This window comes from Carassius carassius, chromosome 34 (genome assembly GCF_963082965.1).
Source record: "Carassius carassius chromosome 34, fCarCar2.1, whole genome shotgun sequence".
NCBI classification, from domain to species: domain Eukaryota; kingdom Metazoa; phylum Chordata; class Actinopteri; order Cypriniformes; family Cyprinidae; genus Carassius; species Carassius carassius.
This window is the reverse complement of record NC_081788.1, coordinates 13,011,626-13,083,714: the sequence shown is the minus strand read 5'-3', so window position 1 is coordinate 13,083,714 and position 72,089 is coordinate 13,011,626. Positions and strand designations below refer to the sequence as shown.

The 72,089-nt window shown below is 37.2% G+C and overlaps 1 protein-coding gene across 7 annotated transcripts; it reads right to left on the bottom strand.

The window, feature by feature from the left end:
- Positions 1 to 13,200: 13,200 nt before the first annotated feature.
- On the bottom strand, positions 13,201 to 66,547 carry LOC132114428 (GTPase-activating protein and VPS9 domain-containing protein 1-like). 7 transcript variants are annotated; one of them, XM_059522534.1, is made up of 29 exons: positions 66,351 to 66,547; positions 43,586 to 43,790; positions 42,305 to 42,572; positions 41,446 to 42,021; positions 40,819 to 40,905; positions 40,257 to 40,391; positions 39,296 to 39,488; positions 37,857 to 37,937; positions 37,103 to 37,260; positions 36,539 to 36,668; positions 36,055 to 36,180; positions 35,787 to 35,960; positions 33,963 to 34,088; positions 31,342 to 31,476; positions 30,490 to 30,609; positions 29,742 to 29,819; positions 28,660 to 29,006; positions 26,993 to 27,080; positions 26,562 to 26,594; positions 25,840 to 25,911; positions 25,623 to 25,763; positions 24,725 to 24,854; positions 24,438 to 24,550; positions 23,912 to 24,071; positions 23,541 to 23,728; positions 16,738 to 16,951; positions 15,281 to 15,353; positions 14,991 to 15,188; positions 13,201 to 14,070 (listed from the first exon to the last, which is right to left on the bottom strand). In XM_059522534.1, the coding sequence occupies exons 2-29, from the start codon at positions 43,768 to 43,770 to the stop codon at positions 13,930 to 13,932; spliced, it is 4,470 nt and encodes a 1,489-aa protein (XP_059378517.1). In that variant the 5' UTR covers positions 43,771 to 43,790; positions 66,351 to 66,547; the 3' UTR covers positions 13,201 to 13,929. The 7 variants fall into 7 exon arrangements, with proteins under 7 accessions (XP_059378517.1, XP_059378518.1, XP_059378520.1 ...); XM_059522535.1 differs by having other exon boundaries at positions 37,103 to 37,257; positions 66,351 to 66,546; XM_059522537.1 differs by lacking the exon at positions 29,742 to 29,819.
- Positions 66,548 to 72,089: the final 5,542 nt, after the last annotated feature.

The following is a 72,089-nucleotide window of genomic DNA, read 5'->3' as shown; positions in this document are numbered from 1 at the left end:
TACGTGATATTCATATTTTTAAGAGTAATCAGTTTTTTTTAATCATTACATTTATAAATCAATAGACAATTTCTGCATTATTGAATGATCTTTTATTTTGTTTTCCAGTTATCTGGAGGAGCTGGCAGAAACAGGAAAAATCAAAGGAGATAACACTGAAGAGGCAACTGATGCTGCTGAGTGCAAAATGGTGCAAAAATGGAGATCAATAAAAAATGGTGTGTGTTTGGTTCCACCTGATAAAAGCACATAATAGCCAAGGGTATTCGAAGGGTAATTGGTTCTCATGGGGATGTTAGTGATTATAAACATTTACAGGGGTTAGTCTGTGATTTTATTGCCATTTGAATCCAGAATGTCATTGTTTTTTCTCCCACAATCCCCATGAAAATCTCTGGCCGAATCCCAGGGTCATGTGGTAATTTAATTGCTGTCCAAATCCAAATCTCTGAATTAAATCATTTCAAAATTAACGGTTTAAAACAGTTTTCACCACTGTTTAACACCATATACTAACTGTTGTACTTTGCATGCATACTTTGCATTGCATGCATATATATATATATATATATATATATATATATATATATATATATATATATATATATATAAAGACCAGAAAAGCACGAAAACATTTGAAATGGGTCATTATTATGGCAGTAACAGGTATGCATTTTTTAATATTTATAGGCCTACAATTACATAATTAAAAATGCGAACCAAGTAGCTTTGTTTGCCTCGAGTAAATAAGAGGTTGCATTTACTTATTAATGCTAATCTCCACATTTTTTGAGACATATTTTGAGCACATAATTTTGAGCGATAAAATTTAAGAAAACCTTTTCAGCTATATTGGGTCTATTTTCCTTTTAAACCAGAGATTTAAATAAATAATAAATATTATATTATTACATTAAATCTATTATTCCAAGAGTATGACATTTTATTTAGAGCAGACAAGCCATGTCTGCAGTGCGTTCCTAGGTTCACACATCTATCTTCTCCACTGTGAATAAATCATCAAATCTCAGTTATCACTGAGGTGTCATGTAAATAATTCTTTACATATGTTCATATGAATAACAATTGCCATCTGAATTGTGAGAGAAGTCCTGAGTTGACTTGGCGATACATAAATGTGATTTCAAAAGTTCCGGGTGTCAATCTATGTGCAACCACTTAATGTTCTCATAGGCTGTTGCAGAGAAATTAAGCCCTGTAATTCTAAAAATAACCAAAATGTTTATATATATAATATTTATTTTCATGACTATGAAAATTGTAGAGTCACACTGAAGGCATCAAGGGCTATTTGACCAAGAAGGAGAGTGATGGGGTGCTGCGCCAGAGGACCTGGCCTCCACAGTCACCGGACCTGAACCCAATTGAGATGGTTTAGGGGTGAGCTGGACCGCAGAGTGAAGGCAAAAGGGCCAACAAGTGCACTTTTTTGTTATGTATATAGTTCCACGTGTTAATTCATAGTTTTGATGCCTTCAGTGTGAATCTACAATTTTCATAGTCATGAAAATAAAGAAAACTCTTTGAATGAGAAGGTGTGTCCAAACTTTTGGTCTGCACTGTATTTATATATATATATATATATATATATATATATATATATATATATATATATATATATATATATATATATATTGTGCTGTAAATGTTGTTTCATTCAATGTCTGTTGTACAGATTATTTGTGTAAGAACAAAATGAAATGTTGATTGAAAATAATCAGTTTACAGGTCCAATATTACAATAAAATAATCAAGTATAATTATGACTTCTTTCCTTTTTTAACCAATTACAGTTACAAACAAATCCAGTGAATTAAATGCATGTACAATACACAGGAAGATTTCGCTGCAAAAGGTAGGTGCATCATTAAACTGCTGTAGTTTAAACGTGCTCCCTTTAAACCAGGCCCTAAGTCGCCTTGCAAAATATCTTCTCAAAGCCAGTTTCTCAAAGTCCCCAGAAGTGTTTGCAGTGTCTTCCTGCATTTGAAATGCATAAACAGTCTGGTTTGAATTTACACTGATGATTATGAAAAAATAAGTAAAAATATAAAAATAAAAACAAAAACATTATTTTACCTGAAGTCTTTAGTTTTGGACATTGAATCATGAACATCCTCATTTCCATATATTTCCTGGACCAATTTCTTTTGTGGAGCAAACTTGCAAACCAGGAACATTACATATATGATCAGCTCACTGCCCAGCATCTGAAATTTAGCAACGTAAGCAAACATAATTACTAGTTAAGTCATAAAAATCACATTTCAACTCCATCAAAATTGACAATTTCTTAATAACACATAATACATTCTTAAACCCTGCCATTTCTACAGCCTACTGTACTCTGTTTGGCCTCAGCTACAACTACAGTGATTGAGGGCAGATTAGAAGAGTAGACGTTTGAAGGACAGCCGATGACGTCCATAGGCTGGCATTATGCAAACAAACCTAACAGGTAACTGGTAACATGAAGTGAGATTGGAGTTTCTGACACTCATTTCAGCACGGTAGTTTAGAATCAGTTTTCTTACTTTTACGAGACAAAACTTTATTTGTCGTGCAATTTGATTTGTAAACCTTTGCAGACCTTTTTACATTTACAAACAGCTATATTGCAATTCATGAAAATTAATATTTGAGGGTACAATAAAATATGGGCACTTATATCAGCAATAATATGGGCACAAATATCAGCAAGATCCTCAAATAAAACTAGAGGAGCTTACAAAGAAAGTCCAGAAATTTCCTTTCTCCAAGAAGGGGCCAATGATGGCTTCTGCCTTTTTCAAGAATGTTATTCTGCAAAGAGAAGAAAAACTACATGAAACAGCTGTAATAAAAACAAATGTATGGGCCCTGAGAGCAGCACATAGTTTAGTAAAATAATAGTAAAATGAATATTAAACAATCCTGCCCTGAGAGCAGCATATAATACACTACAAATAACAGTAATATGAATATTGAGTACTCCTGCCCTGAGAGGTGCACATAGTTTAGTAAAATATAAGTAATATGAATATTAAGTACTCCTACCCTGAGAGGAGCGCATAGATTATTAAAATAATAGTAATATAAATATTGAGTATTCCTGCCCTGAGAGCAGGGCATAGATAATTTAAATAATAGTAATGTGAATATTGAGTACTCCTGCGCTGAGAGCAGCACATAATACAATAATAATAACAGTAATGTGAATATTGAATACTCCTGCCCTGAGAGCAGCTCATAGTCTAGTAAAATAATAGTAATATGAATATTGAGTACTTCGGCCCTGAGAGCAGCACATAGTTTAGTAAAATAACAGTAATGTGAATATTAAGTACTCCTACCCTGAGAGCAGCGCATGGATTATTACAGTAATAGTAATATGAATATTGAGTACTCCTGCCTTGAGAGCAGCTCATAGAACAGTAAAAATAACAGTAATATGAAGAGTACTCCTGCCCTGAGAGCAGCTCATAGTTTAGTAAAATAATATTATTAAGAGTATTAAGTACATCCGCCCTGAGAGCAGCACATAGTTTAGTAAAATAATAGTAATATGAATATTGATTACTTCTGCCCTGAGAGCAGCACATAGTTTAGTAAAATAACAGTAATATGAATATGGAGTACTTCTGCCCTGAGAGCAGCACACAGTTCATTAAAAATAGCATAAATTTAAATATTGAATACTCATGCCCTGTAAGCAGCACACAGTTAATTAAAAATAACAGTAATATCAATATTGAGTACTCCTGCCCTGAGAGCAGTGCTAATGCTAATGCTAACTGACTGATGTAATGTCAAGGAGAGTCCTTTTTCGCTCATATCTGTTTCACAGACAGCGTGGAAGCATTGGAAAAGCATGTTTTACTCCAGTTACCTCATAACCAGCTTTGGTGTAATCAACTGATGAAGCAGTCAAGTGAAAATGCATGCTATATAATATTTAGTCCATAATTACTTGTTCTGTGCATCTTTGTTTGCTAATTATCTTATTAAATGTTAGAGATGTAAATTTTTTCATGAAAATACATGGCAAATGAACTTACCTTGCAATAAATGCCTCCCACGAACCATCAGTAATGTATCTGTCTGAAGTATTCCTTCCAAACGTTCAAATTTCCTGACTTCGCCTCTGCTTCAATTTCATTGGTTGAATCTGTAAACCAATCATTTTCCTTTCTGCCCTCAGAACATGTTTGAGTAAGTAAAACTCCCATCTGCAAATTTATCAAAAATAACAGTAAATATATTATTATTATTATTATTATTAATATTAGGATTTGCATTACAAATACATTTGTGAATGAAGTGTCCATCATGATGTAGAAATAAATGTTCAAAAAATCCTCATAGTGATCCCACTAATGGTTTTGGAGTAAAACTCAGGTTGTTGTCCTTTTTTTTTTTTTTTAATTATTAATTAAATTGATCAAAAGTCATACTAAAGACATTTAATATTTCAGAAGATTTCTATTTCAAATAAATTTGCGAATGAATGCCATTTGCAGTGATGCCATTAAAGAAACATTTTTGTTTCCCCAAATAACTTTTCAGTCAATAGTTTAAAACATTAAAATATAGGTTCCAAGAGTTAGTGATCAATGCAATAGAAAGCATGAAGGAGCCTAAAAAGGGAACCTACTATAAGGAACCTTTTGCAAAATTGCAAGATTTTTCATGGAAACATCAATCCCAATATAGAACCTTTATTTTTAAAAGTGTATGTGTTACCCAGTTTTGTTCAGCAGTCCTGCACATAAGACTAAGTGTTGGGGCATTAATGGTCAGCAGGACACTGGTCTGGACTGGACCATAGTGCCACTATCACACAGCACTTTTTCAACAAGAGCCTCTTTAATATAGAGCAAATTCACCTTTGTTATCCTGCTGGGCTGACAAGCATGGCAGGGAAGCCAGAACCAGCCCTGTTTAATGCTTGTGCCCTGTAAAACAGCATTGCACAGCAGAAGAGTCAAGCCTGTGTTAAATACCTGCAGGGTGTATAATTCAGGCAACCAGGGGAGAAGAAGAGAGAAATGGAGAGAGGAAAAAGAACTAGGGCATCTAAAAAAAGGAGAGATGGGGAACAGGAACTCTCACCTGGCAGGATTTGATGACCCGCATAAGTAGCAGGATGTAATTTAAACTACGTTTAAGAATAGCAGAGGTTAAAACATGAATCTTAATAATAGTTTAGTGAGGTTCAAAATGTTAAATATATTTATCCTGTAACATAGCTTTAATAGTAGCAAGGCCTTTAGACAAGGCTTTGGCAGTTACACTGTAGTAAACAAATAATTTTAGCTGAATAAAGCCTTTAGAATTTAGCCTTTCCATCTTTCTTTCTTTCTTTCTATCTTTCTTTCTTTCTTTTTGGTGACACTAGAATTTTACAAAATAACCTGACAGCTTGTGCTGCTCATAACAAAAATAAACACTACGGTTTGGGATCAAAAAAAAAATTTGCATTACAAATGACCAAAAGTGACAGTAAAGACATTTATTATAATGCAGAAAGATTTTTATTATATATAGTATAGTATATATATATATAGTACAGGCCAAAAGTTTGGACACATCTTCTCATTCAAAGAGTTTTCTTTATTTTTATGACTATGAAAATTGTAGATTCACACTGAAGGCATCAAAACTATGAATTAACACATGTGGAATTATATACATAACAAAAAAGTGTGAAACAACTGAAAATATGTCATATTCTAGGTTCTTCAAAGTAGCCACCTTTTGCTTTGATTACTGCTTTGCACACTCTTGGCATTCTCTTGATGAGCTTCAAGAGGTAGTCACCTGAAATGGTCTTCCAACAGTCTTGAAGGAGATTCCCCCGAGAGATGCTTAGCACTTGTTGGCCCTTTTGCATTCTATCTGCGGTCCATCTCGATTGGGTTCAGTTCCGGTGACTGTGGAGGCCAGGTCATCTGGCGCAGCACCCCATCACTCTCCTTCTTGGTCAAATAGCCCTTGATGCCTTTGGTCTGTACTGTGTATATATATATATCAATTGTTTTGAGATCAGATCTCTTCAGCAATGACAACTGTTTTTTTTTTCCTCAAACGTGGATTAAACTCTTCTCCGATGAAGACGTGACTTGACATTCTCTGCTCATTGCGTGTCGGGAGTCGAGACAACTCACTTTTCCATCAGGCACGTCGCCAGACAGCCTGCCCTGGGTCAGGTCCTCATAGGAGGGCCGCTGTGGCTGGAGACACATTTGCTTATAACTTCTGTCACCTGTTGCTTGAGGGACAAGGCAGCATGACTGAGAGCAGTCACATCAGTGTAGAAGAAGCTATCTGAGACCGGAAAACTGTGTGCCCGTCAATTTAGTTTCTTTTGGCATATCAGTGGCACAACTCAGAGCTCATTTTTCATATTAATGCTGACAGAAATCAGTAAAGCAGGCGTCAAGCATACATACTTAGGCCAGATCGCTCTCACTCGAAGGGAGCCATTGGCTACAGATGATGCATGTCTGATTGATCGTACTGGTGGACTTTAAAGACGTCTGAGATTAAATATATCAACATCTGAGAAGAGCATTCTATAGGCTGAGGTGAACACTAACATAAAGGGATCTTAAAGGGACAGTTCACCCCAAAAATCTTTTATCAGCTTCCTGTTATTCCAAACCTTTATGAATGTCTCTCTGTGGAATCCAAAATAAGATATAAAAAAAAAAAAAAAAACATTCTGTCTATACACTGAAAATCAATAAACAAAAATAACACTGGCACTCACAATACGGACAAAAACACACACACAGAAAAATCTAATTGTGTTATTTTGTGTTCGACGGAATAAAGTACTAGATTTTTGGAATGAGGGTAATTGTTTTTTTTTTTTTGATTTTTGTTGTATTTATTATAATTATTATTATTATTATTATTATTGCATTTTATTTGTTGTATTTATTATCAAAATTGACCAGGTTTACTGCAAAAGATATTTCAAAGAATGTTTTTTGACCATACACTTACAGTCAACATGGTCCAGAACAACCCTGCACCCCTTTGACTTTCATTATAAAAAAAAAAAGAAATAAAAAACCTTTTCTTAAAATACAATCTTTGTGTTCCACAGACGTTCTACATTCCTACTATAGTAGTGATTAATTTATCATTGCATGTTATTCCAAAATAAATAGTTTACTTGTATATATGTAGTTTATCTAATAACTTGCTCTTACTCTGAAACTACTTTCCTTTTCTGATGACATCACTTAGGCCTTGCAGGCTATTGGATAATAGTCAAATAGTCTTATTTTAGCAAATTCTAAAATAGGTCTGGCTCAGTTCTGATACAAATCACCCTGTTTTACCATCAAACCACCATTTTTATACTACATTTACATTTATTCATTTAGCAGACCAAAGCAAAACTTACAAATGAGGACAATGGAAGCAATCCAAAACAACAAAAAGAGCAATGATATATAAGTGCTATAACAAGTCTCAGTTATCTTAACACATAACCTGTAGCAAGGGCTTTTAAATAATATAATAAATAAAAAGAACTATACTGATATTGTTATTATTATACTGATGGACAATAAAAAAATAAAAATAAACTAGAGATGTTACGCATTAATAAATCATAAAATCAACCAGATTTAGGTTGGCTAATCTGTAGTCCCAGATCAGGTTGATTTTTATGATGATAATAATAATAATAAATAATAATAAGACCCTTAATTTTGTTTAGATTATATTAACAAATAGAACACACACAAAAGATGTATTGCACTGAACTAACCTTTAATCTGATTAGTTTATTTTATTACAGCCAATGTACCAGAGGTTCATATCATCTTAGATAGGAGGGCCTTCAAATATTGTATTGGAGTCCAAAAGATGGAGAACCACTGAGATTTAAAAATAAAATAAATAAATAAATAAAATAAATCCCACTCTACATTTTTTCCTAATGGTCTGTTTCACTCTTAAATACATCACATTACGCAGGTAAAATTGTGAATGCTTGCTGACTTTAAAGATGATATTATCTGCTAACTGCAACAAAACAGGGCATAAAAATAATTCATACTGTAGTATATTACAAGACATTACTTAGGAGCTGAAACACCTAATATTCTTACAAAATCTGTAAAACGTTAATAAATTGTCCATAAGTACCGGTAGTATCATATAATAGGCTTATCTACTGCAGAAAGCTGCATTACAGACACTGAAGACCCTTTTTTTGGGATGCTGAAAGTCTCTCGTGTCCATGCTGCAAGTGTGTGCAGGTTGAGCTGGGTTTCATTATTTACATCTCTGCGGATCCTCCTGAGCTCTAATCTGCACGTCTCGCAGGCTCCTCAGGGCTATTTCATTTAGCTTTAATATGTGCATTTGACGTTTTGTTCATTTAGCTTCCCCCTTTAATTTAATTGACATGCTGCTGCATTGTTTTGTTTGTTCTCGCCTGTGTAGAGATGTTTTTTTTTTTTTCTCATCTTCTAATGTTTCCATAATGCTGCAGTTGTGTTAGAACTTTTATTGTGTGCAGACAGACAGAGAAAATGAATTTATGCAAGCATGCTTATGGGAAGGTAAAAGTCAGTGATTTTTTCATTACATTACAACTGAGGTACCTGTGGGCATCAGCAGAATTGTGTTACGCAATCTGATTAACTGAATTATAACTAGCTTATGAGACTTCCATTATTTTGGTTATCGATTATGTGCACTGGTTAATGTTGCCTCTACATTAGCAGTTAATTAATAGTTTAGACTGATGGTAAACTCATTTCATAAAAGTACTTTAATAAAACAAGAGCAAAGAAAGAGTTGTGATTTTCAGTTTAACGTTTCAAGAGCATAAACTTAACTTCTTAAACTTATTTGAGCAGCAGGATTTTTTTATTTCTACTTTTCGCTCTTGTGAAGCTATTCAGGGACCATAAATATTTCTCAAAAGTACAGTAAGAGCCACAGGTTCCCAGTTTTTATTTTAGAATAGTATAAAAGAATGGCGCGGCTGCCATCTAGCGGTCACGACGAGAACGACAAGTCAAGTCACCTTTATTTATATAGCGCTTTAAACAAAATACATTGCGTCAAAGCAACTGAACAACATTCATAAGGAAAACAGTGTGTCAATAATGCAAAATGACAGTTAAAGTCAGTTCATCATTGAATTCAGTGATGTCATCTCTGTTCAGTTAAATAGTGTCTGTGCATTTATTTGCAATCAAGTCAACGATATCGGTGTAGATGAAGTGTCCCCATCTAAGCAAGCCAGAGGCGTTGGCGGCAAGGAACCGAAACTCCATCGGTGACAGAATGGAGAAAAAAACCTTGGGAGAAACCAGGCTCAGTTGGGGGGCCAGTTCTCCTCTGAGCAGACGAAACCAGTAGTTCAATTCCAGGCTGCAGCAAAGTCAGATTGTGTAGAAGAATCATCTTTTTCTGTGGTCTTGTCCTGGTGGTCCTCTGAGACAAGGTCTTTACAGGGGATCTGTATCTGGGGCTATAGTTGTCCTGGTCTCCGCAGTCTTTCAGGGCAGTAGAGGTCCTTTCTAGGTGCTGATCCACCATCTGGTCTGGATACGTACTGGATCCGGGTGACTGCACTCGACACTCACTCGAACAGGCCTTACCTGAACATTGGCTGACAAAATTCCATCAATCGCAAATGATTCAGAGCAACTGGCGCATCTTCGTATTAGTACACGTGTTCATTAAACTTTCACACTCTGAGGCTGGAATAACACGATACAAATTTCAAATATAACAGATGTTGAAAATGTTCACATTCATTTCTGAATGCATACTGTATGTGCTATATTGGGTATATTACATAAAGTAGCCTGTTTTAAAGGTGGATGGCCCATGAGTGTATCGAGTATATAGCTTCATGTGAATCACAAATTATGTGAATAAAGCAGGCCTTACATTTAAAAAAAAAAAAAAAAAAACCAACAACTGTGTAGTCTCTGTCTCTCTCTCTCTGTGTGTGTGTAGTCATGTGTGAGTCTCACTGGACTGATGATATGTGATTTCAGTGCCATCTGGGCTTGGCCCTCAGGCTGCTTAGATCTTCATGCAACAATCTGACTTCAATATGTAACACAGTTGCATCAGACAAGACCCATTCCCAAATCCAGCATGCACAATCAAATCAGCCCCCCCCCCCCCCCCCCCAATAACCTTTGTTTACAAACGGATACACGACCTTAACATAGCCAGAGGACTGCCAAATGTGTTTAGATGTGAGGCAATGACCCCGTGTTGTATAATCAAAGTTTATTCATATCACTGGCCTGTTTCATCAATAAGGCCTCCATCTCACACAGCGGGCTGCTGATATCCACCCAATCTCACCTAAACAAAACCCATCTCATCTCCCAACCGAGTGAGTCATTTCAGGTTATTAATACAACTAATTACCCTTTTTCTGGCCAAATTTGAATTTAAATGAACAATCAGAGATATCATCAAGAGAAGCAAAGGCACCCCGCTGTGTTCTTTTCCTCTGATGGAAAGATTACAATTAGAGCACTGGAGTGGTAAAGGCAGGAGAGAGAGAGCGAACGAGAGTGTATTAAACAGAAAAAAGAAATCAGTAATTAAATGTGTGGCGAGTGCAGGGGCTTTGCTATTTGTTGCGTCATATTCAAGCCCAGTGACGTGCTCGACGTGGAGACAGACATCAGTGTGTGCAGAGATGGAGAGAATGGTACTATTTTTTTTAAGCAGATTCTTCCTTGTTGATCAACCGTTCAGAGATGAATAGTTTGAGCGTATCGATGCCAAATAAATTCTTTCCACCATCTTTTCCAAAAAAAGGAAAGGAAAGAATAGAAAGCTAGAACATAGACATCAGGACAACACATGTTTCATATTCACAGAAAGTCTTTATTTGTTTTTTTGTTTTTTTAAATAATTATGTACAGGTTTATATTAAAATCCCAATACTATAACACACAGAATGCCTTCCCAACTGGAGCCCATGTGAATAAGCTTACAAATGCAGGCCCATTACCTATTAATCTCTTAGCATGCTCTTCAAAACAGTGGACCAACAAGGTATGGGAAGGATTATAAGGTCTTAAATACAGATTTAGTACAACGCCTTGCTCTCAGGCAATATACTGAAATTTACCCAGTTCAGTTCTGTTCAGTTCCCCTAAAACCCTGTTTACACCAGGAAATCATTGTGGATTTTATTCAAATGCTCTCAATGCTTTAATTAATTATCTGATCAAAAATCTCCAAGATTGTGGAATTAGTTTTAGGTTAGAATATTTGCACATTGAGGCCATCACCTTTTATTTCTTCCAGTAAAATGCAGAACACCAAAAACACCCGTCTTTCCGTCAAAAAAATGTAAATCAAAATCAACAGATTCAAATATTTGCCACAGGTTACACAACCCTGAAGTTACGCAACCCTTAGGACAGGCTTTATACACAAAAACATCAGTATATAAGACCAAAATAGTCTGACAGTCTGAACCATTCGAGATCTTGAGATGTTCAATCAATAACACCCGATTCCACATCACAGAAAATGTTGAAAAGGAGAAAGAAAAAAATAACAGATCAGGTAATTTAAAAAGAAACGAGTAAAGACAAATGTATTCTGTTATAACATTTATATAAAATATAAATGATCTATTATATAGAATATAAATGTTATATTATACAGACTATCTGCAAATTAAGAGTCTTGTAGCTGACACTCTTTGTATTACAGTTTGTGCAAAAGAGAGATACATGGTAGTAACCGGCAGTATCGAATTCATGCACCGTTCGAATCAGAAAGAAAGAAAAAGTATATACAGAGCTCTAAAGACTACAAAAGCTAGCGGATAAGAGCATACTGCAACGTTATTCATCCCTTTATGTACAAAGTTGGAGGTAGAACTAATTGTTCTAAGTGCATCTACTATATTTCAAACACCATAATCAAAATCGACACCAAGCCCTCAGTGTTTGCTATAAGATGTTTAGGAGCAACACAAAGACAGATTTGAAGCGGGAAACTCTTGACAACCACGTAAAGTAGTAAGGATACATTTTGTTTGCCCTAGTTCTACTCGTGTGCAAAGGTTATTGGGAAATTTGGATCTAATAAAGATAATTTAAGAATAACACAGAGCATGATATTAAATATTCCTATTTAAATTATATAGTTTGCTGTTATTCATTTGATTTTAACAGCAAAAACTGTTATGAGGAATATGTGCTAGCTGTGACGGGGTTATGACACGAGGTAGCCTGTATCAATACATATATTCTCCTCAACATCAATAAACTAGCATTGATGATGATGCCACAGTGTTAAAATGTTCTTTGCTATCTAAGATCAAAAAAACACTGTCAGAAAAAAATGCAGAAATGATATCTTTAGAGGTAAAATAGCTCGTCTCTGGGGCAGTACTTATATAGGGTACCTTTTATGTACCTTACCCCACCAATAGATGTGTATTAGTACCTTATATTACTAATATATACATTTAACGTACTACTATGAACCTTTTAGGGGTAAACATGGTGTCCATCCCAGTGACAAGCTGTTTTACACCTAAAGGTACAATCTTTGCAGTTTTTTTTTTTCAGAGAGTGAACCTTAAATTACACAAAAATATTCCTACAAACTTATAGTTTAACTTGGGAACTGCATTATAAAAATAACAGTGATTTAATCCTAAAAAAGTAAAACTCTTGAAACAATACATGGATTTTAAAGACAAGAAAAGGTCAACCGCCAACTCAACAACACCATACCATACTTTAAGAACCAGCAGCCAATTCTCCACCTCTTCAACACAAATAACAATCCACGTACTGAACGACCAAATGTGGGGGGTGTTTCTACTTGGCAAGTTGTACTTTTTCTTTCAGGTTTGTTATTAATAGCATAGTGACGTTTAGCCAGGCTTGACTTTGACAGATCCGGCTTCCTCACTTCAAGGAAGACGCAAGAATCCCGAAATGTGGCAGAAAATCCACCAAAACTAAAAGATCAAGTCTTACTGCAAATATCTGCAAGGCACTCATTTACAACTCTATCCGCTAATGTGAAGACACCCTGTTTTAGCAGCTCTCTGCGAGATTGAACATTTCTAGAACTTGTTTCCTCGTCCGGACCGTGTGCATCTGTCCAACAACTAATTCATGGAACAAGTCAGTTAATATAATAAAACATTAAATACAGGAGTTAGGTAATAAATACATTTTATTTTATATAAATATGTGGGCCCTTATTTCCAAATTGTCTGGGAAACGTAGGAAAGATTGAATGTACAATAATGACAACACCTGTTTACATTCATAGAACAAGCTGCCCTATTAAAATAATGGCATGTTTAATTTGATAAACTGTAACATTGATACACTGGCAGCATCTACAGTGATGCGTTCTTTGATATGACTCGGCATGTGACTGTTAGCTTTGAACAGGATGAGATTGCACCGTTTATACAAGGAGGACCCCTCAGAAGCGTTCCGACACATGATCGATACAGGTAGTTCCTGGTCCCTTTTTCAGTTGATAGGTATATTTTAACAGAGCTAATTACTTGCTAAATCTGTGTTTAATATAAAATTTGATTCTAAGTCCCAGCACCTCCCCAGTAATACAGAAAAACACGTGGGTTATAAGCGAGATCAGTAGTGAGTGGCAATGTTACCACCTGCCGCATTATTTGTTTTCATTTGTTTAATACCCCAGCGCAGTAAAACCTGTCATGATCATATCTAATATTTGATCGATTTTAAACTTGAAGTGTTTTTGCCTCTATGTACAACTATACAGACTGAGGCGATGCCACACTGTGCGTTCTCGATGAAGGGGAGAGTAGTCATCCGCGCTGTCCTCTCTCTCTCCCTCTCTCTCTGTCTCTCTCTCTCCTTCCTACAGTCTGTCCATACAGGTGGCTGTTCTGCTTCACTTGCGGTCGTCGATGGTTTTAATGAATTCCACGGCGGCAGTGAACTGCATCCACCAGTAGCACTCCTCCCCGCTCAGTCTGCTGGCGTAGAAATTATTGATGTACTGAATGGTGGACAGAAGGCAGGGAGGGTTTGCCTGGAGGGAGGGAGAGAACGAGCAAGAGGGGGGAATTAATGTACGAGTTAACATCTGACCACCCACATTGTGCATGCTTACACATTCAAGCACACTTACAAGTAGAAAATCTGGTGTGGGTGTGTGCATAACTAATGCAAATAGGTATGGGGTGGGGAAAAATGAAAAAAAAAAAAAAAAGAACACTGGACAAAATAACAAAACTTACATCAAGCAAACAAAAGAACTCTAACATTAGGATCAGTGAATTAACTCTTTTCACCTTGAAGCAAACTAGCATTCAAAAGTTTGTAACTTTTTTTTTTTTGTTTAAGAAATAAACATCAGCAAGAATTAATAAAATTGAGAGACAGTAAAGAGATTTCATTTGTTTTAAAATTTTTACTGTGTGCTGTATTGATCAAATAAACGCAGCCTTGTAGAGCATAAAAAAAAAAAAAAACTTTGGAGCAACCCCAAAACATTTGAGCAGTAAAGTATATAAAACTAGCCTTAAAGGATTAGTTCACTTCCAGTATAAAAATATCCTGATAATTTACTCTTGACATGTCATGTTCATGTCTGTCTTTCTTTAGTTGCAAAGACATTAAGGTTTTTGAGGAAAACATTCCAGGATTTTTTTCTTGTGAAACTCTTATGAAACTACAAGTTGCTTACATCTTTAAGCAGTTTAATAAATTCAATATGTGTTATGGATGTACTGTAGTTGTGATTACAGAACAAGCTGAATTTATTTAATAAACGTATAAAGAGATATTTTTATTAAATACCAAAGAATATTTGATTACTTATAAGACAGCAAAGCTTATGGGCCTTAGTGCCAGCCAACTATCAGAAATTATCATTGTACTTTTACAGAATGCACAACACAATTAACACAATTATGAACATTAACACTCTAAGGTTGTCTCTTAACTCACTTTAATCAGGACAAAGACGAGCACTGGGACAAAGTCATCAGCCCCGGGTACAGCGTCCTCATTGGCCAGACTGAGCAGGTTCATAATTGTGGAGCACATGCGCAGGATACACTGTACTTTATCTCGCGGGGTCTTATAGGCGTTGATGGTCCTGATCTCAGCCTGTGCTGAGGGCCATGGTGCCTCCTTCAAATAGACCTGGACAGATTCACAGACACACACAAAGATCAAACTGCTATTTTTCCATCTTTGTTTCTTGCTATATTTTGAGACATTGTGCAAATGGTTACCTCCGGGATCTGCAGGGCTTTGTGATTGGCTGTCACCACTTTGGACAGACGCTGAATGTGCTCCAGTAATAGCCTTGAATAAAGGAGACATATCATTAACATACTATTTTCTTGTGCAAATAAACAAAAGCACAGCCATTTGAAATAGGAATGGGTGAGATCTTATTTGCAATATACTGGTAAAAATTCTCCCCATGATAAGAATTAGTCTTCTCATGATAAAACCTAGTTCTTGAAATATTTCTGAGCGTGACCATGTGGAGAGGCATGGTAGAAAGAAGATGTGAAACTGATGAGGAGTTTCTCGCTAAACGAGGAGCTGCCTCTACAATCTGGGACTGGTTTAGTCAAGGCTGAACAGTGCAACAACAAAATTATTACTGTGCAATGAATAAATGTACTACAGTAGCAAGTGTACGGACACAGTTTTGCATGTTTCTGCACCTGTTTACAAACCTTTTGTCCAACAAAGAGATTTATTGACCTACGTCAAATTCACTTCATAACATTGAGTCGAGTGTTTGAAACGTGGTTTCATATCACAGAATGAGGCAGAAATCGTAATATTTTATAGTATTCTATACAGTGATAAAGACTAAGTTGATAAGCACTGCATTATAAATATACTTTATTCTTATAAAAATACCCAAGATGGCTTGAAAAACAAAGATAAACCATATATTGTCGCAATCATGTGTTTATTGTTCTTCAAGTCTGGTCAGTTAAAGTGTTTCTGTCTTCTTTTTACTCAGCTATAACGATAGCTGGATGTCATTATTTTTTTTATAGCTTGATGTCTTTGTTCCTGGAACATTGTAAGGTCTAATACAGTGATGCATGAGTTTCTGCACTGGGGGTAAAAATAATACTTGTCTCTAAACAAACAAATTATTTTTTAATTTGAATATTAATTATTATCATTGATAATGTGTTAATTGTAGGGGTGCTCCGATCACGATCGGCCGATCGTTAATGCGCATCTCGTCAGTAAAGCCGGTTCTCTAATCAGCGGTAAATTCCCTCAGGTGCATGATTTCACATAGAGCAGCTGTTACTACACAGAGCCGTTGTTAACTGAGAAGATGCGAAAATAAACGCTGAAATGAATGTGGATTTGTGCAGCTTCTCAGTTAACAATGGCTCTGTGTATTAACAGCTGCTCTATGTGAAATCACGCACCTGATGGAATTTACCGCTGATTAGAGAACTGGCTTTACTAATGAGATGCGCATAACGATCGGCACACCCCTAGTTAATTGCAATAAATACAAGAAAATATTTTGATATAGTTTTAAGTCCATATATAACCAGTGTAATGCGACAAAGACAGAAACCATTTGACTGACAAAATGTCAGACAGGCTAGTATAGAGGAGGTTGCTTAATGCATCACATCTGGTTTAGACCCAATGTAAAAATGAACAGGAGTAAGGAAGCAGGTTTTATGAGTTTCCTTACTGATCTCTGTGAATATCCCCATCCTGATTGGGGTAGAATGCCAGTTTGAAAATGCGGTTCATGACGCTGCGTTCGATGGCCATCTGGGCATCCTGGAGCTGCTCTTCACTGGCGTACTGCCAGATGGCATCATGGGCCATGGCTCCATACAGGTAACGCAGGAAATCCTCCACGGCTGCTGTCTTATCATCAGATGCTGTGCAGCCCTGAAATGCTGCAGAGAGACTTAAAGGGTTAGTTCACCCAAAAATCTAAATTATGTCATTAATAACTCACCCTCATGTCGTTCCAAACCCGTAAGACCTCCGTTCATCTTCGGAGCACAGTTTAAGATATTTTAGATTTAAACGAGTCAGTCTTTTGTTCGTTATCTGGCTCGGCTCTGTGTTCATCTTCAGTTCTCTCTTCACAGCAGTTCAGTTAGTGTACTGAGTAAATTAATTACTCCAGGATATTGGTTTGTTTTACTCAGAGGGAGTGTCAGCCACGTAAAAAAAAAGTTAACAGCTTAAGTCATTTGTGGATTAATGCTTATAGACCATCACAGTCCCGCCCACAGCCGGTGCCGGAAGTAAAAATTCAATACAATTTCTGCATTGACATTTGGGTAAATAAGCCATAAAAACGTAACCATACATGGTAGACTTAAAACCAGCTACGGCTGTACTAAGCGATAGTATATGCTCATATAAACGCCAAAAGTTCATGGGGCACTAACCTTGTTTTGAGATAAATGCCTTTTATTCGCGATGTCTTGGGTAAGTACTTCATTACCCACAATCTTGAACAATCCCACAATCCCACAGTGATGCATCTGATTGGTGGAACACGTGTAACTGTCTGGTTAAACCCCGCGAAAGTCCGTGAAGACTGAAGATCATTAATAAAAAAATAAAATAAAATAAAAACCTGTGTTGCGTTTTTGCACGGTAGACTTATCAGTGCAATCATGAGCTCCTTGGCTGCCATGATGGCTTTTTTCAAGGAGGAAAACAAGTGTTCAAAGGGGTGAAAAACACTTTAGATAGGGTCATGTAACATTAGGTGAGTGTAGCGTGTCCGAGGGTCAGCTTGTGGGTCTAGTAAGGGCCAGCATGAGGAACAAGACCTTCAAAGTTTTGGTGAGTTTTGCAGGGAGGTTGGTAACGTTTAGTTAGCATTATCGTCCACTTTAGCTAGGCTACTGTAGCCTTCATACGGTATGAGTCATATCAAGCATTTTATGATGCCACTGTCAAAACAATATTTAGCCTAGGCATACCTTTTTGTGCATTTACTGAACATTTGTGTAATGGCAACGACATGTGTTGACTACTGAGCGGGGATTTCAGTCAGGTACAAAGCACTGCTCCATGTTGCTGACATTATCATTAACCACTTTCACACACGCACACAATCTAAAATACACGATGATAAATATAAAAATCAATACACAATACCTATATAAAACACTATTTATTTACATGATTAATACTGAAAGAACTGCTATTACTGCACATTCACTATATAAAATAAAATTCACTGGAGGAAAAAGTTTGCGAGGCCGTCTTTAGATTTGGAAGTCGCTAAAAAGGCTTGTTCGCGGCTGTGGGCTTCAGTCGAATTCAGTGGGGCACGGTGGTTTATGGGATGAGTAGTTCCTTCACTCGAAATGAAAATATGTACACAGTCTTGTACCTTTGACTTTTTTGGATTTTCTCTTACTTTTTTTCACTCGAAATGATATGTTGTATGCTTATGAGTTCAGCCGTAGCTGGTTATCCTCAGACATGCTCTAAAACTCTATAGATACGGATTTTTCCTAAAGTCAATGGGAGAAATGAATGGGAAATTTACTTCTGGCAACAAAGCTCTCTCGGGCTGTGGGCGGGACTGTGATGCTCTATTGGAGACGCGAACCGTTTCAAACGATTCAGTTCGATTTGGTGAACTGGGTCAAGAAGATCTGGTTACATCAAATGATTAATTCGCAATCCGGATATCACTAAACTGCAGTGTTTTGAACTCGCTCACAACAGACATGGAAGAGAAGACAATGCTGAATAATGTGGACCAAAATGTATCTTCGATGCTTCAAAAAACTCTAACTGACCCTCTGATGTCACATGGACTACTTTGAAGATGTTTTTATTACCTTTCTGGACATGGACAGTATACCATACACACAGTTTCAATGGAGGGACTGAGAGCTCTCAGACTAAATCTAAAATATCTTAAACTGTGTTCCGAAGATGAACGGAGGTCTTACGGGTTTGGAACGACATGAGGGTGAGTCATTAATTACATAATTTTTTTTTTTCGATGAACTAACCCTTTAAATGCAGGGATTTCATGGCATCATTTCATACAACCACTCAAATTTAGTTTAATTAAATGTACGAATGGTAAATTTAGATTTTTGAACAGCTACAGCTAGTGTTTCTTTCATCAACGAAAATTATGACTAAATATCGTCATCAACGAACCTTTATTACGTGATGAAAACAAGACAAGCAAAGTAAATGCTGGTCATGTGATGAGGACTATAATAAAAATGTATAATGAAATATTGTTGACGAATAAAAATACTAAATGTGGTTTACAAAATAAAAATTATGCTAAAATGTCATTGAACAAAATGAGATGGAACAAAATGTAATATTTTTTTATATTTATGTAGTGTTATTATTATTTTGCAGTATTTCTGTTTCCTGTCTCACTTCAAGGGATGCATCAGATCGCACTGCGCAGATGCAGGCAACGTCACTTCCTCAAGCCCTACTCGCGGAATTATTTAGAAGGTGACAAAGTTAAGTGGGACTTATACTTTCGCCTGGCTCTGCTGACTGGGAGCACACCTTCCCAAACAGATGAGGCTTTTATATTTATCGCGTTCACTAGTGATGCCCGCTTTTATGAAATTATTTGGCCCGCCCCACAAATAGATAATAGATAATAGATAATAATGCTATTTAGACCTTTGTATTAGTGATGGGAAGCTCGGCTCTTTTTCTTTCGACTCCTGAATGGCTCTTAATTTAGGATTTTTTTGTAGGACATTGTTTTACCATAACTTTGCAAAACATAATGGTTTGTGTGTTGAAAACCCTTTCATGTGCAGTATTTTTATGAGAATCCTTATAATTGCCTAATTTTGTGCATTTATTTTGTTACAAAACCATTCTTTTGTTTAATATTTTAATAAAACATTTTATTTAAAAAAATTAACAACAAAACCGCAAATAAATCCACAGAACTAGAACCAAACTCAAGCAATTCGTATTAATGTCCTCAGTGAAGATTGGCATTCAAAAAAATCAGATGCCTCAGCTTTGATGGACTGATCCTATTTCTTCTTTCTGTGATTATCTGCCCTGTTTTTGAGAAGATTCTCTCTGAAGGAACCGATGTTGCCACAATACACTAGGGCTGCTCTAATCAGCGGTAAATTCCATCAGGTGCGTGATTTCACATAGAGCAGCTGTTACTACACAGAGCCATTGTTAACTGAGAAGATGCGAAAATCCACGTTCATTTCAGCGTTTATTTGTGCATCTTCTCAGTTAACAACGGCTCTGTGTAGTAACAGCTGCTCTATGAGAAATCACGCACCTGAGGGAATTTACCGCTGATTAGAGAACCAGCTTTACTGACGAGATACAATACAGTCTCCCCTCCATTAACGTTGTTACGACCCGTTAACTTGCAGTGGGGTGCCGCTTCACTTCATCCTCCTCTGTTTTTACATAATGTTGTGATCCCATATACTCACATCTGATTGGCCACGATGCGATTGCTGACCAATCAAAACAAAGTTCTGCCTTGAGGTAAGTAGCCAAAGGGAAAAAACTGTGAGCCGGCTCTCACTCATTGCGAGCCGGCTCTTCTGATTCACTAATCTTTTGCGCATGACCCATCACTACTTCGTATCGTAAACTTATCAATATAGGCTATAGGTAATTGCACTATGATGGTTTGTTCGTGAACGAATCGCTCTCGTTTACGTAATCCACTGACCATAGACAGTAAAAGACTCATTTCTCGTTCAATGAAGTTCCTCCCACAGCAGCGCGTGAGCTCGGCACTATTAGCAGCGCATGCGCAGCTCGTGAAAAGCTCTGTGAACTGTTTCATCCTGTCAAAGAGTTAGTGACGGAGCATGTGACTTGTTGAATGTAGTGCACGAATACGATCTTCTCGTAGGTGAAAGAGTTGAATGAACTGATACATCTCGTTCGTGAATGAAATTAATGAGAGTATACAGTCGGCCAAGCATGTAAATCTCGATCAGCAATCAGCAGATACAAAGCGCAGTTATTGGTGCACATACGCTTGTTTTCATATTTGCAATACAGTACATAACTCCACGTTTAATCCCTGATAAAACCTCGTGCTTTGTTAATCTGAACAATTTATTTAACAGACTATTTATTTAATGCGATCATGCACACACTTTAATAAAGCCAAATCAGTTTTTGTCACAATTAAATACGTTCGTTGATTTAAGACATAACTAGTGATGTGTCGTTCGTGAACGAATCGTTCTTTTTGAACGAATCTTTTAGGTGAACGAATCATCTCGTTCACGTAATCCACTGACTCGTACTTCTCGTTCAGTGAAGTTCCTCCCTTCACAGCAGCGCGGCGCTATAAGCAGCGCATGCGCAGCTCGGTGAACCGGGTAACAACCATTTCACGCTGTCAAAGAATTACTCAACCTCGAGCCAATAGCCTTCGAGTATGAGATGTGACAGAGTATGTGATTTGTTGAATGTAGTGAACGAATACGCCCTTAATGAACGAGTTTCATATGAGTCTGAACTACATCTGGAGATCTTATCGTTCGTGAACGAAATGACTGAACTGGTACACATGTCGTTCGTGAATGAGTTGAATGAGCTGATACATGTCGTTCGTGAATGAAATGAACTGGCACATAGCTTATCTCGTTCGTGAACGAAATGAAAGAGTAAACCGGGTTAGTCTGCCATTTAGCATGTCAATCTCGCAAAAATGCAAAGCGCAGTTAAGTACTGTACTGTGCACATACGCTTGTTTTGATATTTAGCAACTCCACGTTTAATCCCCGATTTATGAATGTGAATATATAATATACAAACTGTCTGACCAAACAATTAAAATGCTAATTAGGCAAGAAAACCTTGTGCTTTGTTCATCTGAAAAACATAATTAGACTTTATATATTGAATGTGATTATACACACATTTTAATAAAGCCAGATCAGTTTTTGTAACAAGTGAATACGTTCGTTGACTTAAGACATAACACATAATACACTCTTTTTTTGCCATCTGCTGGCTTATTTTGTGTAATACGAAGAAATGGTCACTGAACGAATCAGTGAACGATTCTGAACGAATCATTTTGGTGAACGAACTGAAAATGAACGAATCTCTAAAAAGAAACATTATTTCCACCACTAGACATAACACATAAAACACTCTTTTTCGCCAACTGCTGGCGTATTTGTGATTTGTGTAATATGAAGAAATGGTCACTGAACGAGTGAATAAATCATTTTGGTGAACGAACTGAAAATCAACGAATCTCTTGAAAGAATAAAAATTTCCACCACTTATTCCATGCAACATAAATGGATTTTTAAAAAATTAGATTTTAGTGACCTGCCCCAACCCGCCCCGCAATAAAGTGCCAATTTCTTAACCCACCCCAACCCGACCCGCGGGTTATGAGACAACCCGCGCATCACTAGCGTTCACCATTTTACTATTCTTTGAAACAACAGGGGAGCGACTAGGAGAAATTGTCTTCTAAAACCGCCTGGAATCAACGGTGAGAAGAAATCATTTGCCAGTACAAGTCTTGTGATGAATGAGTTGATGAATTAATAATTTCTTTATGTACAAACTTAAAACAATCTTAAACTATTGGCTTTATTTCACATCAAACACAAGACAACTGTAAGCAAATAGTGTATAATTAATATCTAAATGAAATCTTATTCCATTTTATACAATAAAAATAAAAATGTACTTCAAATAAGAAACCTTGGACAAACTATGCAAACATTCCATTGACACAGAGAAAGGGACCGATGGCAGGCCAGCCGGTGTTCGTCTTTGGGAGAAAAATTAGCAGATTTTTTGTGTGTGTGTGTGTGTGTGTACTTCTAACATGTTTGGTTGGTAAAATAAATGTTGTAAATTCAAATCAGAGAGTCTTCCGTGTCTGGAATGGATGTATCCTTGAGTCAAGGATAACAATAATACAAGGTAACAATAAAATAATAACATTGTTTGAAATGGGTTTGGCTAGAAGAAAACTTTGGTTTCGTCTATACTTCTAGGTATTTGTAGTATATTGACTGGGTTAAATACAATGGCATTAATAAAAAGAGACTAAAATACAATTTTCATTGACTAAAAATAGACTAAATGTCATCAGTTCGTCAACTAAAACTAGACTAAAAAGAGTATGAACATGACTAAAACTAATAAATACTAAGATTACAGCTTCACACAAACAACACTAGCTGTAGCTACTCCAGACATTTTATTTTTTCTCTATTCTATATATCAGCTATATTCTGCATCTATATAAAATACATTTTTTATTTACAAATATCATATGTGCAAAATTTAGTGCTAAGTATTTTAGTGCTTTTACACTACTGTTCAAAAGTGTGGGGTCAGTATGATTTTTTATTATTTTTTTTTTAAATAGTTATTTAGCAACGATTGCTAAATTGATCAAAAGTGACAGCAAATCCATGTATAATGTTAAAAAGATTTCTATTTCAGGTAAAACCTGTTCATTTGAACTTTTTTATTCATCATACAGACCTTTGATGAAGTCAAGCATCTTTGACTCCATGTGTTCCAGGAGCAGTCGGACACAGACGGTGGTAAAGTAGCGGTTGGCCACTTCTTTATCTCTCAACACTCTCTGCAGGAGTCGCTCCAGATGAGCCTGAGATGTCTGCAGGCCTTGCCTGCACCGTGTCAGGTAGGCAATGTATGGAGCCCGTTTCCTAGTGCACAAAACCATCACAGCGCTCACTATGGAGTCATGCCCAAAAATATGTCAGCACAATCTTTTAATAAATGGTGATTCATTGTTGTGTGTGAGAGAAGTGAATAAAAGAGAGAAACAATGTGACTAAGTTAGTCAGACATGAAGAGAGAGTGAGAGAATAAGAGAGTAATGTGTGTACCTATAGTCCTCTGCCATGGCAGTGAGCAGTTTTCTGCAGGTGCGGGGGTCGAGGTGGCTGACGCAGCGCGTGGTCTCCTGGATCTGAGCCATCTGGTTCTTATCCTGCAGGTTAATGGCCTCCGCCAGCTGCACCTTCAGAAAGCACACGATCTCGTTGTCTGAGGAGAGAGAGGAAACAGGGGCCAGACATAAATGGACAGCATTTTGAACCTCAAAACCTATTGAACAGCTACTTTCACCCCATGTGTACAGATCTACGAAAACTTTAGTTCAGATGAAAGGTTCCCTTTAAACTGGACTAGTATAATAATAGGAATAAGAAGAAGAAGAACAACAATAATAATTTATAAAATAATAATAGGAATAAATAATATTAGTGTTAATAATAATCATTACAGTATTAAAATAGTATTCATTTATTATTGTCGTCATTATTATTATTATAAACTAAAAGAAACAACTTTGTAATAAGTAAAGCATAAGTCAAGAACAGATAATAGGAGATAGCATGGGTAATAAGTAACCTTCGGGATCTCCATGGTCTGGGAGACCATTACGTGTTGTTGCTGGTGGAATGATGGGAAATACAACAGAATCTGCAGAGCACAGCGCCAGGCGTAGCTTTTTCTTAATATCACTGCAGAGATACAACAGACAGATTATGCACACATAAGGTCAAAATTCACTCATCATTCTGATTCTGTTAAATGTTCATTGCCATTTTGCTTCCTGAGATTTAGACTTTCAGAATGTACTGATTTTACTTTCAAGAGAAAAAAAGTATGAGTTAGAATTTGTTTGTCTAAGAGACCTGAAGGAGAATGTCTTGTCTTGAGGGGGTGCTGTCTGACTGGCAGAGTCTGGAAGGTCATCTGCAGAGATGTTCTGCAGAGCTTCATCTTTAGGGGAATCATGCTCACTGTCTACCTCTCTACAAGGCTCTGTAAAAACAATGACAAAACAGCAGATGACTACCAGTTTCATTGATAAATTTTGTCTAACAGATAAAAGTAGAAGCAACCTAAGCAGTATTGGGAAAACAATTAAAAAAATGTAATCAAGCTACTCTTTAGGTAGTTATAGGAAAATATTTCCTCACCCCATTGCTATTCTAAGCACAAGATGCTAACAAAAGCTATTATACCCAAGTATTTAATAAAAAATAAATAAAAAAATGGATTCACTGATATATCTGTAAATTATTGATGATGTACTGAAGTTTAAGCCATATCAGCTTCCCAGGCTATTTAATGTCAGACACAGATTCAACACTGAATAAATTAAAAGAATATAATAAATTAGTCACTTTATAAAATTCAACTTGGAGAAAAAAAAAGACTAAGCAATTCTGTATATACATAAAAACTCCATAAAACATTATTTGTGATAAAAAAAATGACATCAAAAAGAAAAAAGTAATAGAAAACAAATCCTTTTGTCGGTCAGACCAAAAATACATTTCACAGCAAATGTTATTTATGTGACTCATAATTTATTTATTTACACGAACCATCTGCACAAACCAATTCACTCAAATTAATTGGACAATGAGGGGACACTATCTGAGAGGATAAGCTACAGTGTCTGTATCAGTCTAATATAAATTGTAAGAAGCATCAATACTTTTAATTATTTTCTCCACAATACTGAAGAAAGAGAGTGTGTACCAATTTCGTGTGTTTCTATGTCATAGTATGAATATTACAAACCTTGTCCAACATAAGTTCCAGCAAGTGCCCCATCGCTGTGAGTGGGTCGTCTCTCCATGATGTACTTGTACTTGTCCATTATTGCCTCCGCTGACTGGGTCTTAGAGCTCTGCCTGAGCGCTGAAGGCTCATCTGGTATACCTGAGATGCATACACACATGATCAGCTTGGACAATGGCTGCAGTGAGTGTATGATAAGAGTTAAATGGAATCAGACCTTGTGGTACCCTCTCCACTCCTTGCTCATCTTTTTCCGGCTTGTCCCGCTTTCGGAGCCCAGAGATCGGCACTGCAAAAAATTAAAGATGCAGTTATTCTCACAAAAATTGCACAAAGCTGCAGCCGTGCTCCTACAAGAGGGCAAACCTCAAGACACCGACCCTCTCCAGTCCACTGCACCAAATGGACGAACATTCTTTGAATATATTTGCTCCACACAGCCACTACAAAATATTCAGAAATGGGGAACCAAAACAAGAAGCATGTCACTACTAAGTGCAAACACAAAGATGTGTGACTCTGTGCTGCAGAATTCCATATGTATGGGCAAAAAAAAGAAAAAAAAAAAAAGAATGAGATTGTCTTTATATGACAAGTCTATGAAAATTTAGGTTCTGAAACCAAAATTTCAATAGTTAACTTCAATAGTTATATTATTTATTTTAGTTTTGACTTGACACCAACGTTCTGTAGTTTTTGTATCCCTACAGCAAATTATACATCTTTTTCAAGTGCATTCTTTTATAGAGTTCAACCACTACAAAATAAATAATGGAAATCCAAGATGGCTGCATGAATGAAAAGATGACGCTTGACTGAGCTTCATCACAGCTCTAGCCGTCACACAGTGGTGAAGAGAAGTCTACAGGGACTAGCAAATATTCGGGCTGCTAGTGTACAGCACTGACTGAGTGGGAGAGAGCTTGAAGAGTGGGTTACCTGGGAGTTCACCCTCTGCAGTCCAATAGAACACTGTGTGAGGAACACAGACAGCAACAGACAGGGTTGGGCTTCACACACAAACTTAGCGCCCAAGCCATGCTAAATGCTAATTTCTAGTTTGGCTGTCCAATTTTTTTTTTTTAATACTTTTAGTCTGCAAGGATGCATTAAATTGATCATAAGTGACATTAAAAACATTTATAATGTTACAATAGAATTAATAAATGCTGCTCGATTTAACATTCATCAAAGTGAAAAATGTGCACTTTATACACCAAACATTTAAACGTACATGGTAATTCCATACAAAACATCTTTACTGTAAAGTAATCAAGCATCTCAAAGAAAAGAATAGTCAATAGAAAACTTTTGATTTTTAAAATGATTAATATCTGTCTTAAAGAAGAAAAAGGAGTTAGGCTTCTCACCTTTAGGAATGGCAGGAACAAAGCGCTTCTTCCACCAGGGTCTGTTCCTGTCAGACTTCTCATCATCGCTATCTTTTCTGTCCTCGGACTGCACACATACAAAAACATGATTATTTAAAGTAGTTGTTCATTTAAAATTTTTCATTGTCAATTACCTGACCTCAAGTAACTCAAACCCTGAATGAAGAAAAATGTAGTAAAATTTTAATTAAAATTTTTGTAAGAAAGAAAGAAAAAGTGTAAATTGATCAAAAGTAACAGTAAAGAATGTATACGGTTACAAAATATATCTAATTTAAAAATATGCTGTTCTTTTGATCTTCAAATTCATTTAAAAAAATAAAATCATGGTTTTCACAAAAAAAATAAGTAGCACAAATGTTTTCAATATTGGTAATAATTAGTGCTGTCAACGTTAACGCGTTAACGCATGCGATTAATTTTTGTCTGGTTTAACGTGTCAAAATATTTAACGCAATTAATGCAGCATCCGTATTTTCTGCCATCCGTTGGCTAGCTTTACATTATATGATCACGCTCTTATTCATTTAAATGCTTTTAAACATTTCAAGCGTGGCAAGACAAAAGAGAATGCGCTGTCTGTGAATGCCCTTATGTGACACATACACACACACACACACAATGCATAGACACGGCGCCAGAATCCAGTTCTCTTAAGCGCTTGAACTAACAATAAACATCCCAAAGTGCCAGTTTTGTTGATTATCCTCATAAGAGCAATCTTAAATGATTTATATAAAGTCTAAAATGAACAAAAAGAGTTGTGAGAGAATGAGGCGAGATCCATAGACAGTATATAAACGGTGAGATCCGCATGTCTGTCTGCTCTTAAAGGGACAGCAGCCAATAAAGCTTCCTGTCAGTAAAGTTAAAGAACAAAGGGAACAGAGAAAATGACTTGCTGCTCTTGACTAAATAACTTTTGTAGCTTTAATAAGGATTAACTATTTAATTTATAGTTTATGCAGTGCAGACTGCATATAACTTTGATAACTTTATTAAATTTCTGTATATTTCCTAACTGTTAAGACAGGAAGGGCAGGAGTAAACATGACATTTATTATGTTAGCATTGTTTTAAGTTTACTTAAATTAAAAACTGTTATATTTTTGAAGCCTAATAATAAATGTAAAAAATAAAAAAAAATCAGTAGCTGTATTAATATCAGTAATACTGGCCTTCATTCATAAAAAGATGCCATTTAAACAAGTATTTAAAATATACTGTCTTTATGTTGTTTCTACATTAATTTGATTAACTGTGAAATTATTACATTAAAAAATATATTAAAAACGTACAAAAACATTTCTTTTTTTATTGCGATTAATTGCGATTAATCACAGAAAAAATGTGTGTTTAATCTAGTTAAAGTTTTTAATCGATTGACAGCACTAGTAATAATACAAAATATTTCTTGAGTAGAAAATAAGCATATTAGAATGCTTTCTGAAGGACATTGTGACACTGCAGACTGGAGTAATGATGCTGAGAATTCAGCTTTGCCATCATATGAATATAATTTTAAAATATAATAAAATAGAAACCAGTTATTTTAAACAACCAGTTATATTGTAATACTGATGCGGTAGTGCAAGTATACATGAATAATACAGATTAGACAAAACTGATAAATCCATCTTTCTCACTTCTCCTTTGAGTGAATCCTTGCTGGGCGAGGAGGTGGGTCCTGTGGAATAAGCCCCAGCCGGGTCTCTCTCCTCCATCATGGTCCTGCGGTTCAGTCCGGGGTCACTGGTGGGTCTGCGGCCAGCGGACATCACATCTGTGCTGCGGCTCCTGACCAGCCTTTCAGGGAAAGAGTGCCTCTGTTTGGGATGCTCCAGGTCACTCTGCACCAGGTGGGGGGCGAAGAGGGGTGGACGAGGCTCCTGGTAGCCTGTTATGCTGGCCTCTGGAATGGGCGGGTCAGGGGGAGGGTGAAGGGGCCGGGGATAGTGCACCTTGGGTCGCACGATGGTGCCAGTGGATGAACCTGCAAAGACATTTGACCCAAATTTAGAGGGTCTTTGCTTTTGGATTTAAATCGTGTCACTGGCTAAACTCTGTACCTGTGAGAAAACCGTTTTTGCAAATTGATATTTGCAGCATAACCTCCAGTTCTTGACAAACAAAACTAGAGCCAGGGTCGTGACATGACTTCTGTTTAACTAGCATTCATAAAAAAGGTTGCATGCACACTGTCAGCAGGAGTGTGTGTGTGTGTGTGTGAGAGAGAGAGCTTGAGAGCGCTGTCAGAGTCAGACAGACCTCAGGTGAAAGTAGGCCACCTGTTCCAAGGGTACAGCATCTCTGCTGTGTGCGTTCTAATGCCAGCCCTGTGCCACTAGCTCAGTGGGGACAGGCCACTGAGCCAAAACGCCTGCAGTGAGGTCTAGCAACCTGTCATCCCCTCACCTTGCCCCACACACACGTATTTCTCACAGTGTCTCTCCAACACACATTTATGCAATTTTCTATTGTAGATTTGTAGGCTTAAACAACCACAAATCAAATTTAGCCTATAAACACCAACATAATAAAACCCTATATTCAACTAGAATGGGCCATAATATAAAAGAAATCCGGCAAGCGCTTGCTTTATTTCACAGCGCACACACTGTTTAGTGGGCTTTTGTCATTAGGCACATTAATGGCACTTCTTTCTAGCTCTTACATGTGTGTGTAAGTACTGCATTCTACAGCAGTGCATGCTGGGAAGTGACATTACCTTCTCCAGAGGAGAGGGGATCGAACATGGCCAGCAGTGAATCTGTTTGAGAGGGTGCGCAGGATTGACTGTGAGCTCCTAGAGAGGTGGAAGAATGGAGGGGTGCATAAAGGGATAAAGTAAATGAGTGATCCTTTATAGTTTACAGAGCCTAACAAAACTCACAACAAATTTTGATTTAAACTTGAACCAAGATGCACCAAGTTATTACGTTGATATGTTTTGCTGGCTCTTTTCATCTTTAAACAACATATGTCAGCATTATGCTGTCTGCTACCCCTTTCCAATAAACTTGTGTACAACATTATTAGACACCCAATGAAAAAATACAGGTTCACTGATATTAAAATTCAGTCTGATAAAGAAGAGCCAGTTATTATATAAAATGTTATGGCCTTTGGTCAATAACATTAGCCATTTTTGTTTTTTGAAAGAAGTCTCTAATGCTCACCAAGGATGCATTTATTTGTTCAAAATATAGTACAGTAATATTAGAAGGAAAAAAACATTTAATCAATATAAAATGTTCCCTAAGTCTTTATTTATTTTGATTGATTTAATGCATCCTTCCTGAATAAAAGTATTAACATCTTTCAAAAACCTACAGACCCCAAACTTTTTAAAGGCAGGTGTCTACTCTACTTATATGCTTACATCTTAAGGAGTAAAACTTTGTTAGTGCATCTCTGTGAATAAAGCAGTGTGTGTGTGTGTGTGCCCAATCAGTCACTTGATTATTTGTTTGTACCATGAGCAGAGTCCTCTCCATCTGGGCTGGTCACGGAGTCTTTGCCTCCAAAATCTGAGCTGCACTCTGAGCGTAGGTCTTCAATCTTATTGGGGATGTCCTCTGATGTGGCACTGATGCCTGCACAAACAATATGTAACAAATCAGCAAAGCCTCCAATTATAAAGCACAGAAATAAATATATTGTGTATAGAGCTGTGAAGTAGTTTGGTTTGTCAAAGAGGAAACTTTGGCATGACATACCATCTCTGATACAAAGGAACAAATGAAAAAAACAAAAAAAAATAAATAAAATAAAACACTGTTCTGCTGCCTTAGCAAAACAAGCTTACGGTTGACTGTGCATATGTCTCTCAGATATCCAGAATAGTTCAGAGAATAAGCAAAAGTCTAGCGTGTAAGTGATGGAGTGGTTACATCTCATTTCTAGCTCTTCATGGAAGCGAGGAAACCATGCCAATGCTCCCTTGATCACACAAAGAGGGCAGGAGATTCCCCAGGGAGGTCAGAGTAGGTGAACGAGAGATGGAAACGGCAAGATTGAATAGTGGAGGAATGAAAAGGCGATCCATCTGCCAAAGTCCTCAGGTAAAACTCCCCACAAGTAGTCTTTTGGGAGTTTGCCGTTGTCTTACATGGCTATTCGTCTTCATCAGCATGTCAGGGAAGAATAGTCGCTGAATAAAGAACTCAGTGAGGCAGAGAACAACATTCAAATGTGACATGCATAATTTTAAAACCTTTGGATTGTTGAATTCTGCAAATTCATGTTTGCTCAATTCTGCAACTCCAGATTGACAGCGTTTGCTCATTTGAATGCATTTAGACGATTAGGCTTTTGTGTATGTGTACCTGAAACAACACTGAGTCCCGGGGTGCTGGGTCGGGAGCTGACCTCTCTGACCTCGGTGTCATCTGAAGTGCTACCCACACCTGAGCAGCTCTCCAGCTCCTGCAGTCGCTCTTCCTGCTTCAGGTCTGCAGCTTCTGCAACACAGATTCATTAACTGTAGAAAACGGTGTATCCACACACACATAAACACACCCAGGACATCGCCATGGAGGACTCTCATTTACATGCTCAATTGTAATAATGCAGGTCTCAATGGTCTTCAAAGTCCACTTTTCCACTGCCTAGAACTGAAACAAACCCCAGCAAAGGAAAAAAAAACTATCACTTATTCTCTCTTTCTAGTGTTTGGGATGCAAAACGGGCAGGGAGACAAGACCACACACAGACTGCCGTATGCCTGATACTGGCACAGTCTGGTTTTACATTATTTCTGATTCACAATTGCATGATTCAAAACATAATCAGCCCTGTTAACAGGAATATCAAATTTCAGTAATGGACACCAATCTCATTTAACCTTTTAGCCAGCACCAGAACGCGGGCATCCTGAACGCCCCTAAACTCGCACGTGTCAGTGTTTACGAATAGATTAAATGAAACGGGACAAATTTAATCTTGACAAACTATGTATCATTATAAATATCTAAGCCTCAAGCATCGGCGACAGATCGCTGTTTTTCAATGGAAAGCTTATAAAGACTGTATTTGCTACATTTGTGTAAGCAGTAGGGATATGCCGGTATCGTATTTTCCTGTTGCGGTTAATTGATAATGCTTTTATCACGGTATACAGTATTATCACGGTATTGAAATTTTGTTAGGTAGAGAACTTTCAGCTGTGAGTCCCATAATGGGGGGTGCTGGCTAACAGGTTAATTTTTTTAATTCCCGATACAACAACAAAAACTTATCCTACTGAACTGCTACTGGTTTAATTAAAAAGTTAAATGTTAAATATGTTAATTGTCAAAATGAACTAAAACAATATGTTATTAAAGTGTTTATTCAAGTAAATGGTCAGTAATAAAAGAAAAAGAGCAGTGAATAATGTCAATTAAAATTTCATTATTATTTATTATTATTATTATTAAGGCTGTATTGACATTTTAAAGGTGACATCAGATGCCCATTTTCCACAAGCAGGTATGATTCTTCAGGGTCTTCGTGAAATGTCAGCAACATACTTTGTTTAAAATTCCTCAGAGGTCATGTAAAACTTTTTACCTCGTCAAAAACAGTTCTGTTCACTGTGTCCTGTTTCCGTTCATGTCTCTTTAAATGCTAATGAGCTCATTCAGAAAGCAGTCTGGAGTAAAAAGATTGGGGCAGACATAGACACATTAAGGTAGATCAGGGGGTGCATTCCCTTCAAAAACAAAAGTAATCCACTGCGTCTTCAGCAGCTCAGATGTCGGGGGTAAATGACCACTGTTATGTTCATTCTTACATCCAACAACAAAACACCTCAATAGCTTAGGAGACATTCTTATCTAATCCTGCTGTGGCATCGAAACAATGGCGGACTGTTTACAGCTCACTCAGGACGGGTCTATGCTAAAACTGTCACAGTGTCTGGGTTGTGTCCCTGGGTTTCCACTAGATGTCCCCCTTTCTCACGGTGTCTGTCACCTTATCACTTCCTGTTCCCTTATTTGGTCACCTTCCTCCTTGTTGAGTAATTGATTGTTCCCCACCTGTCTCCTGTTCCCTCATTATCCTTCTGTGTATTTATACCCTGTCTGTCTGAGTCTGTGTTACGGAGTCCTTGTTTAATGTTGAGAGTTATTCATGTCCGTCGCTTCTTGCCTTGTCTTGCCTTACCTTACCTTGTCTTCGTGTCTTGTTTATGTTATGTTTGGATGTTCTGGTTTTGACCCTGCCTGGACTGTTTACCCCTTTGGATTACCCCTTGAATAAATGACTTACCTGCAATTGGTTCCCTCTCCTGTGTTTCCAGTAACACTGATCGTGACAAAAACGGCAGTGTACATCAATAGTCGTGGAAGGGGCCAGTGCAAAGTGATGTAACTTTGCCAATAATCTGTGAACGGCTTGCTCTGAGAAAGTGATTATGATTCATGGGGATTTAAAAACAAGTGCTGGGTGGATTTTTATCATTATAGGGTGATTGTGTAACCACACTGCCAACACACAATTAAGTTCAAACACCATGTAAAAGTGAATTTTGCACCTGAGTCCCAAAGCATAGATCCAATGCTTTAATACAAATGTTTTCTTTATTTGCTTTTTTTGTTTTTTGTCCCACTTGATTTATTCACAAAGTTTGTAACAGAGTTACAAAGTTGTTACAAAGTGTGTTTGTAAAATCTGTTATCAAAATTGTAACAGAAATTACGAGATATAATATATATCCTATGTATGGCGTGAAGTATGGTGGGGCAGTGGAGCATGTAAGCGACAACTGCACCACACACCGCTCTTATGTCCAACGGAGGAACTCCAGAAGTATCAGGTTCTGTTCCAGTATCAAATCATTGAGGGTGCTTTTGAAATTAGTAAGGGTGCTATAGCCTTCATGCACATCATATTTTGTCAAGAGCATTTATATGCGAATGTCACTCCACACACTGAACCATTCTTGAACGGGTTCAACTCTCACCTGAGTCACTCGGCAGAACCTCCACACTCCACGCCTCACTGGTTGTCTCAGAGATGGTTGAACCGTATGGGTCCAGAAGCACCGGCAGACACAGCATGCTGCCCAATGCATTCTCTGCAGCAGCCCCTGAGGAGAACACACATTAGAAAGACATGTGTATGAGGCGTCAGTGATCTAAAGCAGTAGGCAGACTGCAACAGGAATGGCCAAAGGTTAATTGCAGCCTCCCTCCTCACACAAAGACCAAGAAACACGTACACAGTATCAACAGGTTATGATTTTGAGATGTGGATCAAGCCGAGCATCACTCATAACCTCATTATTCTCTAAACCAGCACCCCACACAACACCTCCTCTCTCTGCAACACTCTCAACAGGAGCTAACGCCTAAAAAGGCAGAAGAATGGAGAGGGAGAGCAGGAAAGGGAGGGGGAGAATAAACCGCTAGCATGACCGGGCGGAAACAGAGATCATGAGCACTCTGTATGAAGCTCTCCACAGGTCACGTCTTCCCACATACACACACATATGTATGTGCACAAGGGCAGGTTTGTTGGGCCTGCAGGAGACCTTTCCCCGCTGGCCCTGTTTACAGTGAGTGAGGCAGGGGCTCTGGGCCGCTCGTCTTTCAGGTGCATGATTAAATGAGTGGCACCCGCAGTAGTGAAACAATTAGAATTTCTGCCTCATTATCATGGTAATCTTATCAGTGGGATAATGAGGTATTAATGGATATTTAATGTGTATCTCATAACCCAATCCCTCGGAGAAAACACATAAGGAAATCGCTGTAAATTCACTTAATGATGGAAAAGTCCCCCAACGCCATATTCCGAGGAATGAAAAATGAAGGATGCAAATTAGAAAGAACCAAGGTCAATAAGACTGAAGGGACTGTGTGAATGTCAGAGAGGGAGGCGAGAAAGAGAGAGAACATGGAAGACAGAGTGAAAAGAAGGGGTGGAGGGAGCTAGACTGATTGAAATACACGGAGAAGGGTGGAATGTTTAGGGATGAAATGAGAAGCAGTTTTAGGTTGTTCTGCACACTACTCTGTTCCTGAACAGAAATTTTACACACACTGGATATTTTTTTAGTCAATAAGCCTAACCCTATAGTTTTGTCTCAATTTAAGAAAGCATGACTTAAAGACAGTTTATTTAGTCAAGACTGACTGGGAGTTAAAACAAATAAATGATCCTAAATTTTGGAAACTGGTTTCAGATTTTGTCTAAATGAGCATTATTGCAATTATACAACAGTGATCTAATTTGAAAGTTTAAAACAATTTATAGAAAACTGTTCCATTTTACCACAATAATAGCAATCATATACTAATAGCAATCATATACAGTTTAAAGTTGATCAATATTCAGTATTTGTAAATGGCATGTACATACATGTATATATATCAATACATACATATACAGGTAATTAACTAGTTGATATTATGTAAATGTAACAATTTAAACAAAATGGCTAAAATGACAAATAATGTGTATATAAAAATATAATTATAGAATAGAGTACCATTAACAGAATCCAGAGAAGTGCAACTTTTCAGCAAACCACAGGATGGCAGTAATGGATTAGCTAGCCACTATGCCAAAAGGAACATTTTCTCAGGGTGTAATTTGTCAAACTTATCAAATGTGTAATTTGCTCTTAAATCCAAAACAAAATGTTTGCAATCCAAGATCAAAACCAACTCTAAAACTAAAACTTAAATTTCAATTGCAAAGAGAGAAAAACTTCAGTTTATGGTTATATGAACTTTATACGATCTATAGGAAACTAACGCACTGTAAAGTACATCACTGTTACCTGCTATCTCCTGAAGTCGGTCCTCATCCATGTTGGGATCAAAGTCACTGCCCAGGACGTCAGTGCTCCAAGTCTCACTGACCGTCTCTGAAATGTCTCTGTCTTCTGTTAGTCCCATCAGGTCCCGAATCTCGAACTTACGAAGCTTATCGTCCAAATTATCCTGTGTAGTGGCTACGTAAAGAACAAATCAAAGTAATAATCAAGCTACACCACTCTAACAGAACATTTCTACAAGAAATCAGATTTCATTTGTTGCTGGAGTCACCTTGTTCATGTTCCAGTAGCTGCAAGGCCTCTGCACCATTGCTACCAGACGGTCCTGGTCCAACTTCTGACACAGACTCTACCTCCAAGTCCAAAGAAGAAACTGAATTGGAGCGGTTAGACGGCCCTGCAGACAGACAACATTTATTAATATTAACTAATGTACTACTACTCTTCTTAGTTACGTCGTTGATGTGTTTAGCCAACAGAACAACTTACTGCAAGAATAGTCAACAAAACAAAACAGTTTCTATCCATGTCTGGGTTGGTTGTGTGAAAAAAAAAAATAATAATAATAATAATAAAATAAAATATATAAAACATTTTGATAAAAAAAATTAAGAGAATAAGAGAAATAAACTACCAATCTTTTACATCTCAATTCATTAAAAAGGTAATGGCAAATGGAAAATAATACAGGTCAGGTGGATATGAAACCGTTTATGTACAACGGTGTCATCTGCTGGTTGTCTGGTGAAACACACCCTCAGAAATGCCCTCCAGGTTGTCACTGCAGAGTGAGAAGCGCAGCGTTTTGTCAGGTTTGCCATGCAGTTTGGTGTCATCAACAGGGGCGTCTCCTTGTCCACCATCTCCAAGATGCAGAGTCAGAACCTAAACACAGACACATAAGTCTCTTACCAATATCACTATACAAGTTAGTTACAGTAGGAAAAACATTTATTTGATCCCCTGCTGATTTTGTAAGTTTGAAGGGTCTGTCATTTTAATGGTAGGTATATTTTAACTTAGAGACAAAATACCAACCAAAAAAAGAAAAAAACATTATATAGAAAAAACATTATATAAAGGTTAGAAATTGATTTGCATTTCAGTTATTGAAATAAGTGATCCCCTACCAACCAGCAAGAGCTCTGGCTCCCACAGACTGGTTATGACACCAGACACCATTAAAATAAACCTACCATAAAAATGTCTTTGTTAGTGGGTAAACTTACAAACTCAGCAGAGGATCAAATGAGTATTTCCCCACTGTAACTACTACAATTTTACCTTGACAGCATGACAAATTGACTAAAGATTCTGACCTCGTTTTCAGACATCATCCCAGGTACGGTCTGCAGTGAGGTCCCCAGCGAGATGACTAGCACTTCTTCAGGTGTGACCTCCTGCAGAGACTCCAGAGAGCTGGCTTCAATCTCACCCTCCTGGGCCATGTTAGTTCGGCTTCGGCTGCGAGAGCCTGCTGGGTGAGGGAGAGTGGGAAGGGAGACAAACTGTAAGGGTTGGAGGAACAGCAAGGCTGCTAAGTGTGTTAGCAAAAGCCTGCATGAGCGGGACTAGCATTCACAAATGCTCAAAAACATATTTAAATGGAAACAATAGCATGATAGTGAACAAATTTTTAAAGGCAATATATATTTTACAGATAACACTTTAAAACAATGAACACATTTTGTTCCAGACTGCTTATGGACAAATTGGACTGCCCCTTTTTATGGCTGATGAAACCTTTTTGAATGATTTTGAAACCTGCAAGATTTGAATGTCTAATGTATTCTAATGTAGAAAACAGTTAGTGTGGAATATGGTGAAAAAGGTGCAGGCAAATCTTCCAAATTTATGACACTCAAATTTCTTGCTTGTCTGAGCAACTTCAACTACGTTTACATCCCCAGGGGCAAGAAATGCAGCCCAGATGTGCTACAGCGAGAAGCAAAATACATAGCTGGGACACACACTGCAGACACAGCAAGCGCTGGCAAAGCATGGCTGAAGTGGTGAGAGGCTGGACGGGGTATTTGTACATGTCGGTCACGGCAGTCTGTCAGGGTTACCCACCAAATGGGGTCACTAAGGGTATATGAGCGGACAGGGCAGTGGCAGAGGGCTCCCAACACGTTATGGCTGCCAACTGTTGTCCTGATGTTCATTGGCAGCAAGGCAAGAAAAAAGGTGGAAGTCAGAGAGTTGGTGGATAAGATAAACCGTGTGTAAAAGATCAGTAAATGAGTGTAAGAACAGACTTAGTTAATTAATAGAAGACCACAACTAGTGTTCATGTCTGGGTGAGTTGTAAAGAAGAGATATTAGCTCAATTCTAGCAACCTTATGACTCTCTATCCTTAAGCCTCCCATGCTCATTACTGATTTCAATATTATTTTGAATAGATTAAATAGATATAATGGGTAAAATCATAAATACTAAATGATACTAAATTAAAAATTGATATTTTTTTTATCATTTTAAATCTACATTTCTTTGACCTAGTTTTAAGATTGCAATCTCTGTGCAAGATAAATGGAATGCCAGCTTAGATTTTTTTGGTGAATTAAAAAAAATATATTATTATATATTTATAAATTATATTATATTATATTATTATTATTCTCATCATCCTCCTATCTAATAATAACAAATAGTAGTAGTATTATCTTGTATATCTTACTATTAGTAGTAGCAGTATTATTTAATATTCTTATATACAAATAAGAATTAGTGGCAGTTTATTTATTTATGTTTTAATGCCATATAAGCAACCATGGCTATATTCATGGCAACATCAACAGTAACATTTCAATACATTATTTTAATTAGTAGTAGTAGTAGTAGTAATAGTATCTTATAACAATAATAATAGTAACAATAATAAATTATTGTCATCCATTCTTGAATAAAATATTTTTATTATTACTACAATATCATCTATTTATTGGCGGGGTGGTGCTAGCGCAGTGGATAAGACACATGTCTTTGGTGTGAGAGACCCGGGTTCGAATCCATTGTGAGACACCAATGTGTCCCTGAACAATACACTTAACCCCTAGTTGCTCCAGAGGTGTGCGACCTCTGACATATGTGGCAATTGTAAGTCGCTTTGGATAAAAGCGTCAGCTAAGTGAATAAATGTAAATGTAAATTTAAAAATCCCAAGTGTTCATCCTCAACCACACAATCATATGAACAGCCAGTAACTAACAACACAAGATTTAAGTTTCACATCCGTAGAGCACAAAACTTACTTTCAATATGAACATTTAAAGAAACTTGCAGTTCAATAAGTGAGTCAGATGTTGATTCAATGCCCTTCTTGACTGACTCATTGGGTTCATTAAGTGAATTAAATTTCATTATTTTTGAACAATTTCAAAGAATCAGAATAGAGAGTCAATTATTCTTGTATCGGATTACACCGGACTGCACTTTCTGTAATCAGAGGCTTAGACTCGGCAGAATCTGCAGCAATCAACATGCAGTAAAGTTAATTTAGAAGGAATACCAATAGGGAGTCTGTTCTTCTTGTTGGCGGGTGTGGTAACTGGGGAGAGCTGGGGCGTGTTCGAAGGTGTGAGCTCCAGACTGTTGCTCTTTGTCGTGCGGGACTGAGGTACATGGGCTATTAGGGTTTCCAGAGCCAGGTGGTCTTCTTCTCTGAGCTGATCTCCTGCAGTGACACTACGCACAAAGTCCACCTGAACAAAGAAATGAGGTTAAGACATTTCTTTCTTTCTTTTTGGCACAAACACACTATCAAACAATCACTCTAAGTTGATACCTTGTAAAATAAGGTTTGCAAAGATGTACTATAAGCTTTCTTTATGTGTTCAGGTAATTTTTTAACTCATTCTTAATCAATGGTAATTAAAGCAGGTGGGCCTCATTATTCAGCTATCATCATTAGTGAATTTGAAACAGTGAGTCTAATGCAATAACAACATAGAAGTCGGCTAATTGGCTCTGTAAATGACAGTGAGCTGATGAACATCTTGCTGAACATGCAGAGAAGAAAAACAGAGAAACAGAGGGTTATTGGCTCTTGGCAGTGTTGGACAGAAAGAGTTAAAGCATTAGGACTGTAAAGGTATGCAGTATTACTGTTCCTGCTATATTAGTGGGACAGGTTTGGGCATGTTCTGTTGAGGTTTGCAAGAGGGTGAGGTAGACAAGTCATTTTTCATTGATCTGAATCTTCTGTAAAAGCTGAGTTGCAAACTATAAACATTTTCATAAAGACTTCACATTTCAGGAAGGAAAAGGATGTGAAACTGCAAAGAAATTTTTTATACAAGTCATAGTGCAACTTGTTACAAAACTGCTGTCCAATATTTCAGACGGATGTGATTTCACTGTGACCACGTGAACAGCCCAAAGATCATTTGTACTTTTGATGACGGAATCATAAAAATCTGACGTAGTTTTGATTTCCTTCCACACATCTCTTTCTTCACTGCATTACATACCAGAGCAAAAAGCTGATTATGAGTCATGTAAACCACCGTCAGTGTGAGGCCCTCTAGTAAATTCATTGACGACATAGGTGGAGTCTCGACAGCTCTTCCACCAATGACAACGTCCAAAAACGCAGCAACACACATCTAAAAAGACAGAAAAGCTGCAATGAGTTAATCCCCAAAAAGAGTGTTGGAATATGTTATTGAACCATTAAACATTCCCTGGTCATGATTGCAATAGCATACTACTACCGTAATACTATTTCTGTAATATGCACAATGTACCCAGATGACATTTCCTAAAATATTATTTAACTTTTAAAATAATGGAGTATGTGCAACAACAATTACATTTTGTGGTAAATTTGTATTGAGAATCGAAAAATTTTACTGGAGTTGGCTGGTTTCTGCTACTGAGATTTTGCTAAATTGAGATTTAGGAAACTGGCCAGTGTGCAATACACCAACAGCCTATGTTTGTCATCATATGGCAACAAGATGAGGAAAACAAAATAGATGAGAAAGACGATCAGAAACAAAGGAGCTATTTAATTCTGGGTTTGTCTCTTACCTTATCAAACTTGGATAAACTGCTTTTACGTCGAGGATCTCCATCATCTGCATCAGACATTGCTAACTGCTGCAACAACTGCCCCACCTAAAACATCAAACTAGGTTTTATTTTTTAGATTATATTAATATCACAGACAGACATAAACCACACTAACTATTTGTGTCAGAAAAAGTGTTGTATTGAATTATGACTGGATGTCTTTCTATAGTGTCGCCTGTGCTAGCCATATGAAAAAGCAAACAATCACAGTACAAATTATGAACAAATTATTATTATAATTGTTTTTATTGAATTAACATTTGACTCACTGAACTGCAAGTCATAACTTTCATCAATATTTCATAAAAAAAAAAAATGTATATATATATATATATATATATATATATATATATATATATATATATATATATATTATGGTTTGAAAGTATATTATGGAAGTGGTTTGTGGAACTTAAAAATTAAAATGACCAAACAATGTTTTTAATGACAAATATTTAAATACAAAAAAAATTATATTTTTCACTCATATATATATTGTCATACTCTCGGCATTTTAAATCTAGCCGACCTCCTTACAGTTGTTTGTAATATAATGGTAATGATTCAAACACCATTCTTCTCTACCTGCATGAGGTTGAAACGTGCCACCTCATTGATAGGTGCATCGGAGATGATGCCATACTGTTCAGGGTTGACGATGGCTGGACAGATGAAGCATGTGAGCAGCAAGTCGGTGCACATCATCCTCACCTCCCCGACCTCTAACCTCTCCACACGTGCCAGCGTCTTATACATCTGAGAAACAATCCAGCGCAGACTCTGTGGGAAGCAATAGGTGTTCTGTTTCAGGTAGTTGATAAAGGTATTGACCAGGGCCACCAGTTTGGCTTCGTTGGCCTCCACCGCTGCCTGAACTTTTCTCCGGTACTCATCTGTGCCTTTTTCCCCAAACAGGCGCTCCTGCTGGGCCGGGGTAAAGCGTTCTATCAGCTTGGCTGGATCTGTCTCTAGATGGTCCTCGTCCTCCACCAGCAACTGCATGATGGGCTCGTGGAGGGTTGCAGTGAGGAAAAGCTTAGCTGAATACAGGCCCTCTGAGAAGAGTTTGAAGAGGATGCTGAAGGCACAAGTGCCTCGCCGTAACAGACGACGAGGGTTGTCACTTTCCTTTAGCTCAAATTCCACCAAATAACGTAGCACCTGGACAGAGTAGGACAGTACACAAGAAAAGAGTTATAAATGGTATAAATATCTAATCCTTAACATATCAAATAAAAAATAAATATTCATATATATTCAGTTATTAATTTGTAATTTTTTTTATTTAATTATTATTATTATTATTATTTATTATTATTAAAAAGTATAATTAATAAAATATATATTAAATAAATACTTCATATAATAATACAAAAAATATGTATTATAATAAATAATACAAAATATATATTTGTACCACGACACACATGTATATTCTATGTACCTGCAGCAGGTAGCATTCATCTTCTTGCATGATGCAGTTGCCATAGAGTGAGGTGAAGACTGTGTGTATGACCCCCTGTGTGTGTTCATGACCGAGTCTCTCTCCTGCCACCAGACAGGATGCCACCAATCGCGGGTTCTCCCTCAAGCGGCCCAGGAACTCCCCATAGATGCTCTCCTGAAAGCCAAGTGTCTTATAACCATCCACAAACTGTGTGTCCTCCAGAAACTTGGCATGCTGACAGCATTCTGCAGGAGAGGCCTCCGCACTGGAAAGGAAAGAGACGCATTTAGAGAAATGTAGAAAATCATGTAAATAAAACTGCTCACGGTGGAGATACACTGGAAATTCCTGATGTATGTGTGCACTTGGATGGGTTAGATGCAGAGCACAAATTCCAAGTATGGGACACCATAATTGGCCACACATCACGTCCTTTCCTTTTTTTTCAGAATGAATGTGCAATTGTAATTCAGATAAAGAAATATCTCAATACTATTTGCTGGCTGGTTACTCCAACTAGTCAATACAAGTTTATAAAATCCCCACTGAATATCAAAGTGACTGTCCTGTATGAACTTGAACATTGTTTCAAGAAGTTCCTAGCATCACAGACTACCAGAGGTTTAAGAATTTTTGTGCAATTAGCAATTTTTAAAAAATAATAATAAATAAATAAAAAACAGAACTCGAACCAAACCATGTAAAAATCACTTAAATCAGTTTCTCTCCATCAGGTGAGGGCCTCAGGGCAACAAGAGGGCCTCAGCAAAATTATAATGGGGCCTCAAGTTGATTTATAAGAAGTCTAAATAATACTTTTAAAAAACTTTACTCCGTAAATCCCGAATGACAGAAAAAGTCATAAATTCATTGGTTAAAAAGAGTGGGAACCATGAAAACATTCAGCTCATAAAACTTCTAGAATTCTGACTAATAATATACAGAAACTAGAAGTGTAAGGTCTATGAAAAGTGTTCTGAACAATGGGGGGGGGGGGGTTAAAGGTTGAAAACCACTGCCATATTCAGCAATAGCTTAACCAGAAGTCTTAATTTACTCAGACTTGTGATGTTCCGAACCCATATGACTTAATTACTTTCATTCAACACAAAAATAGAACTTCCTCTCTCTTCCATATACTGAAAGTGAACAGGAATCCAGGATGTTATATGGGGAAAAAGTGAACATTCTTCAACATTTCTTTTTCTCATGAACCACAAAGAAAGAAACTCATGATGGTTTGGAACAACATGAGGGTGAGTAAACGACGACAAAAACCTAGTGAGGATGAGGCGGTCGAGGTTGATCCGTTGCTGTTTGGCGATCCAGGCTGCGCGACAGAGCCTCTCTGCTGTCTTTAGGACCTCGTTGTTGAGCCGCTGGATGAGTTGTTTCTCAGACGCCACATACAGCCGTTCCTGCTTCAGGTGGTGGGCCAGAGTGTGAATGTCTGGCTTCACCATCGTTCAGATGAGCCACGGCGCTGAAGATGGACAAAAGAACAAGCAAATTAGTGGCACTGCAGGAGAATTTACGACAGCATTATGTCAGCAGAGTATGATGTAAATACTGATATAAATTCAATACAAGAGAATATGAGCAACAAGAGCTGCATGGTATGATGTTTATGCCATGTCATTAATAGTTGACAATAGTTAATAAGTTTATTATATTGTGATCAATTTTAAAATAATTTAAATTGCATATTTATCAGAGACAATGAATATTGATCAAAACTAGGGGTGGGCGATATGGAAAAAATGTCATATGTTGTCTGAGCATTACAGCCAAACTAATTTCCCTACTATCTTTGCTACTATCAAATTCAATGTGGACCAGTAACTGTTTGGTTACCCACATTCTTCAAAATATCTTATTTTGTGTTCAGCACAAGAAAGCAATTAATACAGGTTTGAGACAACGTGACCGTAAATAATGACAAAAATGTGATTTTAGGGTGATCTATCCCTTGACAATAATGACAGTAGGCTGCATGTTTAATAGGCCTGCACGCATCTAATATACATGCACGTATAAGTTTTTCTCTCAACTGTTTACTTTAATTTTAGACATAACCAGCTGAGTCTACACGTAAATCTTGTGTGTTTTGACAGTATTAGCGCAAAAGATAACTTCAATAATCAGCCACTGTTTGACAGGTTTTAGCGTGCACGCTTCGGATGTATGCGGCTCTCAGAAAAATCACAGGTCAGACCAGCGCACCAGAGCTGCAGCTGATAGAATGTGCACTGTAGAACGATACTGTGATATTTCTTCAAAAACAGATCGTGGAGTTATTTTTATTAATTTTTACAATCAAAGATCATCATATCGCACACCCCTAATAAAAACACAACTGACTTCAGTTGGAGCAGACACCATAATTAATAAGAGATTTTTATTTAAAAAAAATGTTTTTTTAAAGGCTGTGAGTGATGGAAGTACAGTTAAAATTAAGCTAACGAATAAATCTGCTAGATATTTTGGAATGCCCACGAAAACTGAGTTTTCAAAAACAGTCCTTTCAATATGTCGTAGAGTATACTGTGTAAGTCATGTGAGTGAGTCAAGTCTAATTTTCCCAAACTGTGTTTAAGAGTCTGAGGGTTTCTTGTGAACTAAAACTCTGTATAAAGATCCATGTTAAAATGCATGTAAAAAAGCCTTTAAAAATATTATGACAGACTCTGTAAATTTTCATTCATGTCAAATAAAACTATTTTGGCTAAGGTTCTCTCGGCTGATTTTCCCTGCTGTCTCAGTTGTTCACAATTTTACAGGTTTCGTTCCTTCTGAAGTGTAGTGTCACTATACCCTCATTGTAACAGCTGGACAGCACATCTTACACATACTGTAGGATAAAAGCAAATGAGGCCTTTTTATGAAAGTAAAATCACTACATATAGAGTCAATAAACAGAGCTGCTGAATAGCTCAACTCCAACTGTGTGAGACAAATAATCATGCCTAAACAGGAAGACTGCTCTATTTCCTCTGAGATGAGAGATAACAGACCAATTTTAATACAGGGAACATGGACACGGACATAAAGAATAAGAAAATTACATGAATTTTATAATGTCCAAAGGGCATGCTTAAGTAAAGCATTTTTTTAATTACTTCCCCCTTTTACAGAGTCAGGCAACTACGCAATGTAGCATTTAACCTCATGAAACAGCCTTAAAAAGAAGCAAGTCATGAAATGCATCATTGCTGCTTATTTATTCTATGTGCAAAATGTATGTCATTTACAAAATGACAAATTATTCTATTGGTAAACACAGGCAGCACTGAGTATTAAGGATTATACAGCAGTAATCCATTGCTTAATCATGCAGTAATGTAATGTCAATGACAATGCAAAGACCACAGTAAATCTTTTAGACAGTATACTTCAACAGTCAAGCACTTGTGAGAAATGAAAAGAGATGTAGCACGCCATTTGCTCTTGGTCAACAATGTATTTTAGGACTGTACCCAGATCAAACTACATTTTCAACAGCAAATATAAACTCCACAATACATTAGTGAGATATAATGTACCGTCGATATAATGTGAATAAACCCAAAATAATACAGTGATGGACCAATCCAAGTGTTCCAGAGACTAGTGATGCACCGAAATGCAAATTCTGCGCCGAAACCGAAAATTTAGGATGCACTTGACCGAAAACCGAAACTGAAGCCGAAAATGGCTTCTTTTAAAAACGTATATTGCTTGGATTTAATGGATCTGAATTGAAAAATCACAATATAATAATCAAACTTTTATTAACAGTTACATAACAAAACATATAATATTTTTTACAATAAATATAAATAATAATTATTCTTCAAGTTTTATGTTCCATCAAATAAAATAGTTTTTTAAAAATTGTGCAAAAAAATCCACAATTTTGGAGATTTTTGCAGAACAAATGCTACATATTGGAACTTTGGTGTCCTCTCGTATAGGGCTGTCACTTTTGTGAAAAAAAAATCCTGTTTGATTTTTGAGACATAGGCAAAGTGTTCATTGAATCGTTAGTAAATTGCCTATATTTGGCGTTGGTCCGTTTTTCAACGCCAAATATAGACAAATCCACCGACAACTAAACAGGCATTAGGGCGAACGTAAAGAGGGCGCTTGAGACGCGCACAAGTCAGCAATGTGGACTGCCATAACATCAATGAAAAACATTACTGAAGGCTACATTGATATTATGCACTAATAGGCTCTGTGTGTGTGTGTGTGTGTGTGTGTGTGTCAGAACCTGCAGTTGCTGTGTGACGCGCGTTCGCTGCGAGCGTATAGTGACGAGCTGGACACGCTCCGAGAGAAGGCCGTTAAAATCGATTCCCTGTTTTCGTTTTCGAAACTTGTGTTGGTTGGTCCGATCGATTTTGCAGCTTTTGTGACAAGCTTTTTTTGATTGTGACAGCCCTTTGACATGCTTAATCTTTGATAGGCAGACGCGTGATAACAGCTCGATCGTGAGTGAAACCTAAGCGCTTGCGCACGGATGGGAGGGGCGGGTGACATTCATTTTCGGTTTACGTTTTCGGCTGTTTTTTTTTATTTCGGCCCGAAACCGATAATGCCATTTCGGCCGAAAATTTTTGCCGGCCGAAATTTCGGTCCACCCCTACCAGAGACATCTAATAATAATTATATGCAGGGCTCCAAACAAAAAAATCGAGGAAGGAGCCATTGGCTCCTATAAGAAAAAAACTTAGGTGCCAAATGATTTTTTTAGGTGCCACAGAATAAACATGTTTTATGCGTTTTATTTCAATTATTTATTTTACATTTTAACTTTTTAATCATACTGACGTGTTTATGTCTCATCTTTTCTTGACTTTATCAGCATTTTAATCCATCTTGTAGATGACCTGGGAATGAAGGTTCACTTAAAGTGGGAGCTAAATGTCTTTTCCAACTTGAAACATAGTCATGCGTTGTTTATTACACAAAATCTGTACCAATATCATGGACCATAAGCATTACTTGGCCCCTGAGTATAGTTTGGGGTCCTCCTCAATGCATCCTGTAAATGTTGTCATACTCTCTTAAAAATAAAGGTGCTTCATGATACCATAGAACAGACCTGGGCATATTACGGCCCGCGGGCCACATCCGGCCCTTTGTGTGTCCCTGTCCGGCCCCGGCCCAACATAGATTATAAAAATATCTATCGTATTTTCCGCACTATAAGGCGCACCGGATTATAAGGCGCATAGAATAGAAGATACTGCAGTCAAACTTGACGCGTCCGCATGAGCGCGAAGGTAATAAAAAAACTAATATCCGTCTGCTCGGGCAGATTCGTCTGAACAGCGCGCGCGCGCCTCTGCATCCGAAGATCTGTTTGGGGAGTTGCGCGGAATGCGCGCGCACTCAGCGGAGGCTCGTGCTCTGTTGCCAGGCGACAGTGAAGTTGAATAGCAACAAGTGGTGTTACCCTCAAAATGTCAGCACACGCTAAGAAAAGAAAAGTTGATAATGAATGTCGTGTTTTTAACAAGACATGGACTGCCAAGTACTTCTTCACAGAAATTAAAGGTAACGCTGTGTGCTTGATTTGCGGTACACAGGTCGCTGTGTTAAAAGATTACAATTTGAATCGGCACTACACGACTAAACACGAGGATAAATACAGAAATCTGTCTGAAAAAGAGCGCGCAAGTGTGTCTGATGCGTTGCTAGCAAAACTGCACACTCAACAAGGACTTTTTACAAAACTTTACACCACCAGAGAAGCAGCCGTTAGGACAAGTTATGTCATTTCTCACAAAATCGCCAGAAAAAGTAAGGCATTTTCGGACGGAGAGTTTATTAAGGAGTGCTTATTGGACTCGGTTGCACTGATGTGCCCGGAGAAAAAGGACGCGTTTGAGAACATCTCACTCTCCCGACGCACTGTGACGAGGCGGGTTGAGGACATCGGTGGAAACTTGGAGCTTCAGCTGAAGAACAGAGCTGCAGACTTTGACTGTTTTTCTCTGGCTTTGGACGAGAGCTGCGATGTGCGTGATACCACTCAGCTTCTCATCTTCTTACGTGGAATGACTGCAGACTTTCAAGTCACGGAGGAGCTGGCATCCATGCAGTCAATGAAAGGGACAACCACTGGTAATGACTTATTCAAAGAGGTAAATGAATGTTTGGACAAGTTAGGACTGAAATGGGAGAATCTGGCAGGTGTGACAACAGATGGTTGTCCAAATCTGACTGGGAAAAATGTCGGTCTTTTAAAGAGAATGCAGGATAAAGTGACAGAACTTAATCCTGTGCAGAAATTGACATTTTTGCATTGTATTATCCACCAGGAAGTGTTGTGTAAGACAGTGTAAAAGATGAACCATGTTGTTGATGCAGTAACTAAAACAGTTAACTTCATCAGAGCGAGAGCATTAAATCACAGACAATTTGTTGCTCTTTTGGAGGAAAATGAGATAGAACATGGTGACATCAGCTACCACTGCCCTGTCAGGTGGCTCAGCCTAGGCAAGGTACTGAAAAGTGTCTGGGACCCAATCAGAATGGAACTGATTGACCTGCAGTCTGACACACTTCTGGCAGAGCACTTCAGGTCAGCCTCACTGCTGGACTTTTATGCCTCCCTCAAAGAAGAGAACTTCCCACACCTGAGGAGGCATGCTCAGAGGATTCTAGTCCTCTTTGGATCTACTTATGTATGTGAACAGACATTCTCAGTGATGAAGTTCAACAAATCCAAACACAGATCTTCTATCACTGATGACCACCTCTCAGCTGTCCTTCGTATAGCCACCTCAGACATGCAGCCAGATTTCAGTGCCCTTGTTCAAGCCCAGAACAGACTGGATTATTCTCACTGAAAGGATAAAATGAGGAGGAAAACATTACAATTTATTACATGTCTATAAACATGCTGCCCTTGTTTAAGCCCAGAACTGACTGTGTTAATTGTACTGAAAAGGTAAAATGAGGAAGAAAACATTACAATTTATTACATGTCTATAAACATGTTGCCCTTGTTTAAGCCCAGAACTGACTGTGTTAATTGTACTGAAAAGGTAAAATGAGGAGGAAAACATTACAAGTTGCTGTGTTTATACATTTCTATAAACCTTTTGTTATTCTTTGTTTTTGAAGATTAACAAGTTCAAATTAAATTGCACTGATTCAGTGATTGTTTTTGTTTTATTTGACCTACGCACCACAATTTCACTTAGCCTAATATGAACAGAATTTTATTTTAGTTTTATTCTACTGATTACCAGTACCAGCTATTCATAATATATAATTAAGGGAATTGTACAATGGAAGAAAGCTGAGCAGAATTAAGTGTTATTGTTGGTGTGGCCCTCTGACACGATTCAGGTTTCTCATGTGGCCCCTTGTCAAAATTAATTGCCCACCCCTGCCATAGAAGAACCTTTTTTCCTGTCTAAATGGTTTCATAAAGAACCTTTAACATTTGAAGACAATAACAGATTATGAAAAGGTCAGAAAGAGATTGTTCTTCAAAGAGCCTTTGACTGAATGGTTTTTTGTGGAACCAAATTGTTCTGTGAAGAACCTTTTAAGCTCCTTTATTTTTAAGAGTGCATGTCTTTCACACTTTCAGTCTGTTTTTCTTAATTATTAAAATTAAATTTTATAGGAGGAGTTGAATCATGTAGACAACAGGTTAAGAAAAAAATATTAAATTTCAATAGCTCATAAATATAGCAAAATGCTCCTCTTTATAGTTATTTTTCTAGCTGACTGATGAGCTTATTGACACCGAAAGGTTACTGAGGTTAATATAACGTTGCAATGTTTACAAGCTTTACACGTTTTCCGCAGTTTGAAAGTGTTTTACTGTAGAATCTCTTATAAAATAGCCTACCTTTTGATGTTAATTCATGTTCATTATGTACTCTAGTAGTAGTAAAGAGCAAGGTATGATAGGTTCACGTGCTGCTTGAACTGAGGCACTACTCGCGATCGCGCCTGCCGCATTTTAGGCCGGTGACACACTGGCTGCGTGGCGTGAGCGTCGCGTGTCTGAAGCGTCCCAGAAGCGTGGCGGATTCTGTGTGTCTTTACACACCAGAAGCGTGCCTGGCGCGGCGCTGGCGCGCTGCTGCTGTAGAGGGAGACAGTTGACAGACCAGGCTCTTGTCTTCATGACAACAATATCAACTTTTTTTTTACACACCTACACCTACGCTTACTGATAAAGGACACCGTCAAAAGTATTGACGGCTAAATAGATTATGTTTGACAGGTGCAATATTTGAAAATCGATAATTATTTATTTATTTTTTAAATTACATTTATCTCTGAATTTATGCCAACCTATAGACTTTCAAATATCAAAATATCATGAATTCATATGTATTTGTGTACAAAATGACATAAAAACACATTTTCCTATTATATTTTGCCTGGAAACGCTTCCAACACGCGCGCGTGTCGCGGTAAAAATAGGCGTCGGTTCTATTTCTAGCATGCAGGCGTTTTCCGCGCGGCTCGAGCCGCGCCTGAGACAAGCGACTCAGGCAGGCAGTCTGCAAGCTCTAACCTGTTAACATGGGAGCCGAATTAAAAACTGACACGCCACGCGGCTGAGACGCTTGCGCCACGCATCCAGTGTGTCGCCGGCCTTATGGGCCGTTCACATGTCGCGTCTTTTGCGCGCTCAAGTACCAACGTTGAAAGCTCAGCCAAGATGCCAAGATGAAGGAACAGCTGATCATAGCTGTATATGGATAGCCATTTTTAAATAAATTTAGTAGCAGAGCTACTGCAAGCGATTTTTAGTGCTGCAAATTCATCTATCCTTTGCTGAAATTTACGTGTCTTCATGCAGAGAGCAGGTCATGGTTGCAAGAGCCCGAAGGCTTTTGGAAAAAAATCAGAAAGCGGCGCGCCTAGCGTTTTCCACGCGTTTTTAGGCGCGATATGTGAACGGCCCTTTAAAGAGCACCAAAACTGTATTTATTGTTTGAATTTTGTTATGAATTTGGAATAATTTTAAAGCTGATACTTTGTAAATTAAAAAGTAAAAAAACACAAAGCTTTTTGCGATTACTGGACGGCAAGTGCACTTCAAATAATGAAGTTCATGCATTAACAGAACACAGCTAAGATCTTAAGAAGAAGCCTTATGATTATAAACGAGAACTGTTAACGATATTACCAATTTCCACACAGATGACAGCTTTACCTGTTGTAGTTTGTTCAAGTTATGAACGAAATAGACGCTGTTTTTCTGCACTTTCTCTTCAAGTCTCCATCATTTCTCTCTCTCGCGCATTTATCAGGTGTGTGTCAGCGCTGCTGCGCGGCAGATGAGGACTGTTTAAAACTATTTTTCCCACTAAAACTTCGATGCGCATTCTCTCAATGCGCGAACATAACAAAAGATGTGAATGCAAAACAATCAGGAAAAAAGGCATTACATGCAATTTTTTTAAGAGATAGCATGTAAATACATAGGTCTAGTCGCCAGTGGCGACCTCAGCAAAAACTTCACTCGCATTTTAATATTTATGGTCGCAAATGCGACCGTTTTAGTCGCAGTTTGGAGCCCTGATATGTGTATATCAATCAGTGTTATTTTTGTTAATTATTTGTTCAAATATAAATATTAGGCTAGATGAAAATCTAAATTCATTCCAATAATTCATTTATTATTGGCAACAAAAAATTATACATAAACCCAAAATTTAAACCGAATGTATGAATAGATGGCATAAACTTCACAGAGTGTGAAGAACAAAAACTGATCAGCTTGGTTGAGAAACACTGTGCATATTGCAGCTGTAACTCATTTACAAAGCCTGGACTACCCTGACCTGACAGACACTTTCTGTTTTATGAATGGCCAAAAAAATCATTTGCAAATCGCATTAGGTCGCCTTTGCTTTCTCACATAAAGGAGGCATACAGTCAAACAGAAAACACACACCCATTTACTCTCGCTCTCACTCACACACACAAGTATTAATGTTCACAAGCAAACATTCAAACTAGAGGAAATGCAAAAAAATAATTTCTTGGATTGTTCCTCAGGCACAAAGAGGTCTTTAAGCATGGGTTACGCAGGAGAATGTGGGACGTAGAGCAGCCCAGAGATGCCCTTGATGGAGCCCGGACCACTGAGCATCCGTACAGCAGCCCACAAACATACAGCAGAATATCAGTACATCCGCTGAGGCTTCTTGTACCACTCAATCCTGAATTGGCTCAATCTCGTCATCCTGCCAAATAAAGCACATCACTGTGCTCACTTTTTGTGGTTGTTTTTTTGTGGCTGAATGCAGTAGTATGTGAAGATTTAGCCTTGGGGGCAGAGGGAAAAGACATCTATTAACTTACTTTCTTCTTAATTTCTGAGAATTTAAGTTAGTTGTAATGGCTTTCGAGCTTTGTGTGTCAATAAGCTTATAAATACTGCAGGGATGAGCTAGGTCACACTGAGTAAACATTAAATAAGCTTACAAAAGAAAAACTATGAAACAAATCAAATAACCACTAGGCCTTTTCTACTTACCTAAACGTTGCTTGGTCATCTGTTATCATATTAATGTACACAAACATTCAAAGTTAGGGGCTAGTAATATATTTTTTTCTTACAAATATATTTACAGATATTTAGACAAGTTACAAAAGTAACTTCTATTGTAAATTAATGTTGTTGTTTATAACTGACTTTATCATTTCAGGATATTAAATAAGAAACAGTTATTTTAAATTGTAATAATATTTTGCAATGTTTCTGATTTTACTGTATTTTTCACCAAATAAATTCAGCTTTGGTGAACATACACAGCAAATTTTAAAGAGTGGATTTAACTCCCTCAGAGTTAAAATTAACACTTGCCCATAGTATATATGGGAATCACTGGTAAAGTGTTAAATTAACACTTTTGAAAGAGTTAACATTATTAACACTCTGACAGTGTTAACCAACAAACTCTTAAGGTGTAAAATATTAACACCAGAATGGATGATGAGAACACCAAAGTTGGTGTTCAAAGTTAACACTCATGGATTAACTGGTCAACACTGCCCCAATGTTCAGGTGAAAATATATGAAAAAATAAACCCACAAAACAATAAAATGTTTACATATATTTATTTTATTAAAACATTGTAATTTTTTTCCTGCACCAAAATGTCTTCATTTTGAATGTTTCAATTCAAAACAATTCAAAATTAAAAAAAAATAATAATAATCAATGTAAAGAACATGGTCTTAAAACAATTAAACATCCAAATGTCAAAACAAAGACACAAAAAACATTCTTATTTGGTCCATATGTACTCTTAATGTCATAAGATTTATATTGCTGACATTTATCAGGTTAAAAAACACCATTCCATTCATTACCATAAATGCAGAATACATGTTAATGCTCACTAATCAAAGTCTGTGATGGTGTTTGGACCTCCTTGGAGAGAATAGTCTTTTTGTCTTCTCTAAACTTCTTTTTTTTCAGCAGGACAAGATGCGTTTCTCAGCAGTTTTCAGCCAAGCAAGATCCACTCCTATTTGCAGCATCACACACCTTCCCCTGTAAAATTGAAAAACCATTTATCAAAACTATTATCAGGTGAAATGTCAAATACAAGTATGAATTGCAATACAACAATAGTTCACCCAAAACTGAAGATTCTGTCATGTGTTTATCCTCATGTGGTTCTAAACCTGTATGACCTTCTGTCTTCTGAGGAACACAAAACATTATTTTTTTGAAAAATCTACAGACGAAATACATGGGACCACTCCCAATCCAGACAGAGTTTTATTAAAAATGTCCTGGCTCTTCCAAGCTTTATAATTGCAGTGGGTGGGTGTTTCTGTTGAACAGTCCAAAAGAAGTGAAATAAAGTGCATCATTCCATAATAAAATGTTTCTCTAGCTTGAACTAAGTGTTGTATGCAGAAGCCCTTCTGGGCGGAAGACGTAAGGATGTCGACGAAGCACATGCATGGTGAGAAGTGACGAACACTGAAGAGCGGAGGATGGAGCAAAAAAAAAAAACGCATTGATTCGCTACATGAGGCCTTTATTTACCCCCCCGTAGCCGTGTGAGGCACTGTTTATTACTACCTCAATACCACGACTGAGCTGCCCTTGAGCAAGGCACCGAACCCCCAACTGCTCCCCGGGCGCCACAGCGTAAATGATGCCCACTGCTCCGGGTGTGTGTTCACGGTGTGTGTGTGTGTGCACTTTGGATGGGTTAAATGCAGAGCACGAATTCTAAGTATGGGACATCATACTTGGCTGAATGTCATGTCACGTCATTAGGGGTGGATACATTTTATTGTACTTCTTTTGGACTGTTGAACAGAAACTCCCACCCACTGCCATTATAAATCTCGTAAGTGCCAGGATCATTTTTAATAAAACTCAGATTGGATTCATCTAAAAGAAGAAAGTCATATACACTGAGGTTGCCTTAAGGGTGAACAAATCACAAGCCAATTTTATTTGTTGGATGAACGAACCCTTTAACTTGTATTTTTGGTTGAACTATCCCTTTAAGGAAAATAATTTTAATTCACTGTAAATGTATTTTGTAAAAAGAAAGTCAGTCTTAATAGAAAATGGGTCTTCTAATGACAGAGACAAAGTCACAATTCCAAGTGCATACTGATCTCTCTGCGTTGAGGTTGGATGACTCCTATTAAAATGAATGCACATAAAAGGGACAGCACATAAATAACGGTCCAAACGTGTAATATATATGATGAAGAGAGTTTGAGTTTACTGAAAAGTGTTATTTTCAAATTAATGCACTCAAATCCAACATGAAAACTCAATTCATGCTTAATGAAATCACAAAAATTGGTCATGAGACACACAAGAACAATTTACTTATATTGCCATTTATATTTGAGCAGTTTTGCAGTGGTTTGATTTGACATTATGACGCGTTACATACTGTATTATAAATGAGGTAACGTTAAAAAAAAACTTCTGGCATTTCCTTTCACTTTCAGATTTCATCTGTTAAAATGTTTCGGATCATTTTGAAATGCACAACATATAACTATCGTCATAAAGTGATATTATTTTATAAAACACATATCGTAAAATAAATAAAACACTTACTTTTGGTGTTTTCCTTGTTAAGACCAATTTCCCCATCTGCTCCAGAGCATCGCGAGTGAAAGAAAATATCTCTGAGAAAAAGTTTAGGAGTGTAACATTACAGCAGATACGTTAGATATCACTATAAATAACATGATGTTATAAAACACATTTTAAATTAGGTAACGTTTAAAATGGTTAACTTACTTCTGGTGTTTCCCAGTGACCTCCGCATCTGCGCACTTCATAGCAATTCAAATCTGTGAGAAACGGTTAAGTTAGGCTTGTTCAGGTGTGCGGAGCAAATAAATATTGTCATATAGAAATATTATCTTATAAAATACATATCGTAAATGAGGTAAAACACTTAACTGTTACTACTTAAGTTAACTGTCGGTGTTTTCCTTGTTAAAACCAACTTCCCTGTCTACTTCGAATGGCTGGTGAAAGGAAATATCGCTCTGAGAAAAGGTTTAGGAGTGTACACCACATAAATATCACCTTAAATCAATGTGATGCTATAAAATACATATTTTAAATGAGATAAAAACACTTAACTTACTTTCGGATTTTCCCGTTTTGAAAAAAAGTCCTTGTCTGTTCCTCTTCGCGAGTGAAAGGAAATGTCTCTGAGAAACATTTAGGCGCATACAGCACATAAATATCGTTATAAAACGATATATTACAAAACATTTGTAAGTAAGACTAAAAACTTTATTTCGCTGTTTTACTTCCTTATGCACTTCGCATTGCGAGCAAAGAAAATGGCGTCTTGAAAAATATTTCAGACAGGTCAGGCTCGCACACGAGAAAATGTCCCGGATGTGTCTAATAACACTCAACAGTGTTAATGAGGGTTACGCTCCGTTTTCACACCACAAGAGGGGGCTGTTTACACTAGCTAGTGTTAATCATTTGAAATTCAACAGCACAACATTAACTCTTTACTCTGAAAGTCCTTAACACTGGGATTTCAACACTGGAGATTTTGATGTGTATGAAACTTTAATAATAGCAATTACCATATAAAGTGGGAAGTCGTGGCCTGGTGGTTAGAGAATCAGACTCCCAATCGAAGGGTTGTGGGTTCGAGTCCCGGGCCGGCAGGAATTGTGGGTGGGGGGAGTGCATGTACAATTCTCTCACCACCCTCAATACCACGACTGAGGTGCCCTTGAGCAAGGCACCGAACCCCCAACTTGAACTGGAAAGTTCAAGGAGATCAAAAAGATCAACAGAACATCGATGGATCTATATAAAAAAATAAATGTTTCTTATACAAAAAAAAAAAAAAAAAAACAGGCTAAGGGATGGTAAAAGCCACACTGACTGCCAATATCAGCAGCAATAAATACACAAGCAACTAAAACCGAGAGATCAGTCTACTTCCACTTTTTTCCAGATTTGGACTGCAGTCGATGCTGTTTTTAGCAACAATGACAAAAAAACACTTTCCTAAAGCATTGGGAACAGGAGGAAGGTCCTTTTTTCAGTTCCTTTATTCTGAAGAGCTGCGTTTGAGGAGGTGGAGCAGACTTACTATAAGAGGGAGAGGAGAGAGTGATGGATATGTGCTTACTGCTTAGTGTATTCTTATGCAAGAGAACAAGATTTCTCTTTTATTAAGTGTCTTCAAGAATATAGTCCAGGGCTTTAAAGTAGGGATGTGCAGATACAATTTTTAGGAGGCCAAGCACAACAATCAATACGTTCTGTTTTTTGGTACTTGCTGATATGACAAGTACAGTACAATGCTGTTACAGTTACTGTTTCCTTGTTATTCGTTTCCCATAGGCTACCCTATTTTCTTCTTATTGAAATGATTGAACTCCCTTTCATTTTAATAATGAGCATGTCTGCATTAAGCAAGCTGACAGCACTCAAGTGCACACAGAGTTCTGATTACAAAACAGTGTGCATTAATACTGCATTAGACCTATCTAACAGCATCAACCTTTCTCAACTTGTTAAACTCAAAACTGTCTAAATTATTACTATTTATAATAACAGTTTTTTTCTATTTTAATATATTTTAAAATGTAATTAATTCTTATGATGGCAAAGCTGAATTTTCTGCATTATTTGAGTGTCACGTGATCCTTCAGAAATCATTTTAATATGCTGATTTGCTGCTCATTTATTATTATTAGTGTTGAAAACAGTTGTGCAGTGAACATGAAATTAAAATTGCATATAAATACTTTAATACTATTTGTGGAAACCGTGATACATTTTTTTAGATTTTTGATGAATAGAAAAAAAAATTAAAAGAACATTTATTTTAAATGTAAATATTTTGTAACATCAACATCATGAATGCCTTTCCTGGCACGTTTGACAGTTATTGTGTCCTTGCTGAAAAAAAAAATGTAAAGCATGAAAATGTAAAACAAAAATTTCAAACTTTTGAGGAAACCTGAGCTCCTGAAATATTAGCATTACAAAGAGTATACAGTTGTATTTACAAAGTAGTACATTCTGTTACGACCAAAAAAACAACAACAAAAAAACACTTGGTTAAGGAACATTTTCATCAGTAATTATATTGACAAGATTACCACTGGTAGTGAAAGCAATTTTGTTTTAAGACAGACTGACCGGAAACACTCTGTGTGAGTTGCGTGTAACTTTCAGGTTAGGTGCCTTAACAAGGATCCGTTTTTCATTTCTTCTTCCTCTTTGTATCTGGTTGAGGCAGAGCTCTCAGTGCCCTTAAAACACAGCAGAGTTGGAGCTGTGTGAGATATGAAATCACAGCTCGAATGCCACATCAGGCACTTTCACGTGTTTACAATGCACCAGACCTGACCACTCATGAGAGAAACTACCCACACACTCCATTTAGCAGTGAATGTCATCTAACTTTGTAATGGACAGCATTGTGGATGTACTAGTAACTGAGCAGAAGAGAAATCCTGAGTGGAAATATCAATGTTTACTGGCCATTACGAACACAAAGAGACAACATCTGACGAATGAGGGCAGCTAATGTAACTAGCTGGGGATGTGATGAGGAGTGGGATGATTTCTCTGTGGCCAGGCATCCCAACCACATTTCCATTTACAAATACATAAATGTGCATGCAAAGAGATATAACTTGGCCATACTGAAAGCCCTTTCAGTTTGTTCAGATCTGCATTTTTCTGCTTCCACTGGCATCTGACTGACCACTGAAAATCCCATAACCAACACGAAGTCTTTCTGAGAAATCCATTTCATTACAACAGCCAGGCTCACAGGAGGGTGTGGGAGTACTGCACGGAAATGTCTCCAAACCAGGATGCTTTCTGCTCTCTTTAGACAATGTGAAACTGTATCTCTGTGGTTTACAGAAATAGTTCACCAAACAAGTTTGAGGTCCTCTGCAAGAATCCTGAGATAAAATAACAACCACATGCACAGCTTAGCATCAGTCATCTTTGAAATTTCACAACAAAGTCACTGAACATCTTGGGTCTAAGAAACACATTTATGCCAATATATGGAGGCAATATGAAACCTCAGATGAATTGACTGCTGATGGAATAGCATAATTGCCAAAAATTAAATGACCAATCACAATTATAAAACAAAACAAAAACAAACAAAAAATGTATATATATATATATCTATATAAGTACGACAAACATTCCTCTCACCCAAGACTATTATAGTGCCTTTCGCACTGCTTTAGTTCCAGAACAAAATGTACAGTACTGGGGTAATTTTGCGCAAGCTATTTCCCAGTACCATTTTAAAGGTTGCATTTGCACCGAAAAGTGTGTACTAGGGAGTGACGTAAGTCAGTCAAAAGCAATGTCATTTGTGAGCGAGCGTGATTTCACCAAGTACAACATTCCAATCAACCAATCAGAATTGAGAAAATATCTGTTTAGGCTTACTATCAGGTTTAGGTGCTTCTACACCCTTGTTAATCAGCTATCATTTCCCACTGATTTTAGGAAACAATTATGGGTAGGGTTAGGTTTAGGGGTAGGGATTGGGTTAAGTCTATATTTTTGGGACAATAATGTTGATCCAGGATCATCAGAAGAAGTTGATCCAGGAACATGTCTTACTTGGCAAAATCACGGCGACCGTTATTTGTGCACGGCATTCAACAACGTTAACAAAGAACAACGTTAACAACAGGAGGATGGAGGATGCTTTTATCGGAGCTGTGTTTTTTTTGTGTCTCGAGGGTTTCACAATAATGGACATGGAATGACGACGTATACGTAGAGCGACTGAAAGGAAAGAAGGAATCTCCAATGACAACTGGCAGTGCAAAATTTTTTGCACTTCAGCGTCTGCCCATTCATCACTGTTCATCATATTTGCAAAATAAGTTTACACAATGTTTACACTGCGTTTTAAATCATGGCAGGTGAGGGCATTTTCAAACATGTCTGACCAATCAATGTCTACTTATGTCATGGATCGTACCAGTTGTGATGGTTAGACCCTGCTCCGGAGTAGGAGCTAATTTGGTCTTCGAAAAAGGCAGTCTGGTACTAAAATTGCACCCAGATCTGGCAGTGCAAAAAAAACGCACAAAAGTGGGTATTTCCACAATTAATTCTGGTACAAATGAAAAGGTTCCCGCGGTGTGAAAGGCCCTTATGTTTCAATATTTGTTTGAAGTTGGCACACAGAAATGCAATATAAAAATCAGGTTTTTAAATGACCATCAAGGCAATAGACAGGAATAGATATTTCTATATTATCTATCAAAACAGAGATACAAATAACATGACCACAACTGTTATCGCCCAATATAAGAGATTTAAATTAATTAACCAATATCAGATATTTAGTTGGCTAGATATTTAACTGTGGGTTATTGCTTCCAATAATTCAAGACTAGTTCAATTTAGTATTAATTTAAATTGATTGCAATATCTTACGGCACCCATTTACCTTTTGAGAAGTTTTTAACTAATGCCTGCGTGTGTGTTCAAGCATTAAAAAGGCACAGTTTTCAAAAAATGAAAATTCTGTCATTTATTAAGCCTAACGTCATTCCAAACCTGTATGACTTTCATTTTTTTTGTATGAGTTTTTTTCCCCCCTCTTTGGAATTCAATAGTCATCAAACTCATGTTTGGTTACCACCATTCTTCAAAATTTCCACAGAAAGCATAGGCATAAAGTCATAAATGATGACATAAAAACACAGCCATGGTTCATCCAATGTTCATGCAATATATATATATATATATATACACACACACACACACACACACAATTATTATTATTATTATTATTATTATTATAGTCAGGGTTCAACATTTAGCTTTGACATGAGCTTTTCCTTCGGACAAGTAAATCAATCAATCACTTGTCAGAGTACAAAAGTTACTTGTTTTTTTGGCACAAATATAATTTATTCTGAAGAAGTCTCATCATTGCTCTATCGGGTATTACTTTTTACTTTTAGATTTTTGCATTACATTGATTCTTACATTTGATCAATAAATTAAATTAGAATAATACGACACTATATGGTTGTTACTATTCAAATGAAATCAGTATCAACAAACTCCATCTGTCCTAGACATGTGCCGGTATTCGGTAATGCGATATATTGCGGTGATTAATATGCACAATATTGTTATTGTGGGCACTTCTAAATACCGTGAATAAATATACATTACAAATTATTCAGAATTTGCTATTGCTCATTGTTTAGCTGTGCACTTAATGAATGAGCACTATGCGATGTCCGATCTGATTACACTATATAATGTATTGCACTGTATTTTATGTCTTAAATTCATTTTAAGTCAATTTTTTAATAATTTTCATTTTTCAAGTTCTTAAATTGCTTGTTTTATTTTCGTGATTATTTTTCTTTATGATTTTCTTTTACTTTCTTTTATGTAAAGCACTTTGAATTAACATTGTGTACGAAATGTGCTATATAAATAAACTTGCCTTGCCTTGCCTTGAATGTTAATGCATTAACTAAGGTTAACTAATAAGGTCTTATTGTAAAGTGATACCTATAGGTCTTTATAGTTCTTTTGCACTTTAATGTTTAAAACATTAAACTTTTATATATTTTTCTGTATTGCTTTATTGTTTTAAATGTTTAGTTATTTTGGTTATAAGAAAAAAAGATATGTAACATGTAATACTGTATTATGACCAGTTTTTTAAACAAAATTCCAATTAGGGCTGTCGCGGTTAAGAAATTTCCCCTGCGGTTATTATGGGTGGCTCAATAGCGCGATATGCGGTGTTACCGCCAATTTTTTTTTTTTTTTTTTTTTAAATACCTAATTTATCCTGATTTTGGTGCATACAAAGCTCTATCGTTGAGATATGTAGCATATATTGTTGCTTTTTTAACTGACAGAGAGACACGTTTTAAAACATTTTTGTTTATTGTTAAATGCCAAACAGCAACAAGAACATGCGTTTTCCAATACATTTTTTTTAAGAAATCAAAGAGTTCTAACATGTATTACACGACTTTGGACAGCAGCGGAAATCTAGACTGATTATCGCGCCACCACTGGCCCACCAGGACAGTAGATTCGCGTTGGAGTTGATGCACTCCTCAAGCAGATAGCATGTGTAAGCTCGTTATCTGCTCTTGCTCTCTTGGGTATGGGCACTGACGCGGAGGTTGTCCGTCACGGCTGTATTTTACAGATTTCGCAAAGGCTTCAGCTACTCCAAACTGTCGGCCGGTCTCAGCTGTTCTTTTTTGATGTTGCTCGGTGATCTGATGCTTGAGGGGGCAGCTGCGCTGGATGACAGGGGACACTCGAAAACGCTTAACATGGCTTAATGTACTAAGACAGTGATATTAACAGACCAAACTCACTAAAAATCATACTAATAAAGTATACTATCTATAAAAAATCAGATGATCCCTGAATATGAATGCAACTCGTTTAATAACACGTTAGCCTTTTCCTCCCATAGAAAACCGTTATAAGAAAACGCTTAATGTGGCTTAATGTACTAAGACAGTGATTTTTAAAAACCAAACTCACTAAACATTATACTAATAAAGTAGTATACGATGTACAAAGAAAAAAAAAAAAAAACAGATGAATCCTGAATAAGATTTCAACGCGTTTAATAACACGTTGTTTTTCTGTTTTTCTATAAGAGGAAAAGGCTTAACGTGTTATTAAACACGTTAAATTCATATTCAGGGATCATCTGATTTTTTGTAGATAATATACTTTATTAATATGATGTTTAGTGAGTTTGGTCTGTTAATATCACTGTATTGGTACATTAAACCACGTTAAGCGCTTTTCCCGATAAGCGTTAGAATGTCCCGATGACCTCAAATTAGATGTATTGCCGCATCACAGGAACCTTTTTTGCAGCACATTTTGCATATCGGCTCATCTATATTCGCTGGCTCGTCCTTTTCATTGGGTTGAAAGCCAACATTTTCCCAAACTGGCGACGTGACATTAGGTTTTGGGACGAGATCGAGCGTCTCCCATCGTTTCAGCCGGCCTATTCAAAACAAACGAAGCACCATAAAGCTACAACGGCTCGTGAGAAAATTACAGTCGTAACCATATTGTATCATTAATGTATTTAACATTGAATGCACAGTGACAAATTGAAAAAAAAACAATAAGGCCACAGCCTCAAAAAAAAAAACAAAAAAAAAACCTGAACACTGCGGTTGCCGCGGTTTCTGTGGTTGCTATCTTTCTTCTGCGGTTTGCTTGTCAATAGCGCGATATTTAAAATGTTGCGGTTATCGCGACAGCCCTAATTCCAATACCGTGATAATACCGTATACCGTGATTAAAGCATTATCAATTAACCGCAACAGGAAAATTTGATACCGGCATATCCCTTATCTGTCCAAATGCATAAATAATGTTATTAGATTAATGTTTTACTTTTTTGACATAGAAATATGAAACGTTGGAAAAATGCAATGATACTTTTAAATATGAAATTAAACCACCAGTAGGTGGTGGCAAGTCACTGTTTTAATGAGTGAATCATTGATTCAACCGATTCGTTCAAACGCCTGATTCATTCAATAAATAAAGCAAGTAACCATTTTTATAAATGGCTCACTGAATCATTGACTCGTTCAAAAATGAATCATTTAGTAACGAAAGACTGTTGTGTGTTGCTCGGAGATGCGTGACTGTTCTGCCGTGGCTTTGCTTACAACTATTTTCTTTAGCGAAATAGAGGAAAAACGATCCATAATGTGTCTAAAATGTAAGTCAGTTAATATTAGTTGTTTAATTAAGTAAAGCTGTATAAAATCAATATCACATTTGCAATCGATCTGAAATTCGGGAAAACATCACTCCTGGTTGTGTGATGTTGCATATATTATATAGAATATTTTTATTTTTTCTACCGCAGTATTGTTCAGGTTTGTTTCTTTGTGTGTGCTGTATATACACATATATATTATAGTGTTGATTTCTCCATGAGTCAGACACACTGCACGAGCCTCAACTGATGCGACCTTAATATTGTCAATACATTATCCGTTATTAGTCACCATTTACACTGAAAGTGATAAAATTAGAATCGTTCATGCCAAAGTTTCGGTGCTGCCCTAGTTATTGTTTGTTATTAAAATTTTGATCACAAATTCTCTTTCACTTGTCCCTTCACAAAATCCACTTGTCCCAGACAAGCAGACAAGCTTTAATGTCGAGCCCTGATTATTATTTACTGGCTATCAGCTATATGAAAATAATTCTTGCCGTATCTGCAACTGCAAGATTTTTTAATATTTAAAGTCATCAGAAATGAAATGAATCCATTCTGGAACCACTGCCCTATACGGAACAAACTACCGTGGAATCTCAAGAGAGGATGAAGCACATTCTAGTATGTTTACATGCACAAAATGTTCAAGAATTTCCCATTTACTAAGTTTTACTAAATACCAACAGCAGAGTGCCAAGAAAAATATGCCAAGGGCCACTCTGACATTACTATATGTGTCAGCGCACTCTCTCTTGTGCACATTATCGCACACACATACTATCAGGAGATTCACACTTCCTAACTCCTGACCCAGCTGGAAACACATCCTGCTTGACCTCAGCATCACCTCACAGCAGATCCTGGCAACAGTTTGTACACTGACACAGTCGCATGACACAAAACTGAAGTCTGTTAAAAATACAGAACATCCATTAAAGCTGAAATGGTATGTCGGTACATGGCACTCCAACAAATCCAGAACATTTGGTTGAGTTAGGAGCAAATTGGCATTATGAAACTTCCTTACTAAGCTTTCACTATACTAGAAAAGAAAAAAGGTGTAGAGACATGAGCAGAGCACCACTAAATAGTTACTGCATCAATTAAACTCCAGTATACTACTGAAAGAGCATTACTGACCTAATGTCACAGCTTTGGCATTTGTTGAGGAGATGCCATGGGAGGAGCTTCATGCCCTCATTATGAGGCTACATGAGAACATCCGAACAGTTGGGGGATGAACTGGATCAGAAAAGCAGTCCATCCTGTGCCAGCCACACAGCTGAGTGATTAGAAAACAAGAGCGCTCTAGGACTTGGCAGACTTCTAAGAGAAACAAGACAGGCTTTTCTGAGACTATGTGTGTTTGAGCAAGAGAGCTCGTATGGATCGCAGCTTCCCAAATTACACAAAGCCTGTTTCAAATGTATTTTGAATATGCTCTTATTTATGTCCAATCACAGCATTCCAGTGCTTATTTAGTCTAACACCAATGGGATTTAAAAAAAAAAAAAAAATTTAGCTTAATGCAAAGCTTAATGCTTTGGCTTATTTTGGGATAATTTTCATATGCGGTTAAAGTAACAATGTAACAGAAGTAGCAACAATTTGCTTAGATGTTTTGAGAAACATCTAAGTGAAACGGATTATCAAAAATATATATAATAATAATAATAAAATGGGTCCAGGACTTTATTCCATCCATTAGTTGTTGATTGAATTTTACGATGAACTAAAAATTAATGCAACGTTGCAGTAGAATGTGAAAGGGCAGCGTTTAAGTGGACTATATGAGTGGAGAAGATCTGCAAATGTGACCTGAGAGAATTTGAGTTATGACATTTTAATTAAACATCACAGCATTCAAAAAAAAGAAAAGAAAAGAAACATATGTACAGATTAATTGCTCACAATAAAATCTAGACCCAAAGACCAACATGTAATGCTAATGATCTTCAGTTGAATCACGTTGGCACTCCTGTTATTAAATTTCCTTTCTTTTTTATCTTTATTTTATCGTATGTTCTTAAATTATGGATGTTTTTATTTTATCATTTCATTTAATCATTTTAAAAAAACACCAAATTTGCATTGTATGAAAATTTGCAAACTAAACCTACCTTTAGGGATAGTTATGTCATATATTTCCAGACAATATATTATTTTGGGAAATAAGTGACCAGTATGCAAACCCTTGAGTTTGGAGATCTGCAGCAAAAACAGTGTCAAATACTGTAACGTACGCAAAGCTAAGCACTTGACATCTATCACAGAAAAGAGCTTTTCGCGCATATTTCTATCGTTATGGGAAATATCTAATATCTCTCTAATTGGGAGTTCCAGAACAAAATTGGCTGCATATCCGAGTGCAATTCACGTTGAAAGGAAATTATACAAACCTCTATGGGCATTAACCTCTCAAATAACACACTGCATCTGGCTTTATCACACGAGCATGACTGTCATTGAGAAGTGCATGACAACAACAAAAGCTGCAAGAGTCGGTGTGTCAGCGGCCAACAGCGAAGAATCATCGTGTTTTATAGCACAACAATAAATGAAATACCTCGCTTAGTAGTGTATTGAAATCTACAGTCATGTAACAATATGCCAAGAAACCGAAATATGTTCCTAAAAGCTTAATTTGGTAACAAACGGGATTAAAAACAAAAGGTGACAACATGACCGAGACAAGCAGGCCAACAATCAGCTAACGTTAACGCTCAGTTCGCTAAAGTGACACATTAAGCAGCCCGAGCCAGAATTACAAAAGACTTACCGACTAATTTGACGGCTGGGTGTGAAGTACTGAATTCAGTCGCGAGTGTTATGCGTGGGTTTTACAGTTAAGTTCTCGTTTCAGTACTCCAAAGGTTCTAGCTGCGAATGAACGAGATAAAAAGCCATCCGTCGTGAGATTTTCTCCTCCCTTTAGCAACAGCCACAGCCTCACAGCTGTCATCAAACGGGGACGCGCGCCGTGCGCATGCGCTGTTCAATCCTGCGAAGACCTTTTTTACCGCAAGTAACATAGCCTACTATTCGCTACATATAAGAATATACAAAGTTTATTAATTAAAATGATAATTAAAAATAAAATTATATATATATATATATATATATATATATATATATATATATATATATATATATATATATATATATATATATATATATATATATATATATATATATATATAAATTATTAAATTGATTTTACCGGCAGGTGTCGCTACCAGCATATGTCATGATTGAACAATCTCTTTATGGAATGTTGTGGAGAATGCTTTGTGGAAAATCAAGTTGTATTTTCAGGTTTGGTTTGTCAGTCTGTCAGATATGACTGCCTTTCTGATGATGTTACAATAATAATATTATATTTGCATTCTTAAATATTGCAGAGGGATGTACATGTGGCAAAAGATGCGTCAAGGAAAAGGAAAGTATTAAATCAATGTTTTAATATGCAGTAATCCGACTTTGTATAACAATATATATGCCTTTTGTTCTAGGTCTGTTGTTTTTTATTTTCTTGAGTGTGTTTTTGTTTTGTGTTAAACCTGTGTGCGTTCACGACTACTGTAGGCTATGCGTGATAATAGGCTTCTGCTGAAAATTATTTATTACGATGTCCTGTGATTTAATCTGATATAGTGATTTTCTAGGAGAGAAGCTTTGTACTTGAAATGCATATATATTTTTTAAAACCTATATGCATGCAATTACCACATTATAAGTTTTAGTAGAACTGTAAACAAAAATTAATTATAATACAAATGAATGAAATTCTAGCATTCTTTTTTTTACAGACAATATTATTGCATATATAATTATTTATATCCTATGCCATGTCAATAATGACATGCACAAATCAAATGTAAAAAAATAAACAATAAATCTGAATTGACACGTTTTTATAAAATCACCTTTTTGATTCAACCTCTAAAATCATAAACACAATAACCAAAATAAAAAATAACATATCACCAGTTACATTTGCAATCGTATTGCAAATTGCACCTGCATGTACATTTGATTAATACAGTTGGACAAAACAAATTACAATACATAGTATCCTGAAAGAGATATTTTTAATTAGTGAGATTTATATTTCTATATTTATATTTATTCAATAACAAAATCATTATTGTTAAACTATAGCACCTAGGTTATAAATCTATAAATGGATTGAAAAATGTATTTGTAGTTCATTCTGTATATTTTGTCATTATACATATTATTCACCTTGGTGTGTCTTTTTTTTTCTGAGAGGACTTTGGTAGGATTTTTCTTGGAGGTCTTCAATAGTTTAATGGACAAACAACACAAAATAGCACAGAAGAGAACACTTCTGCTCCTCAGCTCTCTTTGCAGCTATTCATATTTAACAATCTTATCTTGCGATCTTTATTGTTGATTCTGAAAGTTGGTTCCTCCCCTGATGGCATTCTAAAGATCTTTTCCAATGAACAATAGTGTATGCTTGGATGGCAGACCTCACCAGCATGTTGGCTTACCAATGCGAGTCCTGCTTTGTAAAGCCTTCTTGCCTTTCTGTGCAGAAAGTAGAGCAGGAGGCAACAGCCCAGGAGGATGAACAGTCGCCTCGTCTCTCCTCAGCAACATCTGAGTAACATTGCTGGTGGCGTTCTTAGCCCCCCAGCCCCCCAGCGGCTCTGAATTGGAGCGAGGCCCCAGGGACAGAGGTAGGGAAGTTTTAGAGGTGATAGTGGTCATTGTGCAGTTGAGTCTTCTAGATGTCCCCAGAGGAGGCATGCTGGGAGGTCTTTGCTTCTTGGTCTCCATGGATTCGACTGTGTTTTTTCTTGGAAGTTCAGAGGGAGTTGTGCGAGCCAGCGCTTGAATTCTGAGTAAGTTAGATAGGCGAGTCTCCAGGCCACAGAGCACCTGGTCTGTGTAGCTTTGCATCTCACCACGAAGCTGAGCTAGCTCCTCACTCAAATCCTTCTTTAATGACTCCAAGTTCAACAATATCTCCTCCAACAAGGCTGCACATAACTCTTCTCCTCTTTCCTTACTATGTTCTCCTTTTTCTGTCATCTGCTCTTCTATAGTGTCTTTCTGGGCTACTGCGTTCTCCTCAGATGAGCTGTTCTCAACTGTTGGTGCAGCTTCTTCTTGTTCTTTCTTGTTCTTTTCTAGTTCCCTGGTGATTTGGTTTACAACATCCAGTATGTCCATGTGCTGACCATCCAATGCAGCCTGTGCCCTGATCTGACTCCTCACCAAAGAGAAGGCTGAATGGACTCTAGCCTGCTTGTGTTTCTCTGTAACTGCCTCAGTGGTGTCATTCTTCTCCTCCATTTCTTCATGAACAGCATGTTCCTCGGCTTCAACCTGCTTGTTTATTTCCTCCTTCTCTTTGTCATCTCTGTTTCTCCTCTTTTGCAACCACTTCGCCAGGATGGCTGGGTTTTCCGCTGTCTGCTCATTCATGGTGCTCGGCTCTATTTGTTCCATTTTCTTTACTTTTCTTGCTCCTCATGCTTGTTTTATAGTCTTTCTATAGCTCGTCTCATGGTTTATTATCTCATTGTTTCTTCGTTCTCCTCTGATCTCTCTTATGACTTGTGTTGGGATCATGTCGAGCTAAGAGAGAGCGCTGACCAACAGCGCTGTATTTCCCACAAGAACTGTTCTGTCCAATCAGCATTGGTTTCAGCCTCACTCACTGTTCTCTGGGGAAACATACCTCATGTGCATTAACACCTTTCCCCTAAACACACACATATACTCATTAAAATTTCAACTATTGCCAGTCTACTGTATGTGTGAGGTGAAATGCCTGCTCTCAGTAGCCTTTTACTTCTGAGAACACATAGTACATCAGAGTTTCTCACTACAATCACAACAGACCAGTTCAGAGTAACAGTATCACTGTGATCCTTTATTACATTTTTTTTCCAGATCATACAAATGTTGTTGTTGTTTTCACACAGCAAACTGAATCACAAAATCTCCTTGTAAGAAGTTGAATTTATAATAAAACATCTATCTATCTGTTAGATAGAATTAAACCCCCCCTCTCGAACTCGGATCATAACATCATCCACCTGATCCCCACTTTTAAGTATGCCATTAAAAAAAGCAAACCCGTCACAAAAATTGTCAGTGTGTTCCAGGATGAGAGTAAGGAGAAGCTGAGTGGATGCTTTCTGGCCACAGATTGGGATGTCTTTTATCGGGGCAATGATATCGACAATATTGTGGAAACAATAACGGGCTACATCCATTTTTGTGTTGACACTAAAATGACACTAAAAACTGACACTAAAAGACGATTATTATATATCCTAATAACAAAGACTACATAACACCTGAAATTAAACATCTGATCAAGAAGAAAAAGCAAGCATTTCGGAATAATGATTTGATGGAACTGAGATCAATACAAAAAGTCCTGAGGAGGGAACTGAAGAGGGCGCGAGAGGAACACAGTAAACGAGTTAGGGAAGCCTTTTTAACGAATAACCCCAAAAAATTGTGGGACACGGTGAAAGATATGACTAATACGAAATCTAGTATGAGGGAATTAAATATGGAGAATGACTTGAATGAGGCTAATGATCTTAACATCTTTTATAAACGTTTTGACTTGAATTGTGAAACAAATGTGACCTGCTGCAAAGAGCTATCTATGTCAATACCATGTGACCCAACAAAGGACAGAATAATAATTAACCCGAAAGATGTCACTGCAGTTTTTAAAAAGCTGAATAGTAATAAGGCTAGTGGACCTGATGGAATTTCATCTTTTATTTTGAAAACATTCTCGGATGAGCTAACTCCGGCTTGGTGCCCCCTATTTAAATTTTTCTGTGGATACATGTATTATTCCAACTATCTGGAAGACATCAATTGTCATTCTGTTGCCCAAAAAATCATGCCCACAGCAAAATGATGACTATAGACCAGTAGCGTTGACATCTATAGTGATGAAGTCTTTAGAGCGTATAATGGTTAGTAAATTAAGGAGTGAGGTACAGCATCTTTTAGCCCGTACCAATTTGCCTATAATAATGGCAGGGGTAGGCTACTGATGATGCTTTAATTACAACTGTACATTCCATCTTAAAGCACTTGGAAAATCCATCAGGTTATATTCGTTTATTATTTATGGATTTTAGTTCTGCATTTAATTGTATTCTTTCATAGATAATGTAAAGTAGACTACAGCAGATGGAAGTGAACCCCTTCATTATTAAATGGTATGGTTCTTTTTTGACAGAAAGGAAGCAGCAGGTGAGAGTTAACTGCACTCTGTCACGGTTCATGAATGCACCGTCTCCAGCTGTATTCATGTTACGTCATGTTGATTGTTTCATGTGGGTGTTGCCGCTGATTGTCTGATCAGCGGCAGGTGCAGCTCATTCCAACAGCCTATTTAACGCCCTGTCTTTCGTCTCTTGTTTGTCAGATCGTTGTTTGAGTTCCTCCGTGTTAGATGTCTGTTCTGATTCTCGTGTTCCTGCCCTTGCTTGTCTCCTGTTCGGTAGTGATGGCAAAATCGAGGCCTCGTGAACCAATGAAACAGTTGAACCAAATGTGCCATATTGTTTCGAGGCTTCGAATCAATCCGACACCCGTCTCAACGGTGACACCTAGTGGTCACTTGCAGGTGTTGATCTGAAACAACCTTGACGAGCCATTAAAAAATGTTTTTTTATTATTATAATGTTCTAATATGTGAAGCTTGTAACCTATAGGCTCCTCACTGTGCATAATGTTATTTTGGTCATGAAAAATGAATATTAATAAAAGAAATCAAGCCACAATGTCTCACTTTTTTAGAGATTTTTATTCAAAAATATTAATTTATCTGCTGTGGAAGGACTTAGCCTACTACTTTTTTTTACAGATAATTTCTCCAGCCTTTGAAAAAATCCTCTCACAAGGGACACTTGTTGCTGGCATACAAAGATATTTTTTTGCAAGGACATACAAATGAGGAAAGATTACTGCTCTCTCTTTCCAGTAAGTTAGTGGATCATGAGTTCTGGGCAAATACGCATCGTTGATGTATTTTTTCACTTCCACTGTGGCATCAGCTGTAGCATTGTGTATCATCTTGGTTTGATGGATGCGAGTATCAAAAAGTTCCCATAAACTGTCCTGTGTTTCTACTGGTGTTGATGGTGATGGTGATGATGATGATGATGATGATGGGTGTGATGTTGACATTTCTGGGTCTGAATAAAAATGAAAACAGCAATTAGTAACAAATCCTAAACTGACGGCATATATGAAGGATATATTATATTACATGATTCAGATTACATAACATAACACAGACTGAAACTGCTCACCAGGATTTGTGTTTGAACGCATCAGTGAAGCACACTCCAGTGTGATATGCTTTTCAGCTTCCTGGGCTTTGGCAGCATTTCCAAATGCCACATTTTTGAACCTTTGGTCCAGCAGTGTAGCCAGTGCCAAGGCTCTAAAACTCTCATAACCTCCACATCTGGAGTGCAGACCTTCTTGCAGATGTGAGCCT

Coding starts and splice junctions, on each gene's coding strand:
- LOC132114428 (XM_059522534.1), bottom strand. CDS start 43,770: ATGGTGAAGCCAGACATTCACACTCTGGCCCACCACCTGAAGCAGGAA. Junction 36,669..37,102: donor GGATGATGTCTGAAAACGAG/GTCAGAATCTTT, acceptor GTCTGTGTTTAG/GTTCTGACTCTGCATCTTGG. Junction 26,595..26,992: donor TGTTCCTGCCATTCCTAAAG/GTGAGAAGCCTA, acceptor TTCCTCACACAG/TGTTCTATTGGACTGCAGAG.